General features: G+C 42.3%; 3 protein-coding genes, 1 long non-coding RNA gene and 2 pseudogenes across 4 annotated transcripts; 1 reads left to right on the top strand and 5 right to left on the bottom strand.

Moving 5' to 3' along the window:
• Nucleotides 1-7,633: 7,633 nt before the first annotated feature.
• On the top strand, nucleotides 7,634-14,899 carry LOC123482429 (annotated as a pseudogene).
• A 294-nt stretch (nucleotides 14,900-15,193) lies between these two features.
• On the bottom strand, nucleotides 15,194-16,621 carry LOC123482405 (annotated as a pseudogene).
• A 76-nt stretch (nucleotides 16,622-16,697) lies between these two features.
• LOC123482406 (eukaryotic translation initiation factor 3 subunit J-A-like) lies at nucleotides 16,698-19,555 on the bottom strand. Its single transcript, XM_045209953.1, has 4 exons — nucleotides 19,463-19,555; nucleotides 19,227-19,318; nucleotides 17,032-17,083; nucleotides 16,698-16,792 (listed from the first exon to the last, which is right to left on the bottom strand). The coding sequence occupies exons 1-4, from the start codon at nucleotides 19,482-19,484 to the stop codon at nucleotides 16,698-16,700; spliced, it is 261 nt and encodes an 86-aa protein (XP_045065888.1). The 5' UTR covers nucleotides 19,485-19,555.
• A 3,829-nt stretch (nucleotides 19,556-23,384) lies between these two features.
• On the bottom strand, nucleotides 23,385-28,224 carry LOC123482407 (stereocilin-like). Its single transcript, XM_045209954.1, has 5 exons — nucleotides 28,184-28,224; nucleotides 26,621-26,763; nucleotides 23,750-23,898; nucleotides 23,568-23,665; nucleotides 23,385-23,441 (listed from the first exon to the last, which is right to left on the bottom strand). Exons 2-5 carry the CDS (start codon nucleotides 26,683-26,685, stop codon nucleotides 23,385-23,387), a joined length of 369 nt encoding a protein of 122 aa, XP_045065889.1. The 5' UTR covers nucleotides 26,686-26,763; nucleotides 28,184-28,224.
• An 80-nt stretch (nucleotides 28,225-28,304) lies between these two features.
• LOC123482408 (stereocilin-like) lies at nucleotides 28,305-30,714 on the bottom strand. Its single transcript, XM_045209955.1, has 8 exons — nucleotides 30,656-30,714; nucleotides 30,413-30,548; nucleotides 30,185-30,273; nucleotides 29,900-30,035; nucleotides 29,669-29,773; nucleotides 28,874-29,054; nucleotides 28,544-28,719; nucleotides 28,305-28,343 (listed from the first exon to the last, which is right to left on the bottom strand). Exons 1-8 carry the CDS (start codon nucleotides 30,682-30,684, stop codon nucleotides 28,305-28,307), a joined length of 891 nt encoding a protein of 296 aa, XP_045065890.1. The 5' UTR covers nucleotides 30,685-30,714.
• Nucleotides 30,715-39,075: 8,361 nt separating this feature from the next.
• Nucleotides 39,076-39,955, bottom strand: LOC123482421. Its single transcript, XR_006657703.1, has 3 exons — nucleotides 39,851-39,955; nucleotides 39,510-39,664; nucleotides 39,076-39,161 (listed from the first exon to the last, which is right to left on the bottom strand). It is a non-coding gene; the product is annotated as an uncharacterized LOC123482421 (long non-coding RNA).
• Nucleotides 39,956-64,009: the final 24,054 nt, after the last annotated feature.

Genomic DNA, 64,009 nt, shown 5'->3' on the forward strand with positions numbered 1-64,009 from the left:
GAGTGGACGCATGATTGCACGATGCAAACATAATGAAATAGGGTTCTTATGTAATGAAAGTCTATCTAATTTATAAAGTTGTTTATGAATGTAAATGACTAATGTGAAGACTACTGTCACTCCATTTCCAAGACTGTGCAGCCTGTGTCTCAGAGGCGCTTAAAAACCCACTACAGATGTGATTGAGAAGATAGGGTTAAAGGGCTCATACAGGAGCCATGATGATGATGAAGCATCAGTGAACATTAGTCTCTATTAAGTTAATGTTTGGTTTTACTGTGATTTAGTGGATGATGACAAGTGAATAACGTGTATAAATACAGCCTTTTATTGGGCTTTGTGCTAATGTTCCCATAATTACATGATCTAAACTTACTGAGGTTGTGTCTATGAATAATTTTTATAGTGGATTTGAAGGTTCATTTATCTTGTTTAAAGACACCATGAGTCTCTTAAATTCTCATTAGGTAAAGGAACAAACTTGTTAAATTGGATTCAGCTGTTGTAAAAATGTCACACTAATGCTGCACTGTTCTCAGGTGCTAAGTGACTGGTCCCTGGTGTCGACAGTGTAGTCTGGTGGTGAGAGGAATGTTAGTAAAATGGGATTCACATGATTAAACTGATGAGGGGCTATTCTGTTCTGACCCACCTTCTCGAAATGGTGAATCAATGTATGAATATATCCACTCCATTTGTTGAATAATGTCAGAAAATGTCACGTTGAATGTTGGCCTACTTATATAGTATTAACAGACTACTAAATTGGTAAGTACTAACGTTTACACTCATAATTATAATCACAGTTCTTAGTTAACCTTAACCTCTGTTCAGAATCTAACAGTGAGTCATGGAAGATTTTCCATCCCTCAGTCTGTCACATCTTCTCTCCAAACTTGCTAGATATTTGACCGCTATGACCTCATGTTGTTGGGCTACACATCTAGCTGTAGTTTATAGCTTTCAGTGCTATCATAAGTCAGTATATTGCTGTGTGGCACGGCATTACGAAAATCACAAAGACACTGTTTATCAACAGATCTAAGTCTGGATAAATTAATACTAATCATAAAGGGCATGAGTCTGTGTGTTTACTGTCCTAATGTGGTGTCGTTTCATAATAACTGTTTTCATGGCTTCTAATCTAAACTGTTGATGGGAGCAGCTTCAGAGAAATGTTACTGTGTTGATGTTGCACAACAAAGGACAATCACACATGGGATGAAGCCATTGTAATGACCAATTCACATTAGAGGCTATTGCTGGCATTTCAACTGGGGACCATTAATATAATCGTTTAGGAATGGGTGTGTTGTGTTCTTGTCTGTGTTGGAAGGTCTTTGACTCTTTCCGCTATAGTTACCACAGTATCCTACTCTTTTTTGTAAAGTTGAATACTGACATATGCCTACTCCAATGTGAAGGGTAGGAAATACCAGACCATCCATCACATGTACAGTGAGGGAAAAAGTATTTGATCCCTGCTGATTTTGTACATTTGCCCACTGACAAAGACATGATCAGTCTATAATTTTAATGGTAGGTTTATTTGAACAGTGAGAGACAGAATAACAACAACAAAATCCAGAAAACGCATGTCAAAAATGTTATAAATTGATTTGCATTTTTAATGAGGGAAATAAGTATTTGACCCCTCTGCAAAACATGACTTAGTACTTGGTGTCAAAACCCTTGTTGGCAATCACAGAGGTCAGACGTTTCTTGTAGTTGGCCACCAGGTTTGCACACATCTCAGGAGGGATTTTGTCCATCCTCTTTGCAGATCTTCTCAAAGTCATTAAGGTTTGAGCCCGACGTTTGGCAACTCGAACCTCAGCCCCTCCACAGATTTTCTATGGGATTAAGGTCTGGAGACTGGCTAGGCCACTCCAGGACCTTAATGTTGCTTCTTCTTGAGCCTCCTTTGTTGCCTTGGCCATGTGTTTTGGGTCATTGTCATGCTGGAATACCCATCCACGACCCATTTTCAATGCCCTGGCTGAGGGAAGGAGGTTCTCACCCAAGATTTGACCGTACATGGCCCCGTCCATCGTCCCTTTGATGCGGTGAAGTTGTCCCCAAAGCATAATGTTTCCCACCTCCATGTTTGACGGTGGGGATGGTGTTCTTGGGGTCATAGGCAGTATTCCTCCTCCTCCAAACACGGCAGAGTTGAGTTGATGCCAAAGAGCTTCATTTTGGTCTCATCTGACAACAACACTTTCACCCAGTTCTCCTCTGAATCATTCAGATGTTCATTGGCAAACTTCAGACGGGCCTGTATATGTGCTTTCTTGAGCAGGGGAACCTTGCGGGCACTGCAGATTTCAGTCCTTCACGGCATAGTGTGTTACCAATTGTTTTCTTGGTGACTATTGTCCCAGCTGCCTTGAGATCATTGACAAGATCCTCCCGTGTGTTCTGGGCTGATTCCTCACCGTTCTCATGATCATTGCAACTCCACGAGGTGAGATCTTGCATGGAGCCCCAGGCCGAGGGAGATTGACAGTTATTTTGTGTTTCTTCCATTTGCGAATAATCCGCAACAACTGTTGTCACCTTCTCACCAAGCTGCTTCGCGATGGTCTTGTAGCCCATTCAGCCTTGTGTAGGTCTACAATCTTGTCCCTGACATCCTTGGAGAGCCCTTTGGTCTTGGCCATGGTGGAGAGTTTTGAATCTGATTGATTGATTGCTTCTGGACAGGTGAAGCTATAACAGGTAACAAGCTGAGATTAGAGCACTCTCTCCTAATCTCAGCTGCGTTACTCTGTATGACACCTGGAAGCCAGAAATCTTTCTGATTGAGAGGGGTCAAATACTTATTTTTCCCTCATTAAAATGCAAATCAATTGCATTTTTCTGGATTTTGTTGTTGTTATTCTGTCTCTCACTGTTCAAATAAACCTACCATTAAAATTATAGACTGATCATTTCTTTTGTCAGTGGGCAAACGTACAAAATCAGCAGGGGATCAAATAGTTTTTCCTCACTGTACATCAGGTGGTTAAAGATGGAATCCGCAGTATAGGGGGAAACAGCTCCACTGGCCACCAGTAGGGGGAAACAGCTCCACCACAGTTGTTATTGTTTTTGTTGACGAGCTGAGGAGCGTTGCGCAGCATGATAAAAAAAAGAAGAAGTGCTGTACATATTGTGCTCTTCATCGCGCATGCAATGATGGCCGAGGGAAAAAACAGTGTTAGTTGTTTGCAGTAACCTTCTTTGTTGTTGGAATATCCCAAACGGACGTGGCAGTTTCACCATGAACCATTATCACTTGTGGGAATTGGCCTATATGGGCTAAATTGAAATGTTCCCTACAGAAGAAATATGAAATATCATAACCATGGTGCAATTGAAAAGGAACAGCATGTTTGCATGTTTGTATTTGGTTAAAACATTTTTTTTTTTTTGGGGGAATAAAATACAAAAAAGAACGGGAACAGTTAGGAGATTATGGGAAAACTATTAGACCAAAGGTGAGGACACGACAGTTCACATGACACAATACTTAATCCAAACATTACACTGTTGATTTTGTGCATTTGTTGATAACGACATCTGAAAATACTCAGAATACATTCAGTAGCATGATGAAAATATTCCTGGAAAATGTGGGGTAGGTGCAACATACAGTGGGGGAAAAAAGTATTTAGGCAGCCACCAATTGTGCAAGTTCTCCCACTTAAAAAGATGAGAGGCCTGTAATTTTCATCATAGGTACACATCAACTATGACAGACAAATTGAGGGAAAAAAATCCAGAAAATCACATTGTAGGATTTTAAATGAATTTATTTGCAAATTATGGTGAAATAAGTATTTGGTCACCTACAAACAAGCAAGATTTGGCTCTCACAGACCTGTAACTTCTTCTTTAAGAGGCTCCTCTGTCCTCCACTTTCGTTACCTGTATTAATGGCACCTGTTTGAACTTGTTATCGTATAAAATACAACCTGTCCACAACCTCAAACAGTCACACTCCAAACTCCACTATATGGCCAAGACCAAAGAGCTGTCAAAGGACACCAGAAACAACATTGTAGACCTGCACCAGGCTGGGAAGACTGAATCTGCAATACGGTAAGCAGCTTGGTTTGAAGAAATCAACTGTGGGAGCAATTATTAGGAAATGGAAGACATATAAGACCACTGATAATCTCCCTCGATCTGGGGCTCCACGCAAGATCTCACCCGTGAGGTCAAATGATCACAAGAACGGTGAGCAAAAATCCCAGAACCACACGGGGGACCTAGTGAATGACCTGCAGAGAGCTGGGACCAAAGTAACAAAGCCTACCATCAGTAACACCTCTACGCCGCCACGGGACTCAATCCTGCAGTGCTAGACGTGTCCCCCTGCTTAAGCCAGTACATGTCCAGGCCCGTCTGAAGTTTGCTAGAGTGCATTTGGATGATCCAGAAGAGGATTGGGAGAATGTCAGATGAAACCAAAATAGAACTTTTTTGTAAAACTCAACTTGTCGTGTTTGGAGGACAAAGAATGCTGAGTTTGCATCCAAAGAACACCATACCTACTGTGAAGCATGGGGTGGAAACATCATGCTTTGGGGCTGTTTTTTCTACAAAGGGACCAGGACGACTGATCCGTGTAAAGGAAAGAATGAATGGGGCCATGTATCGTGAGATTTTGAGTGAAAACCTCCTTCCATCAGCAAGGGCATTGAAGATGAAAACGTGGCTGGGTCTTTCAGCATGACAATGATCCCAAACACACCGCCCGGGCAACAAGGAGTGGCTTCGTAAGAAGCATTTCAAAGGTCCTGGAGTGGCCTAGCCAGTCTCCAGATCTCAACCCCATTGAACATCTTTGGAGGGAGTTGAAAGTCTGTGTTGCCCAGCGACAGACCCAAACATCACTGCTCTAGAGGAGATCTGCATGGAGGAATGGGCCAAAATACCAGCAACAGTGTGTTCTGAAAACCTTGTGAAGACTTACAGAAAACTTTTGACCTGTGTCTGCCAACAAAGGGTATTTAACAAAGTATTGAGAAACTTTTGTTATTGACCAAATACTTATTTTCCACCATAATTTGCGAATAAATTCATTAAAAATCCTACAATGTCATTTTCTGGGAAAAAAAATCTCAATTTGTCTGTCATAGTTGACGTGTACCTATGATGAAAATTACAGGCCTCTCTCATCTTTTTAAGTGGGAGAACTTGCACAATTGGTGGCTGACTAAATACTTTTTTCCCCACTGTAAGACAACAAAATCACAAGGGTTTGACTGAGACGACTAACTGGTGTCTCCAAGTGGCCACACGTCTCCAAAGTGTGCACAGTTCCTAAGTAATTTCAATGCACTTTTATGACAAAAAATAAATAAAACATCTTCATCTATAAGGTGCTTTTGAGCTCTGCTAGCTGTGCGGTTGAGGAACTAGAGCAAGCGCATTACTGTTGTTGTTTACACAATCCAAAATGGTCCATTATAAATCGCTATCTGGGTCAGGTGGGCATAATTTCAAAGCTTGTTCTATTGTCAACATGACTAGCTAAATTATAAAATACGATATTACAGTGTTAGGCCTTAACAAGCCAATTCTGGGAAACAGATCATAATTTTGGTGCGCATAGAAAGCAGTCATGAGTGCATGCGTGTGCCGCGAACAATTTTCTTCACAATAGACAAACATGTTCAGAACAACCCAGAGTATGACGCCATGTCATCTTGTAACTGTACACCAAGCATAGTGACTATAAACGTTGACACTGTATATGACATGAGTTTTATGATATGGAAATGTGAAGTGCACATTTGGACTCACGGGTATTTGGCATACTTGTATGACATCAAATACATATTTATTATAATCCTCAACGTCTCATCTTTCAAAATAAAGTCCTCTTAATTTACAGCATTCCCTCACTCAGACAACAAAACACTTGCAAAAGTTGCCCAATTAGCGAGAGGGATGGGGGCAACTTCTTGTTCAGAATGGCTGTCAGTCAAAATTCAAACAGCTCTGTGAAGAGCAGAGCCAGAGCTCTGACGTCATGTATAGCATGTTACTGTAAAGATACTACGTTCCAATTTAGGCGTTTATCAGTGCCCAAATCTGCCATGTTCAACCCCTATACTGGTACAAGTGTAAAGGGCAATGGATTCCAGCTTTAACTAGGTTCCATGTCCACTTAAAATTATGACCCACCTGACTGAGGTCAACTCTCCCTTATGTCTATGTCTAGACCTGGGTATCCTCATCTATAGACACAGAGGTACAGCAGAAAGTTACAGTAAGTCCCCTACCTTCCCAGAAGCAGCAGCAGAGAGTAGGCTCAGTCATACTCGTGGTCTCCAGTCTTTACGCTCTCATCTGGCTTCTTGTGAATGGCACAGAGCCGACCCCTGGGCTCTGCACTAAGCTATATAAGAGAGAGAGCAGCAGGACACTCAGCACAGACACAGCACCCTGCATACAGGGAGGAGAGTGACTACTAACACAACTATACAGAGGTACTCACAGGGTAAGACTGAGATCAGTCACCTTCTCTTTCCCTGTTGACACATCTTTGAACTTTACTATTAACATTGTTCTTTCAACAGACAGATTTTCTTTTTAAGTTAACATTTTTTATAGACGATTTGGAGGTGCTGAATGCAAGTTCAGCTTCTGTTCTTTGAGTGTTGGTTTAAATTCAATTGATGCACATTTGTGAGTTCAGACATTTCATAAAATACTGTAAGACATTCTCATTAGTCTGTGTGAACTTGAAAGACAGTTTGACGTATTGACAGACAATAGGTTTCAGCTTGCATGTGTGTAGCTATGAGTATTTGTGTGTGATTGTGCAAGGAGGTAGCCTATTCATGGAAGTAAGTCAGTGTCTGCGTGGCTTTTCATGGGATATAATTTGTGTATGTAAGTCTGTGTGTGTGTGTCTGTGTGTGTGAATGTGTTTTCTATTTGGCTTGTGTAGCCCTGTGTTTGGTCAATGGATGCAGAAACGTTTTAGTGTTCCCTTGACACCAAGTGATGGCTAGCACAGATGTGTCATCTGAGAGGGGTTCTGCACATCCATAATGTTCTTTCATTCTGTATGTTTCTGCATCCTCCTCTAGTGTCACTCCTAGAGACCTCAAAGTGTGAGAAGGATAAAAAGAATGATTATAGTTTTATTTGATCAATCTGTCATATTCTGCTTGGGGTATTTGACCACCAATATACTGTATGTTTTTGAAATTACTGTTGATCTCCTCAGTGAAAAGATGCATTTAATTACTGTCACCAGGGTGTAGATCGTGGAGGCTGGTGGGAGGAGCTATAGGGAGGACAGTCTCATTGTAATGGCTGGAATGGTATTAATGGAACGGAGTCAAACGTGGTTTCCATATGTTTGATACCTTTCCATTTATTCCATTCCAGCCATTACAATGAGACTGTCCTCCTATAGCTCCTCCCTCCAGTCCTCTGGTGGAGATCCTCTACTTGACATGTTTGAGACATTTAAAGAGACCTAATATTCCATCCAGGGAATCATATGCAATAGAAAACAAAAAGCATTTAATTTAATACTGTGGACCACAAAGTTACACTCTACTGTTTTTGTTTGTGATAATCTGCCAGGAATGATTCTGGCTAAGTATTTCCATTTCCCCTCTACAGGAGGTGTTGGTAGACCATTCTTAGTGTTGTCGTGCCTGGCGTGAGGGTCATTACCACAAGGTCACAGGTCAGAGGCAACAGCAGAGTGCCAGGATGTGCTGCCTGTCAACATGGGCTCTCCTCCTAGCTCTGGGAGTCACCACTACGGCACAAGGTTGGTCTTCATTAGCAGTTACTATTTACATTCCCCTTACTGTCCCCAACACACACACACATCCCTAATACACATCCCTAACACGTGCACACACACAGATCCCTAACAAACACACACACACAAGAACGCTCGTGCACACAGCTCGGTTTGGGAGTTGTAACTCCATAATTCATTCACAAGGCTCAGCTTGGAAATTGCAACTATTATTTCAACTGGAAAACGTTAACAATTTTTTCAACGTGTCAAAACGTAAACCAGGATGATATCCTGTGTGTGGAAATTCGATTATCATTGATCATTTCATTATACAGTTGAGAGTATTATCTCATGTGAATTTGAGAAAAGTCAGAACAGAGGTCTCCTTGGGACATAGACAGCAGCCTGGTGATCTTCTGACTCTACAGAAGCCTATACTCCTTCTTCTCCCAAACCATTGGTAGACAGAGGCATATTGTTGCACGTCCCCATTACTGATTCTGATCCACATCCTTAAGTAGGCGGGATATGTTTAAGGCCAAGGCTAAGGAGACACTCTCTGCAATTGGCCACACAAGTATGTGCCAGTAGTATGCTTATACTGAGCCCCAATGTGAACTCAGAACGATTATAGCGTTTGGTGGGTACTGTAACTGCAATGGTCTGTGAAAAGTCAAAATATGCATTATGTAACACCGTACACTACAAATGTCAGTCTGTAAATCAGAATGAAATATCTATCTCTTGGTTTCAGTGACATTAGTACAAAGCAGTTGATTGTTTGCAGCTGAGAGTAACGATGGGACATAAATGTAAAATATATATAATGACTCTTTTTAAACTCTTGTAGCCTTTTCACTGTTGGTCCACAACATATTTCCTTGACCGCTTTGAAACGCTATTGGCACTTTCATGTGTTGGAGCAATTCATTTGATTTCCAAAGTACACAGGGCAAATCACCAGAAAGAGATTAGAGTGTGGCATTACATGAAGAGAAAGTACAAGTCGTTATATATTGTTCCATGACTCAGAGTATAGTTGAAAAGTTGAACGATTTGAAAGATACAGATTCTTTCCCATTGCTTTACGGGTGACCATAATACTCTAGGAAGAAATAGCCAGAGGTTTGGTCCGTCTGGTCTGAGGTTTGGCCAGTCTGGTCAGCATTGAGGCATTGGTCAGTGATGTCACAACAGGTCAATCATGAGTCATCATGAGGTGATGTTTTATAGGAACATGGAGAAGAGACAGTTCGAGAGTTGCGAGACAAAACAACCCTGCAGTGTACAACTCTGAAGGTAACATTTAACATCCCAAAATACATCTCTTTACACAATTGTCACGACTGTGGCTTTAAGTCCAGATTGTCGCTTTAAGTCTGGTTAATGTAATAATATAGTATGAAGAACTATAACTTTCAGAATTACAGCCCAATGGCACCAGTCATGTTTACAGCAGCAGAGAAATTAGCTAAAAATGGGTTTGAAAGGGAAACACTGTAACTATATTATTTTATTTTCATCATTCTGAAGTAGTATTCATTGTGCGACATTCTGTGTCCAGATGACTATGAGTGGACCACTTGGTTCAACGTGGATCACCCTGGAGGTCGAGGAGACTATGAGCAGTTGGACGCTATCCGTTTCTACTACCGCGCGGTGTGTGACGCCCCGGGCCCTGGAGGCTCGCACCACTGACTGGATCCCCGCTCGCAACACGGGGAGAAGATCCACGCAGACCCCTACCCTGGGCTTCTGGTGCGCCAACGCTGAGCAGGCCCCTGGTCGCAACTGCTCCAACTACGCTGTGCGCTTCCTGTGCCCCAAAGGTCAGTCTGGTATGTGTGGCTGGGAGCCTTACATTAAATACAGTTGAGAAGTAGCTACTGTATTATGTAAAATAAAACTGTTCTATAATAGTGAAAGCCATAATTTATCCTCCAAGCAACATTTCTAGCTACTGCAATTATATCGGTATTTTGTAATGGAGTGAAAACCTATTTTCAATCAGGCAACACTGGGTCAGAAGGCTCTCAGGATGCCTGGGGTCCTTGGTCAGACTGGAGCCATTGCTCTGCCAAGTGTGGCCAGGTGGCAATGCAGGTGCGCTCCAGGAAATGCCAGTCCCAACCTAAGCAGTGGGATAAGCAGTGCAGCGGACCTACGGTGGAGGGTAGAGCCTGCAAAGGACCTGAATGCCCTGGGACTGGTGAGTTGCTCTCAACATCTCAATTACAGCTATTACATATCATTGAAACCTCTGTAATGTCACAGTACCATTTGCATTTTATTCTAGAAATGGTCATAGCTGAACCAATGTACAAAGGCACTGTCTGACATGCTGAACTGTATTGCTGCTGTTGTTCCAGGTTGCACACTGCACTGTGAGATGGGTAGGATGAATGCGGAGTGTGACGCCTGTATGTGTCAGGACCACATTGTACTGGGCTCTGTCCCGCAGTGCTGGAGGTCTCCCTGCCCCCAGGGGCCACCATCCTCCGCTTCGGCCCCAGCTCCAAACTCCCTCACCCTCACCGATCACAATGGACACTTCCGCATCCCAGGGATCTGTCCCGGACGGCAATGCCACACTGACCGTCCAGCTGCGGAACCACGCCCCTCACACTGTCATCGTGCCCCACAGCACCGAACGCACCTCTGTCCTCAGTATCATGCTGAACAGAGCAGGTAAAATGGCCACAAAAAAAGTAATGAAAGCTGACATTGTTACAATTCTGTTTTACATGTTACAATTCTCTGTTTTACACTGGTCTCACACACTGTAATGTGGATCCCTCAGAGAAGCTCCATGTGGTGAAGAACCCTGAGAACAAGGTCAGAAGAGAGGGCCAGACAGCTGCTCTCTGCTGCAAAGTGGGTGGATCACCAGAGCCAGAAGAGTACCAGTGGTAAGCCAATGGATCTGTAATGACAGCTTGGAAAATGTTATATATTTACCATATCAAAATCAAAGTTTTTGCTGGGTATAGTGTTCAACAGTCATCTGTAATTCGGTAGGTTTCACAACGGCAGCCTGCTGGACAGGAAGCAGCTGAACTATGACAGCACGCTGGTCTTAAGAAACCTGAGCATGGAGCAGACTGGGGAGTACTACTGCAGAGCCAGCAACCAGGCTGGGGCCATCAAGTCCAAACCAGCCATAGTCACAGTCTTAGGTTTGATCTCAAAGCACCACGGGTGATATTCACACATTCATATTTACTATTTGAACAGCCATTTGCATGACATCAGTCAATGATCAGAGGGAGAATGAAAGGGTATTGATTTTCTCATAAAATAATTCCATTGTATAATCTGTAAATATTTTAACATGTGTTGGTCTGTTTTCTACCCCTTTCTCCTCACAGGTAAAGATCAACCTTCATGTAACCCGAAACCCGAATCCTACCTTATTCGCCTACCTCATGACTGCTACCAAAACAGCACCGGCTCTCTCTATTACGACGTAGGAAAGTGCCTCTCAGGAACCTGTGCAGGACAGCTGGACAATGGAATCAGGTGCAAGGACTCAGTGGCATACTGCTGTGGGGTGGCAAAGATGGAGGAGAAACAACTAAAATGCCAGGGCTATGAGCTCACCACCATGGTGGTGACCGAGTGTGGCTGCCAGAAATTGTGGAGACCAAAGCCATTGTCGTGGCGGGCTGTGGCCGCCAGACACTGGAGAGCCCATGAGATTTGGTCACGTCTACATAAATGGAGCCAGAGTCAGCCGCACAGGCTACCAAGGCACCTTCTCCATCCAGGTCCCCCATGACACTGAGAGGCTGGTGATGACCTTTGTGGACAACATGGATAAGTTCGTCAACACCACCAAGGTTCTTCCATTCAACACCAAAGGGGCGCCGTCTACCATGAGATCAAGCTTTTGAGGAAGAAGGAACCAGTGACCATCAGCTCAACAGAGCTCAACACTCTTCAGCTGGGAGAGGTGGAGGGCCAGGATCCTATTGCTGAGATCCAGATCCCACCCAACTCCTTCTACAAGCAGAGTGGAGAAGTATTTGTGGGTAATGTGAAGGCTAGCATCACTTTTCTGGATGCTAGAGACGTGTCCACAGCAGCAGCCGCACAGAGTGACCTCAACTCGTAGGAGATGAGGGAGACACCTTGCCCCTGAGAACCTACGGTATGTTCTCCAGTTGACTTCAGGGATGAGGAGGCCGGAGAACCACTGAACGCCGGAGAGGTGAAGGTGAAAATGGATTCAACACAGGTGAAAATGCCTGAGCACCTGGACACCATGAAGCTGTGGTCCTTGAACCCCGACACGGGCATGTGAGGAGGAGGAGGAGCTTCCAAATGGAGAAGAAGCAACGTGGTAAAAGGGAGGAGAGGACCTTCCTCATTGGGAACATGGAGATCAGAGAGAGGAGGCTGTTTAACCTGGACGTCCCAGAGAACAGGAGGTGTTACATCAAGGTGCGAGGCTTCCGGGAGCGATCGCTTCATGCCCAGCGAGCAGGTAGAGGGAGTGGTGGTGACCTTGATCAACATGGAACCCACTGCAGGTTACTCCTCCAACCCTCGTGCTTGGGGACGCTTTGACAGCGTCATCACTGGCCCCAATGGTGCCTGTCTGCCTGCCTTCTGCGACGACCAGAAAGCTGACGCATATTCTGCCCACGTCATGGCCAACATGGGAGGAGAAGAACTCGAGGCTGTCCCGTCTGCTCCCAAATTCAACCCCAACATCATTGGAGTCCCTCAGCCATACCTGGGCAAGCTGAACTACAGACGGTCAGACCACAATGACCCCAGGTTAAAGAAGACAGCCTTCAGCATCAATGTGGCCAAGCCCAGCCCAAACACAGCTGAAGAGCTCAATGGACCTGTGTACTCATTTGACCAACTGAAAGAGTGTGAGGAAGCCCCATTTACTGCAGGCCACTTCCGCTTCACCAGAGTGGAGGGAGATCGCTACGACTACAACACAGTGCCTTTCAACGAAGACGATCCTATGAGCTGGACAGAAGACTACCTGAGCTGGTGGCCCAAGCCCATGGAGTACCGAGCCTGCTATGTCAAGGTCAAGATCAATGGTCCCCATGAGATCAACGTGCGCTCCCGCAACCAGGGCGGCACTCACCCCAAGACCGTTGGCCAACTGTATGGCCTCCGCGACACCCGCAGCATCCGCGACTGGACCAGTCCACCGTCTCTGCTGTGTGCCTGGAGTTCAAGTGCAGTGGCATGCTCTACGACCAGGACCGAGTGGACCGCACTCTGATGAAGGTGATTCCTCAGGGCAGCTGTAAAGAGGGACAATGTTAACTCCATGCTTCAAGAGTACCTGGTTAATCACCTGCCTCTAGTCGTCAACAACGACACCAATGAGTTCACAATGCTGGCACCACTGGACCCTCTGGGCCACAACTATAGCATCTACACAGTGACAGACCAGGACCCCCGCACAGCTAAAGAGATAGCACTGGGACGCTGCTTTGATGGCACCTCTGATGGCACTTCCCGTGTCATGAAGAGCAACGAGGAGTGGCGCTTACCTTTACCTGTGGCAACCGTGAGGTGACCCGTCAAAGCGTGTTCCAGGCTCCGCAGAACTCCCCGGGCAGTCTGTGGCGCGCAGTGAGGGGTGGCCGAGGCAGGAGGCAGAGAGCAGGAGCCAACGCACTCCGCAACAGCCGTAGACGCAGTACTCGGAATCCCGCTGCCACACGCACCCAGAGCACCTCAGGTTAAAGCACAGCACTACAGGTCGGGGTCTCCACATCACAATCACATCAGACATGTTGGCAAATCACTAAAGAAAGTGGGTATTGGTGATGGGATTCAAATTGATATTTTAGCCCTTCAGTGAAGATACACAAGTTTTTTTTCTTCATAATGTACTGTTTGTAATAATTTTTTATATGTTACTGAAAGATGTTTTACGATTGTGAGTAAGGCCCATAACCATAAATTAAAAACTTAACAAATATTTTGTTAGCTATAACACAGGTATCTCCCAGGGAACATTCAGTGGAGATTTTAATGTTACAGAAAATATATTGTATTTTCTTCACCTGTACTGTGATGAATATTTACTACTTGAAATTGTAAATAATGGGATATTTATTATACATGCCATTCAAGGTTGTAACCAGTGATTAAGACACTACGCCCCAAATAAAACAAGAACAATCCTAGAACGTGTTGGATTGCTGATTCACTTACACTTAGACAAATCTTTGTTGGCGCATTCACAACATAGCTGACAACATTGTAGAGTGCACACTACGGACAAGTTACTTCTAATCCACGTAAGCCATAATACAACTGTCAGTGAATTCAAGTTTTAAAAAGTAGAGACATTTTTTAATTTATCCTTTCGACCAGTGATTTTATTAAATTAAATGCATATAAAACACTGAAGAGCCAGTCATCTTTTACGGTATATTGTACACCATGTCCAATTTCCTTAACAATTTGAAAACCTCTCAAATGTTAGAAAATAGGAAAAACATGTCCCCTTCTACCATTATGAAGACACTAAGGTCAGCCCATAAGTTCCCTCCTCGTCTCACTTGATACAAGGCTGCAGAAGCAATGTTAAGGAGACCAGTTGTGTGAGAACTTGCCTGATCACAATTATATCTGCATTAGCAGTAATCAAATTGATGAGCAAATTACCTGTTTGTCATGCACAAAAAAATACCTAAAAGCACTCTTGCTTCAACTGTTCAAGGATATTCCAGAGATGTATCCAGAGGATGGCCATGAGGTTTGAGTCACATCTATCGTAAAATTAATTAGGCTTGGGTGGTATACCATATACATTTGAAATACAGACAGTATGATTTTCAATACCACTGCTTAGAACTACAACTATCTTAGACAAGCCAAATAAATTATCTCCAGCTCAGGGCTCCAGCTATGCATTTGGTTTGCTAATTTACTAGCTGAGTGGCTAGCTTGCAAGATCAAGCTTCTTGGTTACAGCAGAGACAATCAAGCCCCTCCCGGATAAATCCCTGCTGCTTAAATTTGTTTTGTGCGTACAGGACCGGTACGATGGTATGAAAATCTGGATACCGCCCAAACCTAAAATGCATTACACTTGTCAATCCATTTTTACAGTGAACGCAATAAGCCCCCTGCAAACACTCCAACTACTAAACATGTAGTGTCATTTTTCAAAGCATGAACAATGCAACTTTCAATGGATAAAGATAATGTGTATTTGGCAACCTACGTTATAGATACTATATACTTTCCTGTAAGAAACCCATCGACAGGTAAAGTGAAATACCTATTATATTTATAGACATTCTGGGTGAAATTATTTGCATAGAACCTAATTTGTTGAGATGTCATTGCAGTAGCAACTGGAATTAATTGACATGAGCATCATTTCTCTAAATCAAAAACATGCTCTACAAATCACATACAGCAAGTAAAGTATTTTTTCACTGTGTTTTGTATCTTTATGAAGTTTGGAGGCTGAATGAGAGAAAAGGCCATTTCATTATGTATTAACAGAAGTGTTGGTACTGGATGCTCCCTGTATTGTCCCTCGGATCATTGAAGCAAAATGAAAAGGCGACACATTGTTCAGGTTTTTCCAGGATGACACTGGACAGCATGAGAAGTACAGCTGCATTTCTGAGGGTTAAAGGGTAAAAAGGCAGTGGGGATATAGCTGTGGTCACATGAAGTCATCATAGTCTTGGGTGTAGCCACCATCGAATCCTCCATAGTCTGCAAGGTCATCTTTCCCTTGGCTTTCATACCACCACCAAGTACAGCTCCTTTCTTCTTCTTTTTGCCTTTGATTGCCTGTGGAACCAAAACAAAACTTAAACCATTGCTACAAATTAACACTTAATAAACACTTGGTGTTCTTCAAAGCAAGTTGAGTGAATATTAAAGTGAATGGGGCAACCAGGGTGTAAGTTAGTTCCTTGAGCAGAGACCAATGAAAAGCAATATGGAGGTACCGGTGAGGGCTCCCTCCACTGACCGTAAGGAGAACTACAATTCATGAAGAAAACACCAGAAGGATGACATCATTTTTGTTCAGAATGAATAAGACAGCCAACAACTTACTTTTTCTTGCTTCTGTTTTTCATTAAGTAGCACTGTCAGGGAAGAGCTGATTTTCTTTAAGTCGTCTATTTCCACTGTGTAGAAACAGGACATTTAGTTAAAACAAGTTATCACAATGGTTGAGCTTGAATGTTAGTGAACTCCAAATATGTCAAGTCAAACCATTATTGAATGGCTTATGTATATAAACATTTCTTGATATGAGGTATTTATGACATGTGGTTTGGTATTTGTTTTAAAGTAATAAGTTATGTGCACAAACCTAAAACACACTGAATAATAAAGCATGTTTCGTGTACAATAATTCCTGTAGGATGTTGAACTCACATGCAAATACAGAGCTCCCGAAACAACGACTCAAGAAGCTTGAATAATGCACTGATTTTTCATACTGTAATATCTTCACTTTCAGCAGCTTTTCAAACTCTGTGAAGTCTTCTTTAGAAGACGGGCACATGGCTTCAATTCCAGAAACATTGTTTGTGGTACTACCCCCTGAAATGCCTGAAATGACAAGGACAAAAACTAATGAGAACACACAATAACAGTATGGCTGGCTAGTGGGTACACATTAAAATGAATGTTTCATGTATCAGGGATGTGATCAGGACAACATAGAAAAGCAGGAAAAATCACATCTCTGATATCTGGGTTAAACTTGACAGGATATTCCAGGATCTTACCAAAAGCCTCTTTTGCCAGCTCCAAGTCTGCTTCCTCCTGCATCTTCTGGACTTTCAACTTTTCTGCTAGCTGTTGTTCGGGTGTAAGCTCTTCCTCTTCCTCCAACTATCAACAAGAAAAAAGTAAAGGATTCATAGAGAGAAATATTCAGATCTGTAAGGTTAATCCAACATTTCAAAACTCACTTTCTTTTCAGCTCTTGTTGCTTTTTCCTTAGCGGTTTTCTTTCTCCTTGATTTTTTTCGGCCAGTTTTTTCTTCTCAGACACTTTGGCCTCTGAAACAAAAAAGCAATGTTATAGCAAACCTCTGGAACAAAAACAACCATCAAATCAAGTTGAAATTACACATATTTTCAGCCAGTACTTGGTAATAAAAAGGCATGGCGGCAGCCAGTATGATGCAGGAACATTTTCGTGAACTATTCACAAAAATATATACAGGTATGTGCAGATCAGCATTTTACATTACAACAGGCCACAGCCACTACTTTCTCAAACCACTGTATTTCTGCACCTGCTTTCTTTGCCTCTGCTTTCTTCTCTTCCTCTTCATCATCCCAGTTATCCTGCAGAGGGAGAACATACAGGAATGAGTCGAATGATGTGCCTACATCGCCTGCCTGCCTGAGGTTCTTTCTGCTTGGTTTTCGTTCTGCTTTTTCTTTCCTTTCTTTTGACCCCGTTTGTTTGGTATTTTACTAGAAGCTAAAATGATTATTGAAAGCAAAACACATCAGCATTTTTCTTTTGATTTTGTGATGAAAAAAGCTAACCCATGATGACATCAACCAAACCAATAATGATTTTACTTGCAAATGACTTCATCGATCAAAAAAAATTTTTGACACCTGCTCTTGCTTAAACAATTTGTAGCATTTGTGTTGAGATGAAACAATCATTGTGAGCAGTTGATATTGACATTGCTTCCAGTCCCTAAATAACCCTTCTGGATGGATTTAGGTTTGTTTTGTTTTGGTCCATTTAAAGCCGACAAATGGTAATGTCTTTGTCTTATTTGAACAGTGTAAGGCATGCGTTTGCTCATCATTATATTTTCTCCTAAGCGGTAGGATAACAGTCATTTACGGTCATGGACCACCATTACTTTTATTGCAATACTGATTGAATGTAGCCAGGAAGGGCATAAATTATAATAATAAAACAAAGTTTCGAAGTAATGGAAATGCCACTTTACCAAACTTATTCTGGAGAAAAACAAATGTATCCCATTGTAGCTGTTCAAGCTGATTATCTGTTCTTAGTTCACCAACTGAAATCATTTTCAGATGTGCAAATTCCAAGTTCTGTGGTTGATAGGAGTCCCCTGTAGCTCAGTTGGTAGAGCATGGCGCTTGCAACGCCAGGGTTGTGGGTTCGTTTCCCAAAATGTATGCACTCTAACTGTAAGTTGCTCTGGATAAGAGCGTCTGCTAAATGACTAAAATGTAATGTAAATGTACATAATACTGGGTAGTTTAGCGGTTGGTTCTGGGACTTTTCTAGAGTAGGTCTTGACTTAATTTTCTAGGAAATCAACAAGATCTGAATTTATGGGAACAACTGCATTATCAAACATCGGAAGACATGTCAGAACCAGTCACATCATTATCACAAAAAGTGGTTATGTAAAGCATTTCAACCAATATTTGGCAGATGTGTCATATCCATTGAGGCCCCTAATAAGGGAATAATAGAAGTACCTAGCCCAAGCCTTATCCAAAAAGACACCAAACATTTCTCTCAAAACAACTGTAGGCCTACTGTACTGATCAAGTTTTGTTTTAGGGACACGAATACACCATATGACTTGAACACTACCTATATTCCACAGAAACCATGGTCAACAACAAACTGCTTTGCTAGCCTTTTCCACAGCTGTATGATCCCATAGTATACATTCGGTTGACTTTCTAGACATACATGGTGAAAATGAATCAACGAGAAAAGTCTGTTGAAGAGGGTTCTCGAAAACACACTTTACTTTTCGCATATGTCAGTTGGAAGCACCTTAGTAGTAAGGCTCAATTCAGTGATCTGGTATCATCAGGGCAGAATAATGACGTTGGCAACTAACGTTAGCCAGCTAGTTTTCATTTAAGTGTCTATTTATTAAATGTATAACACAAACAAAGCCTTGAACTGACTTCATCAATGACTAATCGCAGTCAGATTATGATGAATGTACCTCTTAAAGCTAGATAGTCAACACATTAGTTCAGACCTAACTAGCTAGCTGCTAACCTAAAAAGCTAAATTAGTTCTGTAGCTAGCTAGTCAGTAACTACATGTCAGTAACGTTACACCATGGAATCTCCCCAACTCAGAATGCAACAAATCTACAGTAGCTTCTAACCAGCCCAAAAAAACATGGCCAACGTAGTTAATTCAAAAACAAAAGTGCCCAGAGAATGAGTCTGTGCTCAGCTCGAACCAGGAGACACGTCGACAGTTTTTCACATGTGCGGCCTCACAGCTTGTACAGTATCGACCTAGCTAAGATATACAACGTTAGCTAACTAGCTAGAAACGTGGATAACGCTAGGCTAGTTGGCGGCTGGCTAGCTAACTAGCTAGCCAGCTAATGTCCACGAGACGAACTAGCAAGGCGTGTTGTGTTAGCCACAACTAATGGGTTAATCATGACTTGGAAAATCATCTGTAAAATGGCCTGTATCATGTAACTAGCTATCTAGTTAGTTGTCTGGTTACCTTCACATCTTCATCTTCGTCTTCGCCTTCCCATTTGTCCAGCACTACCGCCGTTTTGATCGGCGCGACGTCCAACTCGAAGTTGTCAGCGTCTATAAATACACATTATAACGGTAACTAAGTTATCTTGAACGTTCAAAACGATATACTAGCTAATATCAATAACAATGTTACCCATCTTTCCCAAATCCCTAAATATAGCTGTCGTACGATATCATTTCTAACTTTGTTCTCACCCCAATCGTCGGCATCCGCCATCTTGGCTGCGTGTGTGGGTTTGACAGACCTCTCAACTGAACTGAAAGCAGCAAAGCAGATGGAGCAAGTAGACAACGAGGCTTTACAGCTCTGTAATGCTGGGAGTTGGTGCTCTTTTTTTTTTCAAGAAAGGAAAGCCCCTTCATGGAAGAGTATGCCTTTTATTGAGTAAAAAAAAGTCGCACTGTACCTCAATCTTACATTTTAATCTTTAATATTAAATATTTAAAGGCACAATCTGTCATTTCAACACCATTACCCTGCCAATTTGTTTAGGAAATGTAGGTGAAGCTATTAGATGACGGACAGCTCTATATTAAACATATTTTTCAGTTAAACATTTTGTTTACAACAAATCAAATTAAAAAGGAATACAATGTAGAAGTAATTTATTAGCAACATTTATGCCTGAGTATTCACACAATACAAAACTCACAGCAATTACAATACATGGAATAAATACCGAAAAATTATTTGCAATGAGTGTTATATAGGCTAGATTATTTTTGTGTTACAGAAATATTGGTATGGTAACAACTTTAGAATGGAGTCTAATGGACTACTTATAAACCATTAACAGACCCTTTATAAAGTACACCATGTAAATTGTTGCCGAAATACTTTACAGGTAGACAAGGATTTCAAAACATAATAATGCTCAAATAATAGAAAACATCACTGCACTTGAGATAGAACCACATGATTACTCTTCTCTTTCCATTTAAAACAATTACATTTAAGCAATAAAACAAGATTTTATTCAACCTTAAACCTAACAAAATAATTATGTCTAAACTAGGGCTGTCAAATGATTAAAATTTTTAATCAAATTAATCAGAATTTTCAGTGGATTAATCATGATTAATCACTATTTGCAATTACACCTGAATCCTAAACCATTTTTTTTCTCGAAATGCATACCAAAAGATAAATAACAGGACACAGATACATAATTTTCAGTGAGTCCGCTGTCAGCAAGACTCACTGTGACACTTCTCTGCACCATGTGAGCGGCTACAGTTCATGTGTTCATAGCGTGTAAGTCAATTGCGGCAACCATGTGTGCATTGTCCGAGTCCCAATGGTTGTAGTCTTGCCCTCGATGTCCCACTCTACGCAACAGACAGGAACTGTTCTTTACAAGCCTCCGCAAAATGACGCTCCTCGTTTTTTAGATATAGTCAGCGCAAAGACTTAGTTCCCACGTGTCACTGATTAAATGTGCAGTTACTCCGAGGTAATTGTTGTTACTCACTGATGTCCAATGGTCTCCTGTCAGGGCGATATGATTTACTTGAGCCAAGACCTCTTTCCTTTTTTTCTTTTTTTTCGTTTTCATAGAGCTCGGGGATTTTCTTCATAACTGTGGCTCTTGACGGTGGCTTATAGAATGAGTCTTGAGTACGCCACTTGCAAAACATCAAGGAAACCTGAGTCTTCTACAATGCTAATGGGTCTACAATCCTTTGCAATCCATTTTGCTATTGTGTTGGTCAAATTATCTGAGGTTGATTTTGTTAATTGCCTGCAAACATTCAGCGTGGTCTGGCGCAAACCACTTGCTGAATCTGACGGCCCAGCAAACGCATGTTTGGCGTTGACATGGTACTTCACGCTTGAATAGTGCTCGGTGAAATTGGAAACTCCTTCTTACAAATCTTGCAAATAACCTTGTACTTGTTAACTGTACCATCATCATTCTTTTATATTTGAATCCCGTCAATAGGCCCACTTTGCTCACCTTGCTCCATCGCCTCTAGCTCCCAACCACTTTCCTGACCTGAATAATTTGTCACACTGCGCATGCGTGAAATGCGTTAAAAAAATTGACGTAATTAACAGCAAACAACAAATTAACGTCGTTAACGCGCTATTTTGACAGCCCTAGTCTAAACTAATGACTACAACTCTGCAATGTGCAATACATTGTGAGTAAGCATTTCACTGTAATGTCTGCACCTGTTGTATTCGGCGCAGTTGTAGATAAAATTTGATTTGATTTGATTTGATTTAAATGCTCAAATATTTTTTCTTCACTCAGAGAATAGGCCAATAGCAAATGCATGTCTCTTCAGTGCTGATAGAAATAAATAACCACACATTATCAAATCAACATTACAATAGCCTGAAGGGCTACTCAAATATATTGCACTTATTGTTTAACATGGTAGTTGTGTAGGAGAGATTCCTCCTGGCCCATTAGGGGTGAGGAATGTATCCATCAGAAGGGGGGCCATTACAGGGCAGAAACTAACAGCACCATCAGCAGTCCCAGAAGGTGACAGTGAGGACTAGGGCACAGTGCCAGCCCAGATGAACTGCCTGCATGGGGACACACAAAAGCAACACCATAAATGTATGGAGACAAAGTCAACAACATCAACTCAACAATACAAGCATCATACGATTGCATCCTACATCCAACAGTACTCAAACCTTTGCTTGAGCTGTCCTTCTTCCACTAGCTCTGGATTATTCAGACTCAAAGTTACAAAATATACATGCTGAAAGTATGTACTGACATAATACGCATCTAATTTAATTACACTCTGCTGTGAACAAGACAATGTCTGCTTCAGCGAAAACATGTGAGGCGGCCTACGAAAACCCGTCGGATATCGCGCCCTCATTGTTGTGAAAAAGACCAAATGTGGAAGTTGAGATTTTGGTTGTTTTGAATACTTTAAACCCTTTACTTTATTGTAATGTAAAACATATTGCATTATTACTTAAGGAAATAGTTAATTTCCCAGGTTTTTTGTCGTTGGCTAGCAATGTGCCCAATGTGAAAAACGCTAGTTTAAATTTCCCTGAGTGTCGCAGTTGACTTGGGCCATTCAAGATAACATGCTACAGATCAATGAAATGAGGCTGGTTTAGACAGAATAATTTGCTAGATAGTTAGTAATATAAAGTTGTAATTTACAATCAACAATGTAGTTATGAATACAAGTGGGTCGGATTTTCATTGTCTACAAGTAGCCGTAGGCTACGCCGCAGCAAACGTTCATAAAATAGGTTCAAACTTTCTTCGGATGTTGCTTGATCAGCGGGTAGGCCTATTAATGGCCAATATGACATGAAGTGATAAAAATATAGAAACACTATTGCAGTAATTTCAGCAGTTCAGAATTATTTTGATTTTAGGTAACAAAGCAATTTATATCCTATTCTAAAACTTGGTGGAAGTGAGAGGCATATGGCTGTCATTATCTGTCATTTTGAGCCGCATCCAATTTTTTGCTAGTCCTGGCCACTCTCCTTCACTCCCCTCAAATATGTAAAATAGGATAGGTGTAGATTAATTATCTACCAACACAGTTACACTAATCCCCACTGTTTTTATCTTTGAGGGGGTGTGAACGAGTGCACAGGCGAGAAAGGGTGCGATTGGGATTGGGCTCCTGTCATCGTAACATTGCCTACGCACGCAGTCTTTCCTTTTTGTAGTTAGTCAATCATTTGATTTGATCAATCATCGTTAAAGCTGACAGCAGATTTCACAGATAAATATCGATGTTGTTTGTTTTAGATATTCTGTCACATCATGGATGGAGAGATGAGAGAGCATCTTCAATGAGGAGAAAGCAAGGTATGTTACGCTAGTTAAGTACACAATGTATTTGCTAGACTTTATCAAACCTACCAGGCCTTCACTACCTGCATCTACTTTGTATTTGTTCAAGGTAGGCTTTAAAAAAGTCAACATTTCACCATATGAAGGGTTTCCCTAGGCCGCCACACATGGAAATCATCTAGGAAAATGGTGTACACTTGAAATATTTCAGCAGGTGAAAGTTAATTACCACGGAAGTCAACAGGTTTGTCATCCCAGACGGTCAGCACCATAGACATAGCTGTCAGCTGCACAGGAGACAAAAAGCGAGCGCTGGGCTTCAGTCACCGCTTTGGCCTGTTCAAGGAGAACATGCTGATCTGGGCTGGGTCAAACACGACCTGAGGAGCACACGGACAATTCACATGAACACAACAAAGAAAAACAACAATTTGATGGGGGCAATACAAAACATGGAAGATAAACTGACGGTTAGAATCATAGGCATTTTGAATCCTTACACTTACAGCAAACTTGTCTGCCCGGATGAGGGACACAGCCAGAGGTGTAAGTCCTTCAACCTGCTCCTTCACCAAAGACGACATGGCCATATCTGGGAGGCCAGCTGCAGATAGTAAGAGGGATTTGAAACTAATTTCAGGCACTAGACATATTTGCGGTAGAAAAACAACAAAGGCATGTAATGTACCTGCCAGTGCTCCAACCTCAATGAAGACCTCAGGGCCCCAGGAGCTCATGGGTCCGAAAGCCAGGTTATGGCTCAGCAGTCCCGTTAAAGCCTGCTGCTGCTCTTCTGAACAGGCCAGCCTCAGACGGCCCAGCCACAGAACTGCCTTACTGCAGCCAGGAGGGGGAGAGGTGAGTTACAGCCAATTATTTATATATATACTAAATGACTGACAGAGGGCGGTGTTTTGTAGCCACCGTGCCCCGATCTTGGCACTCCCACCATTGTAAAACATTTTTGGGAATCTATAGAAATGCATTTATTAAGGTCTACATTTATTTTTGCCACTTTTATTATATTACAGACACCTTAATGCATACTTTTAAATTATATTATGTGAGCTAAACATAAAAAATATATAGATACGTTTTCTTTCCTTAAAGTATACATTTTAGAAAGTACTAATGTTACTGTCCCCACAACAACAACAAAAATACTGAAATACATGTAATTTTGTTCTTGAAACATTTCATTGAAATACTTTAGAATTCCACTCATCCCTATGGAAGACTGCTTCTTCTGGGAGTGCCAATATGGCCGACCTGTGGCTTCAAAGCCGCTCATTGGCCAATACATAGCATCAGCAATCCAGGGTTCATATGAGCTTTCTATGAAACTAGGGTACCAGTGAGGATTTCCTACACTGGACAACATGTTACAGCTGTTCGTAAGTAATTGATAATAATCCATTTTTTTTAAAAAACATGTCATTACATTAAGATAAGGGGGATCATAGCTATATTCAATAAAATTCACGAGTTTATTTAAAACCTACTGTATGTTTAACCCTTTATCATGGTTGGTGTCTTGACTGATTTGTCCAAAATCGTGACATATAAAACATTACTTTTCTGTCCTTGCATTTACGGCAGTATAAGTTGTCGTTATATCATATATTAAGCATTATTCAGTTAAATTAGACATTGAACTTTAACCCTGTAAGAATCCTGGATCTAGCTGTCAGACAGTTTTTTGTATAGAGATCTCAGAAATGCAGTGTAACTACATAACATTTAGTATCTCCTTATGTTACGGGTGAAAACAGTTTTCATGGGCACACAAATCCAAAATAATGTATGCATTGCAAAATCGAATGCTTCTAACCGAAAGAGTCACCTTACCTAGATACTTAAAACCTAATTTGATACGGTCATTCATGTGGGTTCTTCAGTAATTATGCACAATACTTGTTGGATGCGCATTTGGTGTCCAGCTGACTAGTTACGCCATGATATTTTCACACATCATCGTCTGATCCAGGAAGGAATTTTCAGAATGACAGTCAAGTGATGAACAGCTGTTGCGATAGCGCATGCGATGCAACAGCCCAAGTGCTGGGAAAAAGGTGTTTGTGAGAAATGTCCAGAATATGTTGGTGTCTCATTCGTTACACCAGTGAAGACAGTTGGGCCTGGATCCACGTTTGGATCTAATATCCCTAGCAAATTGATGTTGATCATCTTTGTTGTCTGTTAGAATTTATTTGATAATCTCTTGTTGTCTGTTAGATTTAACAGAGAAAGCATCAAGGTAATGAGTTCATATTTTCATATGTTTTTGTGCCTCGGATTGGAAACCAAGTCTACTGTGCGCAATTGTGTAGGATAGACTATTGCACAACACCCAACGCTATTCCTATTAATTATTCTGGATATAATGACAACAAATTACATAGTCTAGTGGGCTTATTCACAATATGACCTTGTAATGAAATAACATTACATATACATTTTGTTTTCCATGTTAGATCTGCAATTGTAAACAATAGCCTAAGCTTGAATAGCCTACTTGAACTTGAATTTGGAGCTCAGAAATTCAAGTGCTGGAATAGGCCTCATAGCCTCGAGAAGGAGGGGGTGCTGAGGTGCTGCAGCACCCCCAAAAAATCGGAATTGAAAATAAATATTCATCAAATATTCTCACAAAGTAGTGCACTGGGCCGATTACTAGCCCTGTATTAGCAGACCGATATAGCAGTCTGTAGCGAGGCCCCAAAAAAATTGTTCTGCCCCGCCCCAACTTGACTTTCCATACAAATCCTTCCATTGAAAAAGGAACCTGGTTTTTGGTCACTTTCTCATTATAAAAACAGCGATGGTGAGATTCAAATGTTGAGATTAATGATACCGCTATTCATTGCTTTATTGTGTGCCTGCATAGGCTGCATTATTCTTAAAGTGGTAATGGCATACTTTTTTTACACTTTTTGCATGGGGGAAGGGGGGTTCTATATTAGGCCCTACATGTACAATTATATACATTCTACACTTGTATAACATTGAGGTCCTTGAAAATTACAATTAAGTGCTTGGAAAAGTCCCTGAAAGTCCTTGGATTTTACTTGCCAATGTCTGTATGAACCCTGCTTAGGTGGAGTTATGGGACAATTTGCATATATTTACTTTTATTCCTTTAAGTACACATGTGGAACTGCATGAAAATCCTTTTTATTTTAGTTTCAAACCATTTTGAAATGTTGATCCTAATGTCACACATTGGCCCCATTATTTATAGAATGACCCATATAAGTACTAAAACATTGTTCTCTTCTAATCAGGGGCTAATTCAGACGGGCCACCAGGAGTGATAAAGGTAGAAAAAAAAATTTTAGGACTGGTGAAGAACCCTGCAGTACATCATTGGTTACAGCATGTAGAATGAGAGGAGGGAGAAACAGGTTGGATAAAGGTTAAGAAGACACACATAGGGGGAGGTTTAACATGAAAAATGTGGAAATGCAAACTATTTTTTAATGGTAAAAACACAGCACCTATAACACTCTCTCTCTCAATTGGGTCTCTCTCTCTGATTTGAGTACGTCTCTAATCTCACCTGAACTCCACTGCATTCAGGGAGCGCATGTCTGAGTCCTTGATCCCACACAGTATGTGCCCCATAGCCACCAGGGTGCTGGAGTCCAGCTGACTAGGACCCACCTGGGTGGAGTTGAGCACAGAGGAGGACAGCACAGCCAGCTGGGACAGGAGAGACAAGGATTGCAAAGGCACCACACACACACACACACACACACACACACACACACACACACACACACAGGCACACCAAAGCAGGTAAGACATTCAGATAGCACTTCACTTGATACCCAGCGTCATAACACGTTATGACACGGTCATAATGCAATAATATTGTATGTCATAACAGCTGACATAACTTGTCATAACACTGTCATGACACATATTTAGACCTGCTGTGACATATATTGCGTTATTTTATGGCTGGTTATGACACCTACATAAGAGTTTCAAATTGCGCAAAACCTACCACACAAGGCAAAACATTCCATTACACCATGACCTACATGTCAACAGTATGTTTATGTTATATATTTAAAAAAATAAATTTACCATATTAAATTATCCTTCTAATTGCGCACACATTGATGTCAAACATGCACCTACCCCAATTCTCTGTTGATGATGAATGCAGGAGCAGATTTCAGGAGCAGGACAAGACACTCTCTTTTTGACTGGATGACTGATATAAGGGCATGTACGTGATAGGCCAATCTGGCTTCTATGATTATGATGGTTATAATGCTTCTTGACGGTGTCAGAAAGAGTATTTTCTTATTCCAAGACATGTGACACAGGATGGTCATAATGCTTCATGACAGTGTCATAAAGTGTATTTTCTACAAGGTATTTAAAATAATGATGAAAAAAAACATGACTAAATAATTATTAAAACAACAAAGGATTTAAGAAAAACTTTCAACCGAAAGGAAACTTCTCTGGCAGGGAAAACTAATTTGAATAAATATGTAGGTGTCATAACCAGCCATAAAATAACGCAATACATTTTACATTTTAGTCATTTAGCAGACGCTCTTATCCAGAGCGACTTACAGTTAGTGAATACATATATATATTTTTTTATACTGGCCCCCGTGGAATCGAATCCACAACCCTGGCGTAGCAAAACGCCATGCTCTATCAACTGAGCTATATCCCTGCCGGCCATTCCCTCCCCTACCCTGGACGACGCTGGGCCAATTGTGCGCCGCCCCATGAGTCTCCCCGGTCGCGGCCGCTGCGACAGAGCCTGGATTCGAACCAGGATCTCTAGTGGCACAGTTGGCACTGCGATGCAGTGCCTAGACCACTGCACCACTCAGGGAGACAATATATGTCACAACAGGTGTAAATATATGGCGTCATGACAGTGTTAGTGACCATATTATGACAGGCGGTTATGACAAGTTATGTCCAGCTGTTATGACACGTTATGACATGGTTATATCCGTGTCATAACGTGTTATGACACTGGGTGTCAACGTAAAGTGTTATCGACATTCAAAAACATCAAGACTACACCAAACTAAACACATAGAAACAAAAAACATTGAACAGATTGTCAGACTGATTGTTAGGCTACCTGTCTGCTGTTCCAGGTGCTGACTGCCCCCAGTGCAGAAGATGGTGCTCAGCTCAGACAGCCTGATCACACTCAGCTCTTGCCACTGAAAGCTGGGAGGCTATACTGCACAGCTGAGTAATCACAGAGGGGAGGAGAAGGAGCGGGCCGCTCCATAGATCTACAGACAACACAGAGAAATAGAACAGAGACACTGCCTCTGTTAGTTAATGCAACCAGAGCACCAACAGAAGACGGATAAATCAGACACTGGACCCATTTTGCAAATGGTTTGAAGAGTGATGTACAAGGTGATTTGGTTGTTTGAAATTTCTACATAGGAACTACAGTGATGTTTCTTGTTATGGGTCAAATATGTACCTCTTTAGTTTTCTGGAGGAGTAATTTCTGTTGGTATGGTAAAAAGAAGGGGTCCTGGCCAAAGAGCTCCAGACTACAGCTGAAGGCGGCAGACGACATGCCTGTCAAGCTGTCTGTGCTCCAGGCTGAAGGCCGTGTCGTATGCAGCTTTTCACATGTGGGGATCAATGCAGGAGCTGGGAAGAAACAAATGGACAAAAACAGATGGATATACTATATACAGAGGGAAATGTATGTAAACATTTAACAAAATAGTCTTATGTTCATCTGTTTGGCAGTAAGGTTGGGGAGTAAGACAGAGGTCTCAATGTGAGACAGAGTGGCACTCACGTGTGACCCGGCCCACTTTGAGAAAACCCAGGAAGTACTGAAGAACAAACTGCTGCCTCTCAAACAGCTGTGTCTGTTCAACCTGGTCCCGGCCCTGAATGCAGAGGGCCCCAACAGCACCTGACTCCCACTGGCGCTGACTCAGAAACAGCCTCTCTATACGCCCCTGGGTCATCAGGGCCTGAGGACACACACACACACAGACAGACACACAGACAGACTGACAAGGGGCCAACAGGCCAGGGCAGCATAGCACCTGATCCTCCTGACACCTCTAGAAGTCCTGTCAGTGGACACCAGCAGGTTTCATTTACAGATCCATCCTTTCCTGATTCCTGGTGTCGTGTAGCAATTGTAACACCTCTCAATAACTTTAAGGACACCCAAATAAATGAATCATGACAATGGTCAAATCAATTGCAAAGGAACTAACCCTGAATAAATAATGAAAATGGATGTGTTAAAGACTGAGGGAAAAGCAGGAACGCCACCTGGGGAATCTGCTGCAGCTTCTCGTTGGGAAGGAAGAATATGAATCTGTCTACTTGATTGAGTGTCTCAGGGGTCCAGTTCTGAACGGGGCTAAAAGGGCACAAAAATACTCATTTTTCATTTGATGTGAGGAGACGGAGGAGTTATAACGAGAGGTTAAATGGGGTGTGTTTTGTGATGTGGGGTGGTTGTTTAAGAAGGTGCTACAGTACCCGAAAGTGCCTGGCTCCTGTAGGATCTGTGCAACAATGTCTCTCTTGCTGCTGTTATAGCAGAACTCTCGGAGGAACTCCAGGCTCTCACAAAGAAGCTCCGCACCAGCTGCACAAACACCTCATCCACTACATAGGTCGCCATGATGCCCAGTGAACGGAACTCATCCTCAGTGAACTCTCCTGTGTACATGCCCTGGGGGAGAATACATTTTCAACTTATACCTGTAGATCATTTTCAACATAAAGATTTCAAATCGAAGACACCCAAACCCCAGGCTGAATGTGTTAGCAGTAATGGGGTACAGGAGAGGGTACTGACAAGTCTCTGCACCATCTTGTCCACCAGAATATCCTGTTTTGTACTGGGTAGGAGCAGGAAGTGATGGGGGTCTTGCACAATCATCTTCCTGAGAGTGTCCATCATGTCGGCTGGGAACTTCTTAATAGTGCTCACCCTACAAATGCACACACACAAGAGCATGCACACACACACACACACACACAGGTACAAACAAACAGGAACACACACACAAAGTTGACCGTGATGCATTGTTGATGCTCAAACCATCTGTAGTGATGATTAATGGCAGTAAGACAGACTCACGGCAGGGCCAGAGCGATCTGAGAGCCAAGCTCTCCCAGCAGCTCAGAGAAGAAGTCAAAGTAGTACAGCTCCTCGATGATGCACTTTTTCTGTAAGTCAAGACAAAAGCATGAGGGTCGTCAATTATGCTTATATAACAGCTATCTTTATACCTGACATCTGGCATGGTTCCACTGTTAACTCAATTAACTGGCTCAGAGGAATGTGGTTAAGTATTTGCTCATGTACCAGTGAGGTATGGAGAGGAACAGACTGCTTTTTCATGAATGCAAGGACACTCCGCATTGAGGAAAATGATGGCTTGTACCGGAAGAGCTGTCGCAGGGCTGTGCAGCTTACACCTCGAGCAATGCTTCCGAGGGCACTGTATAACCGTAGAGACAAAATAGATTAAAAATATGAATGGGAGCACATTCACAAGAGGTTAGTAATAAATCAACTGCAGCTATGTTGACATAGATATGCACTCACAGAAACTTCTCAGTGGAAAAATTGGGCATGGTCTTCACTGCTTCTTTAAAAAGAGTTTTAGCCTGGGAAAATAAACCAGAAGCGATCATTAGTATTGATCACAAACAATCTCCCAACACACATACAGACAGCCAGAGAGAGAATACCCTGCAGTGCTATAGAGGTGATTTGCGCTTTTGGAATACGGTTTGACTGTTTTGAGGTGTGTAGTAATTCAGTAGCACAGTGTTGTTGTGCTTCACCACTTCAGAGTGTGCATAAACATGCAGGATGTGGGAGCTGTGATGTAATGGTGCTGGCAGGCCCTCCTCAGGCCCATTAGTACCAACACACAGGGGATTATAGGGCAGCTTTCAAGGCCAGTGTGGTTAACCAGACCAGACCAGCGCTAGGCTAGCAGGAGCGAGAGGGCCATCGCACGTCTGACACACCACCTCCTTGTGACAGCTGGGACCTGGTGTGTGTGTGTGTGTTGACAGTGACAGATACTGCGTGTGTTCAGGACATAGAATAGCCTATTTAAACAGTCAGGGCAGGGGTTATACAACAGGCCGACCTCTCCACTGACGGTTAATTATTTAACATCTAATCAAGACTGTCATACACACCTTCGCATATGTTCCGAATGATAGAGGAGAGACCCACATTGCATAACATGCTGACATCTTTATACACACACTCAGAAATCCTTTTAAAATCTCTAATTTCATTGGGTGAATAAAATCACTAAGTATTTAGGGATAGATAGTTCCTGTACTGATATGCATGAATTGTATCCCCTTGAAAATGACTTGCAGGTCACAGGTATTGCTGGATCAGAGAGAGGATAGGAGTCAGCTCATAGATGTTACCTGCTGAGTGTTCCAGGCTTCTTTCTGCCGAGGTCCTGTTGGTCAACAGCAGACTAGCCCTGGTCAGCACACTGAGTAGAGGGGTGCTGGGGAGCAGGGGCTCCACCTTATCCAACCAGCCAGTCACCTCTGGTGAGCCCTGGACAAAGGTCAACACAACACAGAGTATAGTGACTAAACGACACCATTAAAGTGGATTTCAATGATGACTAAATGGGCTTCTGACAAACACTATCAGTACACACAATTTGTTGATGGAATGTAAATACATGTTCACAAACCATAAAAAATTACTCAGGCAAACAAAAGAGGGGTAATTACAAATGTGTCAGGGTGACCTCATTCATGCATAGTTGGCACCTCCTCTCTAAGAAACAGCCCAATGCTGAGCCTGCCCAGTGTGTCAGTCTATCCCTGGCTCTGGTCCTTATGGAGCATACAGCTCCAGCTGGCACAGGGCCACAGCATCCTATCTGACTGCCAGGCAGGGCAAAGGAGCCTGGGCACCTGGGCTGCCAGCTGCTGTCCCCTCCACACTCCACCTGCACCTTGCTCTCCTCCTCTCCGTTCCTCTCAATTGGTTATGGTCATGCATGCATACTAACAGAGCCTTGTAAACATACCTCCCACTGAGCCAAGAGTAGCAGCGTACGGCCGAAGCCATGTTACTGTGTACCTTGTCGATTGTCTTCATTTAGTATGAGTGAGCATGTCGCTGTTTGTGAGGATGGGTGTCAGTGTTGGTGAGTCCGTCTAAGGCCATACCCAGAGTTTGGTGGTGATGGTGTTGGCCTGTGGGTGGTTGAGGCCGGGTGTGTGCAGGGCAATGTCAGGCAGGGAGGACAGCAGTGTGTCAGAGGGCAAGCTCCGCAGATCTCACCTTCACCCCACTCACCAGAGAGCCCAGCTTCTGCAGCTGCCCGGCAGAGCCAGCTAGAAGGGACACAAGGAGGGAGAGAGAGCCGAAGGGAAAGTTGAGATATGAAATACAGTGGGGAAAAAAGTATTTAGTCAGCCACCAAATTGAAGTTCTCCCCACTTAAAGATAGAGAGAGGCCTGTAATTTTCATCATAGGTACATGTCAACTATAACAGACAAAATTAGAAGAAGAAAATTCCAGAAAATCCCATTGTAGGATTTTAATGAATTTATTTGCAAATTATGTTGGAAAATAAGTATTTTGGTCAATAACAAAAGTTTCTCAATACTTTGTTATATACCCTTTGTTGGCAATGACACAGGTCAAACGTTTTTTGTAAGTCTTCACAAGGTTTTCACACACTGTTGCTGGTATTTTTGCCCCATTCCTCCATGCAGATCTCCTCTAGAGCAGTGATGTTTTGGGGCTGTCGCTGGGCAACACAGACTTTCAACTCCCTCCAAAGATTTTCTATGGGGGTTGAGATCTGGAGACTGGCTAGAAGCCACTCCAGGACCTTGAAATGCTTCTTCACGAAGCCACTCCTTCGTTGCCCGAGCGGTGTGTTTGGGATCATTGTCATGCTGAAAGACCCAGCCACGTTTCATCTTCAATGCCCTTGCTGATGGAAGGAGGTTTTCACTCAAAATCTCTACGATACATGGCCCATTCATTCTTTCCTTTACACGGATCAGTCGTCCTGGTCCCTTTGCAGAAAAAGAGCCCCAAAGCATGATGTTTCCACCCCCATGCTTCACAGTAGGTATGGTGTTCTTTGGATGCAACTCAGCATTCTTTGTCCTCCAAACACGGCGAGTTTAGTTTTTTACCAAAAAGTTATATTTTGGTTTCATCTGACCATATGACATTCTACCAATCCTCTTCTGGATCATCCAAATGCACTCTAGCAAACTTCAGACGGGCCTGGACATGTACTGGCTTAAGCAGGGGGACACGTCTGGCACTGCAGGATTTTGAGTACCTGGCAGGCGTAGTCTGTTACTGATGGTAGGCTTTGTTACTTGGTTGGTCCCAGCTCTCTGCAGGTCATTCACTAGGTCCCCCCGTGTGGTTCTGGGATTTTTGCTCACCGTTCTTGATCAGGTGAGATCTTGCGTGTGAGCCCCAGATCGGGGAGATTATCAGTGGACTTGTATGTCTTCCATTTCCTAATAATTGCTCCCACAGTTGATTTCTTCCAAGCTCAAGCTGCTTTCCTATTGCAGATTCAGTCTTTCCAGCCTGGTGCCAGGTCTACAATTTTTTGTTTCTTGTGTCCTTTGACAGCTCTTTGGTCTTGGCCATAGTGGAGTTTGGAGTGTGACTGTTTGAGGTTGTGGACAGGTGTCTTTTATACCGAGTAGCAGGTTCAACAGGTGCCATTATCTACTAGGTAACAAGTGGAGGACATATAGCCTCTTAAAGAAGAAGTTACAGGTCTGCTGTGAGAGCCAGAAATCTTGCTTGTTTGTAGGGGACCAAATACTTATTTTCCACCATAATTTGCCAAATAAATTCATAAAAATCCTACAATGTGATTTTCTAGAGTTTTTTTCTCAATTATTGTCTCTATCATAGTTGGCGATGTACCTATGATAGAAAATTACAGGCCCTCTCTCATCTTTTTAAGTGGGAGAACTTGCACAATTGTTGGCTGACTAAATACTTTTTCCCCCCACTGTAGTGTGTGGGGGGTGGAGGACAATATGGAGAAATAGAGAGAGGGATAGTCTATTTCTAACTCATCATTCAAACACTTTTAATAATCTAAAATCATCTATTAAATGAAAGTAGATACAAAAAGATACCTCCGACAAATTGGTCTTGCTCTTTGTAACACATATACACCATTAGATGCGAAGCCACTACAGGTAGAGTGTCATCTGGTGTATAATGAGGTAGGAAACATACATCTTGACAGGGTTGTGTGGTTTGCCATGGTGATAGTGTGTGTCCTTGAGTCACCCCTGGCCAGGCTGCATAGGCTTTGGGCCACTGGCTCAGAATGGACCGTTATATGACAGAACCATTACACTGAAACAGAGACACTCTCCAACATTTAGCATACCGTATCTGAGACAATACGCAGCCTTCTGTTTACAATCCCTATTTAAAACTGAAAGCCATGTCCTTCAAAAGCGGAAATAATACTTACACTGTTGTTTAGAGACAGTTTGTCCACAATTACACCGGCCTAGAATGACATCACAAAAAATGAAAAAAAAATCATTATAACTGGTGTTAACGCTGTTTTATTAACATTCTATTTTTGAAATGGAAACTACTTGGCGAAATGAAGAAAAAGCCCACTGGGCTCAAGAAAAAAACAAATACTTTATTTTCTGCTTTTGTTTCCCCAACCCTACCGTTCCATTGACTAAGACCCCTTATGGCACATGGCAGGCAGCAGCCGTGAGGCACATGTTGAAAATGTGGGGGCAGTTGTGCCTCTGTAATCAAAGGGTCAAGGCACCTCCAAACCCCCCTCACCTCACCTGGGGTCAGTCTGCTGCAGACTGACTGCTTGTCAGCTGTCTGAAGCCCCTACTAATCAGCCCTCATTCTAACCCCCCCCCCACCCTATGTTGCTGGAGCAGAGGCAGCACTGAGGTCAAGCCCAGTCAGGTATGAAAACCAAACAGAAGGTGCTCCATTAGAGCCTCTCTGTTTGAGGATGCTGTGATGGCTGATGATGATCCTCTACCTGTGCAGGAGTGAAGGGCACAGAGCCAGGGCTGTCGCGCAGGGCTGAGCTGGGATTGGCTGAGCTTCTGCAGGGTCCACACCCAGCCAGGGCAAGAGGGAGCCAGCTGAGACACTCGGAGGCGGGGAAGAGCCAGGAGACTGAAGCTCACTCCCATTCAGGAACAAGCTGGAGATCTGTAGTGGGATGGTCACAAGCATACACACACATACATATTTACACAGGATTCAACACACACACACACACACAAAATGCAAACACAAAATTCAACCCATAGATTAGTGTACTGCACTCCTACCCATATAAGTTTCACTGTCACTCTGCAGTGAAAAATAAAGTACAGTTGAAGTCGGAAGTTTACATACACCTTAGCCAAATACATTTTAAACTCAGTTTTTCACAATTCTGACATTTAATCCTAGTAAAAATTCCCTGTCTTAGGTCAGTTAGGATCACCACTTTATTTTAAGAATGTGAAATGACAGAATAGTAGTAGAGAGAATTATTTATTTAAGCTTTTATTTCTTTCATCACATTTTCAGTGGGTCAGAAGTTAGTATTTGGTAGCATTGCCTTTAAATTGTTTAACTTGGGTCAAAGCGTTCGGGTAGCCTTCCACAAGCTTCCCACAATAAGTTGGGAGAATTTTTGGCCCATTCCTCCTGACAGAGCTGGTGTAACTGAGTCAGGTTTGTAGGCCTCCTTGCTCGCACACGCTTTTTCAGTTCTGCCCACAAATGTTCTATAGGATTGAGGTCAGGGTTTTGTGATGGCCACTCCAATACCTTGACTTTGTTGTCCTTAAGCCATTTTGCCACAACTTTGGAAGTATGCTTGGGGTCATTGTCCATTTGGAAGGACCATTTGAGACCATGCTTTAACTTCCTGACTTATGTCTTGAGATGTTGCTTCAATATATCCACATAATTGTCCTTCCTCATGATGCCATCTATTTTGTGAAGTGCACCAGTCCCTCCTGCAGCAAGCCCCCACAGCATGATGCTGCCACCCCGCGTTGTGGTCTTGCTTACAAGCCCCCCTTTTTCCTCCAAACATAACGATGGTCATTATGGCCAATATTTTTTTTTCATCAGACCAGAGGACATTTCCAAAAATCGATCTTTGTCCCCATGTGCAGTTGCAAACCGTAGTCTGGCTTTCTTATGGCGGTTTTGGAGCAGTGGCTTCTTCCTTGCTGGCGGCCTTTCCCGGTTGTGTCGATATAGGACTCGTTTTACTGTGGATATAGATACTTTTGTGCCGGTTTCCTCCAGCATCTTCACAAGGTCCTTTGCTGTTGTTCTGGGATTGATTTGCACTTTTCGCCCAAAATACGTTATCTCTAGGACACAAACGCGTCTCCTTCTGAGCGGTATGCGGCTGCGTGGTCCCATGGTGTTTATACTTGCTGTACTATTGTTTGTACAGATGAACGTGGTACCTTCAGGCGTTTGGAAATTGCTCCCAAATGAACCAGACTTGTGGAGGTCTTGGCTGATTTCTTTTGATTTTCCAATGATGTCAAACAAAGAGGCACTGAGTTTGAAGGTAGGCCTTGAAATACATCCACAGGTACACCTCCAGTTGGCTCAAATGATGTCAATTAGCCTATCAGAAGCTTCTAAAGCCATGACATCATTTTCTGGAATTTTCCAAGCTGTTTAAAGGCACAGTCAACTTAGTGTATGTAAACTTCTGACCCACTGAAATTGTGTTACAGTGAATTATAAGTGAAATAATCTGTCTGTAAACAATTGTTGGAAAAATTACTTGTGTCATGCACAAATTAGATGTCCTAACCAACTGGCCAAAACTATAGTTTGTTAACAAGAAATTTGTGGAGTGGTTGAAAAACGAGTTTTAATGACTCCAACCTAAGTGTATGTAAACTTCCAACTTCAACTGTAGATCTATGGTAAGGAATAACAGTGTCAGTCTGTGTGTCTGTGACAGCTCCACTTACCAAGTCACTGGGATTCCGGAGGCCCTGGACAACACATGTCCTAATGTTGTCCTGAATCACAGAGAAGGCCTCTGTGTTTCTGTACACCTGCAGGTCCTTTGGGTCTGACAGACACATCAGGTTGCCAAGGCCTAGGGAGACAAAGAGGATCATTATTCAAGCATATCCAAAGATACATTTGGATCCCAAACAGTTAGTTACTTCAGTGTCTACCAGAATATTGAGTTTCATAGGACTAGGGAAAGTATTTTCTTGAAAACGCATACACTCAAATCAGATGAATGTTTGAAACTGAATGTTTCTGCAAGACACAATACATGACCAACCATCGATCAAATACCATCGATTGTGACACTGACCTCCTGAATTGTTCTGCTGTTAGATTTCTAAAGGTCCCTATGAGGCTCTCAGCCACAAACTGCTGCTGTAGGGGGCTTAGGGTGTTCATCAGCAACACATCCATTCCATTCAACAGCTAGGGGAGACAAAACACCACCCAACTCTGGTTTAAAATTACAGTGCACAACGATGAAAACGTCCTGTATACCGTTTTAAATTAAGACAATGAAAATGTATAGGCCTAAACGCATACTATTTTGTCCTGTATACACAACCTCATCCCCTTACACATAGTCAGGTCAAAAATTATTGGCATCCTTGATGAGCAAAAAATACTTTATAAAACAAATAATACAAAAACAGATTATTTTATACTAATACAATTGCTCAGAGAAATAGATTTTGTTTAACAAGTAATATTATAATTTTCTCAAAAAGAGAAAGTATCAGGAGCTAACACTGATCACATTTTTTCACACTTTTACGGTGTAAGTTTAATCAGCTGTTGTACAATATGATACGAAACACAATAATTTTGACTGCACTGGGCCTTTAAGGTCAACAACTTAATAAACTTAACCCAGTACCAGGACCAGTGGCGTACCGCAGTTTCGCGGGGCTCCCCGCAAGGTCTGAGCATTTGTTGGGGGGAAAACAGCTAACTTCCTACAATTCAACACATTTTTGGGCAGTTTAATAGCTAATCTCATGCTATTTAGCATTTTTAAAGCTAATTTCCTCAAATTCTTGCGGGAGCTGCAGGGGCCTGTGGTATGCCAGTGACCAGGACATCAAAGCCAAAAACCTGGTTGCCTCTGCCAGGAGGTTGAAACTTGGCCGCAAGTGGATCTTTGAGCAAGACAATAACCCCAAGCACACATCAAAATCCACAAAGAAATGGTTAATTGACCACAAAACATTTTGCAATGGCCATCTCAGTCTCCGGATGAACCCCATTGAAAAACTGTGGTTTGAATTGAAGAGGGCAATCCATAAGCGCAGACGAAGGATACAAGGATTGCTAAGATTCTGTATGGAGGAATGGTCTAAGATCCCTCCCAATGAGTTCTCCAATCTCATAGAACATTTTAGAAAAAAGGCTCAATGCCATTATCCTAACGAGGCATTGAAAGGTACTGAAAACAGGGGTGCCAATAATTTTGACCCATCTTTTTGAGAAATAAATATATGACTTGTTAAACAAAATCTCTTTCTTTAAGCAATTGTATTAGTATAAAATAAAATAAATTCCCATACAATATAGCTCAGTATTTGTATTATTTAATTTATACAGTATTTTTTGCTCATCTTTATCAAGGGCACCAATAACTTTGGACCTGACATGCAACGATCATATTCACATTTTAAGCATTGAAAGATCACTTATTGTTCTTCACATAGCCATTCTTAATTCATGCATAGACGATTTTTACTTTTTGAACATTGGCTACGGCCACAACCATTGACACAATGGAGACCACTGACAACTCTCTGGCTGTGGCTGGGGAGGCTCTGGTTTCACAAAGAGGTGTCGTGTCTGTTACCTGAGCAGGTGATAGGTGCTGGAAGCTGTGAAAGGGCAGGTAGACGATCAGGTTACCAGTGTCCCTGATGAAGGAGGGGCCGCGGCTGTCATGTTGAGGGAGCTGAGGCTCGGCTGTACCACCTCCCAAAGGCCCTGCGCTGCTCTGCCGACAGGCTCCTGATGATGCTGTTGATGGTATCTCTCCTGAAAATAGAGAGAGCATAAAGGAATGTAGGACATACTTGTTGTTTACCTGAACAAAAAGCAGAGAGCAAAACATTACTGGGAAAGCACATCTCTTTCGGAGACTCAAATGACCCAATTTAAATTAACGACAAAGCAGTAATTTAAATAGAAAATGACTCCAATATTGTGAGTCTGTTTGTGTCTGAATAGAGGGGGTAATTAACGGCATAAGTCCATGACCTTTGATTCTAGAAGAATAAGAATTCTTTAGCCATTCAGTACTATACATACAACTATAATGCGGAGACCAACACACAAGAACATCATGACTCATGATGACTTGTATCAGAAGCCTGCTTAACTTACACACTGAGGTTGGTCTGTAAGGGGGGCAGTGACTGGATGTCTGCAGGGTTGACCAGGGCAAGTAGGGGTACCAGTTCGGGAAAGAGGCTGCCGTCCCTGACCAAGTGGGTCTGGAAAAGCACAGATACCATGGTGCCTAGGTAGTCATCTGTAAGCTGGGACAGAGAGAGATTAAGTGATTATCCTGTGTTTACATAGAGCTGAAGAGGTTGCACTACCTTTTATTTAATTATTTAGTCAAATGTATTCAATCAGGTTGTCCCATTGAGGTCAAGAGACCTCAGTCTTTTCCATGGGAGATCTGTCTAAGAGGACAACTGATATGAAGTGTGTTGTATTACCTGCAGTGTTCCCTGGTTCCTGCTGAAGTACTGCAGTATCTGTCTGACTGTGGTGATGTCCACTGCACTCAGCACTGCCCTCAGACTGGCCAGAGGGATACGGAAATACTCCTGTAACAGAATAACACCACATACTAAAACCAAGCACCCATAAGCTAGACAAGTATATCATAACAAAAACTACTACCAGGGACTTTTGAGTCAAGTGGAAATACTCTTGAATGCATTATACATTGCTTTTGCTGTTAGACATATGACAAAAAGAGAGACAAAACCTTTTTTATGCTAACAAATATACTTTATATATTCACCAAGTAACAATAAATGAACTTAAAATCTCTACAATACAAACACTCATACCTAGCCATCACCATGCCTTGAGACGTCTCAAGACATGTCCTAAGAATTACACTCCCCTACGTATTTATTTGGACAGTGATGGTAACATTTTTTTACTTTGGCTCTATACTCGAGCATTTTGGATTTTACATCAAGTATTTTATGAGGCGACAGTACAGAATGTCACCTTTTATTTGAGGGCATTTTCATAAATATCTGTTTTACTGTTTAGAAATGAAAGGACTATGTATCTAGTCCGCCCATTTGAAGGAGTCATAAGTATTTGGACAAATTCACTTATAGCCCTAGGCCTGGGGCTGGAGTTTCTACAAAGCTTTAGTATTTGGTCCCATATTTTTAGCACGCAATGACTACATCAAGCTTTTGACTCTACACACTTGCTGGTGCATTTGTATTTTGTTTTGGTTGTGTTTCGGATTTTGTTGTGCCCAATATAAATGAATGGTAAATAATCTACTGTGTCATTTTGGAGTCCGTTTTATTGTCAATAAGAATATAATATGTTTCTGAACACTTCTGCATTAATGTGGATGCTAACATGATGCTAGTCATTGCGTGCTAGCAATATGGGACCAAACACTAAACTTTTGTCTTCAAATGGGGGGGTCTAGATACAGTTGAAGTCTGAAGTTTCCCACAATAAGTTGGGTGAATTTTGGCCCATTCCTCCTGACAGAGCTGGAGTAACTGAGTCAGGTTTGTAGGCTTCCTTGCTCGCACACGCTTTTTCAGTTCTGCCCACACATTTTCTATATAATTGAGGTCAGGGTTTTGTGATGGCCACTCCAATACCTTGACTTTGTTGTCCTTAAGCCATTTTGCCACAACTTTGGAAGTATGCTTGGGGTCATTGTCCATTTGGAAGGACCATTTGTGACCAAGCTTTAACTTCCTGACTGATGTCTTGAGATATTGCTTCAATATATCCACATAATTTTCCTTCCTCATGATGCCATCTATTTTGTGAAGTGCACCAGTCCCTCCTGCAGCAAAGCACCACCACAGCATGATGCTGCCACCCCCGTGCTTCACGGTTGGGATGGTCTTCTTCGGCTTGCAAGCAGCCCCCTTTTTCCTCCAAACATATTGATGGTCATTATGGCCAAACAGTTCTATTTTTGTTTCATCAGACCAGAGCACATTTCTCAGAAAAGTACGATCTTTGTCCCCATGTGCAGTTGCAAACCGTAGTCTGGCTTTTTTATGGCGGTTTTGGAGCAGTGCCTTCTTCCTTGCTGAGCGGCCTTTCAGGTTATGTCGATATAGGACTTGTTTTACTGTGGATTTAGATACTTTTGTACCGGTTTCCTCCAGCATCTACACAAGGTCCTTTGCTGTTGTTCTGGGATTGATTCGCACTTTTCGCACCAAAGTACGTTCATTTCTAGGAGACAGAACGCGTTTCCTTCCTGAGCGGTATGACGGCTACGTGGTCCCACTGCGTGGAAATTGCTCCCAAGGATGAACCCAGACTTGTGGAGGTCTACAAAAACAATTCTGAGGTCTTGGCTGATTTCTTTAGATTTTCCCATGATGTCAAGCAAAGAGGCACTGAGTTTGAAGGTAGGCCTTGAAATACATCCACATGTACATCTCCAATTGACTCAAATGATGTCAATTAGTAAAATAAATGCATGCTCTTCAACTCGACGCTGCTTGCACCCGCCCACCCGACTAGAATCACTACTCTCGACGGGTCTGACCTGAAGTATGTGGACAACTACAAATATCTAGGTGTCTGGTTAGACTGTAAGCTCTCCTTCCAGACTCACATTAAGAATCTCCAATCCAAATTAAATCTAGAATCGGTTTCCTATTTCGCAACAAAGCCTCCTTCACTCATGCTGCCAAACATGCCCTCGTAAAACTGACTATCCTACGATCCTTAACTTCGGCGATGTCATTTACAAAATAGCCTCAACACTCTACTCAGCAAATTGGATGTAGTCTATCACAGTGCCATCCGTTTTGTCTCCAAAGCCCCATATACTACCCACCACGCCGACCTGTGCGCTTTGTTGGCTGGTCCTCACTACATATTTGTCGCCAAACCCACTGGCTCCAGGCCATCTATAAATCACTGCTAGGCAAATCCCGCCTTATCTTGCTCATTGGTCACCATAGCAACACCCACCCGTAGTCTGCGCTCCAGCAGGTATATCTCACTGGTCATCCCCCAAAGCCAACACCTCCTTTGGCCGCCATTCCTTCCAGTTCTCTGCTGCCAATGACTGGAACAAATTGCAAAAATCTCTGAAGCTGGAGACACTTATCTCCCTCACTAACTTTAAGCATCAGTTGTCAGAGCACCTTACCGATCACTGCACCTGTAACAGCCCATCTGAAATTAGCCCGCCCAACTACCTCATCCCTATGTTGTTATTTATTTTGCTCATTTGTACCCCAGTATCTCTATTTGCACATCATCTCTTGCACATCTATCATTCCAGTGTTAATACTAATTGTAATTATTTTGCACTATAGCCTATTTATTGCCTTACCTCCATAACTTTATTTTTATTTATTTATAACTTGCTACATTTGCACACACTGTATATATATTTATTTCTGTTGTATTTTTTGACTTTGTTTTGTTTTACCCCATATGTAACTCTGTGTTGTTGTTTTTTATCGCACTGCTTTGCTTTATCTTGGCCAGGTCGCAGTTGTAAATGAGAACTTGTTCTCAACTTAGCTACCTGGTTAAATAAAGGTGAAATAAAATAAAATAAAATTAAAATTAAAAATTAGCTTATCAGACGCTTCTAAAGCCATGACATAATTTTAAAGGCACAGTCAACTTAGTGTATGTAAACTTCTGACCCACTGGAATTGTGATACAGTGAATTATAAGTGAAATAATCTGTCTGTAAACAATTGTTGGAAAAATGACTTGTGTCATGCACAAAGTAGATGTCCTAATCGACTTGCCAAAACTATAGTTTGTTAACAATAAATGTGTGGAGTGGTTAAAAAACAAGTTTTAATGACTCCAACCTAAGTGTATGTAAACTTCCAACTTCAAATGTACATAGTGCTTGTATTTCTAAACGGTAAAACAGATATGTAAGAACATACCCTCAAATAAAAGGGGACATTCTGTACTGTCGCCTCATAAAACATTTGATCTCAAATAGCCAAATTAAACGTTTTAGCTTCACTGTCCAAATACATACGTAGGGGAGTGCATTTGTTAGTAACTATATCACCAGTCACAAATGTAAAAGGACCTAATAAGAATCAGTCCTACTTGTGTCACCTTGATGAGGAAAAATCCATCACTAGTCTGATCTCTTCCTGTCTGCATCAAACTGGTCAGCACTTTCTGTTACGGACAAACAAACAAATCTTCAAGCTTATCATTTGAATGGTTAAAGAAAAACTAAATCAAGATAGACAACAGCAACAACACAGTATCAACAACAAACAAGTGATTAGAGATTAGTGTTGGTTTGTCATTCAATCACATCAACGTCAGTCAGTTAATCTCATCCAGGGGAAGAGATTTAATGTCCACTATCAATGACAGGTGTGAAACTGTGTACACCATCTGTTGACACAACAATAGCCCTCATGGTAATTGATATAGATGATTAATTACCTCAACAAAAAAACCCAGATTCTAAGAAGTTAGTCATATGACATTTCCACTAGACAAGAATGGGTCAGATCTAAATTTCCCTAGATATGAATCAGTTGAAAAGCCAAAACAGCAGAACACAGGCCTTGTGACCTGAGGGAAATGTATAAATGACCACCAATCATTCAGGACTGTTCAATGTAGCAGTTTACAATACACACAATGTTGGAATTCTTTATCTGCAGATAAAGTCTGCAAAGCCCCCCTACCCCAAAGCACTGCAGCAGGACCCTCTTGTTGTCAAAGTTGGTCTCCCTCTCTAGATAGAGCACCACAGACTCCAGTACACTGAAGCGGATGTTATCAGTCACACGTAGAGAAGTAATCTGGCTCTCCTCCAGGGCCACCAGCAGCACCACGGTCACACTGGTGGCCTGGTCCACCACAGAGGCCATATGTGTGGTCAGGAGCCCCTCCAAGCGAGGCTGCAGGACCTCCACCCCGCAGCGCAGCAGCAGCTGCAGAGCCTGCGACTGACTGGAGCCTGGCTGACAGGCTGGGCTGAAGTCTGCAGTACAAGTCCAGTTCAGCCTCCTCACAATGTCTCTGACCAGGCAGGGCTGGGAGTCTGTGGAAGTGCTGTTGGTTTTGCCCTGGCTGTTTACTTTGGTGTAGTTGGTGAAGGTGGCGCAGAGAGTTCCCACCCACAGGCTGGAGGGCTCCTTGGTGAACAGTGAGAGGAGGCCAGTGTTGGTGCAGATGGATGAGACGAAGTTGGCCTGGTCGTAGTCCCAGCACAGGGCCAGGAGAGCAGCATCAGGAAGTGTCACTGCCCAGCTGGGGTACTGGCATTGTTCTACTGGCTTAAACCCCATCAGGCCTCCTCCCTGTCCCCCTCCACCACCAGGGCCAGTGTGGTTAGCACAATACGCCAACAGCCATGTATTGTCCAGGTTGGCTAGCAGGTTCTGGAGTACCGTGGCGTTGGCGCACACCTTCTGAGTGAAGTTCAGAGAGTCCAGCTCAGCACAGAGAGCCAGGTCAGTCATGTCTACAACGATGGGCTTGTTCCAGTTGGAGTATTGGCACACCTGGGGCAGGATGTCCTTGGTCTCCTTGTCGACACATACAGACACGAGCCACTCGTTTCGGGGCTCTAAGGTGAGCTTCTCAAACAGGGGCATGTTGCAGCACACGTTCTTATTAAAACCCATCTGGTCGTGTTGCCGCAGAGCTCCACCATTGACGGGTCCACCAGCACCTTGCTCCACTTATCATAGTTGCACCAGTCTGGGATGCTGAACACCACAGGCGGGTTGGTGGGTGGGGAGATAAGGGAGATAGTGCAGTATTCTCCAACCCATACAGTAGCACTATTACGGAGCAGTTTATTCAGAAAGGTGGCATTGGCGCATACCTCCTGTACAAAACCCTGGTCATCATTCTGGATGCACATGGATATCATCTCTATGGTGATTTCCATCACGTTGTGCCATTCTGAGTACCGGCAGGAAGCCGCCACCAGAGAGTTTATATCTGGCTGTGTCGGGGCCTCTGTACAGTTTGGCTGCAGCCAGTTGTTGTCAACATGGGAAAACACAACCTTGAAGAAGTCCAGGTTCTGACAAAGGAGGGTCTTCAGCCTCTCCTTGTCCTGGTCCCAGCAGACTGCCACCATGGTTGGGTCCACTGTCTCTGCCGTCCAGGTCTCATACCTACAGAACTGACTCACCATGTATCCATCAGAGGAGTTAACACAGAAATTCCACAGCCAGCTATTGTTAGGATTGTTGTTCATCAATGCCTGCATTAGCTGGATATTGCTGCACACCGCTAGGATGAATTCTTGCCTGTCATTTTCACTACACAGAGTCACCAAGCCTGCGTCCACATAACTAGCATCGGTCCAGTCGCCGTAGTTGCATAGCAGCTGGTTGAGGCTGAGGGATCTAGAGACCCGTGGGCCTGGGAGTGGCGGGTCCGGGATTTCCCCACTGCAGTCAGACCTGTCTTCCAGGAGGGGCAACAGTAGAGCCTGGATAACATGACAGGTGTTACTCCACACCTGTTCCACCTCAGTGGGGTTGAGGATGCTCAGAGCACTGCAGAAAGTGTATAGAGTTGAAGAGCTCTGTAGGCCCACTGTGATGATGTCAGCGCACAGGGTGTCGTTGAGACGGGCTAGGTTGTCGTGGTCACACCTAAGCAGGGCAGTGGGGTTGTCCTCTACCGCGTCGAGGGTACGGCTGAAGGAGACTGTGGGGGGCTCTGGCAGTCTGGGCCTGGGTAGCTGCACAGCGTTGATTCTGGAGCCAGGAACATGTCCAGGATGGAGTCACCAAAGGACCAGCTCACATTGTGACTTATACCCCTGAATAAAACATAGTCAGATAGAAAGGATATTGGGAGATCTTATTCCTCTGTCAGCGGATAAAATATTAAAATGAATCCACCATAACATTCCCATGACGATTATCTCAAGGTATCACATGAAAGGTTTCAGAGAGGAAAGGTTCCACACATCACTGTCAGCTTACCACATAAGGAGCTGTTTTAGATCCCCTATATAAAAAAGGCAGAGCATTAAATACGTATGACATAAAATAACACAAATGTACAATAAAACGGTGCCTAAAAACTGTATACATCACAATCATAACTTAACAAAATGACAGTGCAAATTGAAGACAAATTAGGCAATAGAAAACTGACAAACCTTGCTGACATTGTTCATTTTGGTCCAGAGTGGGAATTGCAATTCCAAATTGCAATGCTATTTTTACATAATCCATTGGGGTTTGGAGAAATGTCATTATGAATTCTGAACCATATGTCACTATTGTAGGAAATGTAATGTCTATTAGACCAGTCCAAGCAGACATAAAGTTATCAGATAAGGGAAGATGTGACAAAGCAGTCATTATCTCCTGAAAAGCACTGAATTGTTCTGCTGTGTAATCTTCTACTCTGAGGTAGGATCTTTGAAAAAGTGATGGTCCTGAACTTGTACTGCTTCTTGTGCATGTCTGAGATTTGACAGATGATAGAAGTGACAGCAGTGGTTTGCCAAGCTCAAGTGATACAGTCTTTGTCAATTCTGCCTCCAAGCCACAGTCAGTTCTCCCGGACAAAATACACACAAACGTTTTGGGGAGGTTGTCAATGAATCCATCGTCTATTAGTGGTCTATACATGGCAAATACGCTGCCCAGGACACCATAATAAGCGCTCAAGTCAATGCCCTCTAACGTTGTGCCAGAAAAAACACCTGTCCTGACATTTGGGTCCTCTAAAAGTTCGTCTGGGCTGATACCACTCCTGGCATTGGCACCAACGTTGTGATTTTCGTCGGATAAATCGTGTATTCCCTCTATCAATTCTTCCATGTTTCTGTCAAACTCGCTGGCGTCCGCGGGACCTTTCCTCGATACAGTGCGTGGCAATGAGCGCACTCGTCTTGCGGCATCGCAAACCATCCCTAGAATAAAATGCAATACACCAACTAGTAGCCTACATTTAAACTGAAGAATAAAAACATTAACAATAATAAACAAATACATAGCATGCTTCAAACATATGTAAATTCGCTTTATAATTTTTATCCTATCAAAGTTGGCTGAATGCAAGTAGCCTACTTACCAAGGATGCTTAGAGCGAAAAATATATGCATTCTTAGCAGCATTCTCAAAGTATAGGGGAAGATTAACTTGAAAATAGTCTACAAAAATGCTAACTATCCAGTGGATTCAGAAAAATCTAAACTTTTAGGCCTATTATCCAGGCTCACTGAAAGGCAATAGTTATATTGTCAATCATCCTTAGTTGTTTTCTGTTACATTCCTGTAACCAAAACACCCGTCTTTGTCAAAGCAATTTAGTCGTCTCTCCTGTATCCGTTCTTGCTTCCCTACTTCCTTATACGCTTTGTAAAGTAGTGGTCCATTTACGTAACGCACCAAGCGAAGAGGACATCTCTACCTGCCCCTTCGCTTCCATCACGGCTCCCGTGTCTACCTGCAACTCTATCCATGCGCTAAAAGTAGCTTAATTAGAAACAGTGGCAAAAAAATCGCTGCGAGGCTGTGAAATGCACAGAACGGATTTAGCAAACAAACTGCTGCCGGTTCTGAAATATTAATACGTCTTGTTCATTAATTTAGAGATTAAATTGGTATTCCAATTCCACATTTTATGGATTAAACCCTCTCAGTGCATTGTCTGTAACGCGAGCCTCTTCTCTAGAGGTAAAACGCGCCGGAGACACAGGACAGGATGGTGGTTGCCCAAACCAATTAGTGTGGTTGAACAAAAATTATATTGAATTGGGGCTATACAACTGCACATTTAAAAATGACTTTTTCCATGGATGATCATGCCAAGAAACTGTCCCCGCTTAGGATAGACAAAGATTTAATAAACGTCTACACATATCAGAACGTATGAAATAGGCCTATATAAACCATATCAAATAATACAATGTTTAAGTAGGCTATTCTGTCTGGTGTTTGTTACAGGCTAAAACAGGATAAGGGACTATATGTTCAAGAGTGGCTCAGTTTCTCAGTGTTATAACTGGAAACCAGTGGCAGGCCTGCACCCCCAAAGAAATATCTTCCTTTCTCCTTCATCAGTAAAATGAATTTGGAGAATCTAGACCCCTCAAACGCAACTGTGCACATCAAAGCCAGTTCCACTGCATTTTTTCCATTGTTACACCCTAATTAGGGACTGATTTAGACCAGGGACACCAGGTAGGTGAAATTAATTATCAGGTAGAACAGAAAACCAGCAGACTCCAGACCTCATAGGGTAAGAGTTGAATACCCACGATCTAGAGCAGGGTTTTCCCGAACTTGGTCCTGGGGCCCCCCTGGGTGCACGTGTTGTTTTTTGCCCTAGCACTACACAGCTGATTCAAAGAACCAACTCATCAAAATAAACTACCAAGAGTTAAAATACAATGTTCAATAGGAAAGAAAAACAGCATGCTGGATGGTTTAACTTTAAAACTTTGTTCAATACTTCAATGCAATTGGTATGTACATTTTACAACATGGCTAACAAAGATTTTAAATACATCTCAATGGAAATTGAAAAAGTTAATTAACACAGTTGCTCTTTTCTGCAGAAAAAGTGCCAAGATTAAAATTTAATTCAGGACTTTCCCACAAAACAAGATTCTCTACATACATGCTAGGTTTCTAACAGTTCAGTGACACTGTCCTAACTAAACATACACAGATATTTGTAAGAAAAACACTCCATCTGATGTAAAGTTAAATCTTCATGAATACATTTAAAAAGTAGATGACATGCCTTTTGAAATAAAAAATACAAAAAGATTTTCCTTTAAGGATTTTCTTTTCACGCAAAGCTGCATGTATTGTACAATATCCATCGTACAATAAAACTGGTATAATACACATAAAAATGAACTGGATGTACATGTCAAATAGCCCATCCTTCAAAACAAAATCACTACTGCTCTTAAACAATTAAAGTAAGCTCTCCCTTGATAGAAAAGTGCCAGGCCCCATTTAAGGAGCGGGTTCATCCTCCTAGGGGCCAACTCTCAACCAACCGCTGAAGTGGGTATGGATAGGGTTGCATATTTGAAAATGTTATAGAATAGGGTGTTCATTACTTATATATATATATTTTTTTTTTATAATGGTGAAAGAATTAACTCATTGTGCACCCTTCAAAGCAGAGAAAATCTAAGCAATTGATAGATCCTTTGGATCATGGACTTTTAATTTGTTAATTTATTTTCCCCATTTTGGGATAAAGTGTGGGAAAATAATTACATTCAGTCTGGAAATATTTAGCATTGCCACAACAAAAAAAAAAACTGTGCCCTGTAATAGTGTAACTCGTCTATGCCAGTTCAGTTTTATAGGGCGATGATTTCCAGAAAGGCAATGAGAGAGCAGGCTAAAAGGACTGGTACTCTACAGAGTTTTACCCTTAGTCCCTCAGATGTTTGGCAAGATGACATGCACGATTAGCTGGAATAGGGAACAGTTGGATTCACCTAACAACTTTGTTCGCAGGGCACAATTCAATTTAGAACAAAAAACACAGCGCAACTAACAAACTGACCAGAATTTCCTTTCCGATTTGAGTGTTTTGAGCTTAGAGGCTTGATTGTCTCAGACTTATAAACACTTCCAACGAGGAAAAAGAGATTACATGGGTGGCGATGTTAGATCAGGTTAGGAAGGAGGTTTGTATGGCACCATATACATGACCAGGTAAATGTACAAGTCCATAATATCAACAAAAGGGCCGACTGGACATGGAAGGGTAACCATTTTGGGGTGTAATTCTTTCTTATGGTTTTTGTCATCAATAAAGTGTCTATGAGCTGGGATCTGGTTAGGCCACATGAAATAACACAAGTATTAGGTACAATATCTGACAATGCATCATGGGATATTTTCTACAACTCTTCCAAGTCTGGGCAGAGACAGACATTCATAACGAAGGTTCTCCAATAACGATGCCTCTTTCAACTGCATTTAAAAGAAAGGCTTTAAATCCATATAATAAAACCAATTCCTAAAACAAAAAACTACTAGAGGCAGGTTGGGTTTAAACCACAGTGATGAGGCTTGCAGTTTATATGCTGGTGGTGCTACACATTGGGCTGTTTCAGGACCCAGCCATCCATCCATATGCCTCCAGTAACAGACAGGGGTGAGACGCTGACAGAGACAATCTACATTAGTTATAATTCAATACTAGACATATCCATTAAAAAAAAAAAGTTAAAAAACTTGGTTGCGTTAAAATAAAACATTTAAATATATGAATGACAAATACATTTTACAATAAAATAAATGTCTGTAACACTTAACTTGTGAAGTGGGGGACATTTAGTCACAAATGATGAACTGTCCCCTTGATGCAAATTTCTTTGAAAGTTATACTAATTGATTGATTGGCAGTGTCCTATTCATTCAAACACAAAGCCAACACTATTGTTTAAACAGAAGTACTTCCACCACAAACAAATTTTATACAGGAAGTTCTGGATTCGTTCAATTTGATTTGACATAGCATGGGGATATCCTACCATAACATCAATATTAATTTCCAATCAACAAGCTTGGATAACACCTACATATCCCCATTATAAAACATTATAGGCAGAAAAAAGCAAACAATGAAACATTGTGAAATGGGGTAAAAGAAGAAATTGCAGTTTCAATGAGTGTCTACAAAAAAAAGCAATTCAGCTAGAGGAATGCATAATGAGATCCTATAGGCTACAGGTAAAACACTTGTAAAAACCCCAAGATGGAAAGAAAAACAATAGCTATGTACCCACACACAAAACATACACACTTTACTGGCCATTCCTGTTAAAAATAGGTCTGTAGCCAATGAGTGTCACTGTCAACAGTCCTATGAAAGCACCAAAGGGAGCAAGTATAATCCTCTTCTCTGTCATCTAACACATTTAGTCCAACCAGACAGACAGCACCTTGGCCCCTCCGATAAGAAGCAGGGAGAAAGAAACCACTCCTGAAAAAAGCCAGTCAAAAAGGAGGAGCCTTCTTGGTCTTGCCCACAGTAATGTGATCTATACACGTGGCTTTAGAAATTATTTTTAACCAAAAAATTAATTGAGACTTGTCATTATCGATGCAAAAAACAATGTGGGGTAAAAAAAAAAAGAGAAAAAAGTGTAACCTTCAACAGTAATGGCAATGTTGTAATCCAAAGAGGGCTTTTTACACATCTGTTTGTTGGTTTATTCAATAATTCGTTATTTCTTCTGTCCCATTGTGTCCGTCCATTCCAGGGATCAGTCTGGGGAAGAAGCTGGTGCAGGCGAAACCGTTCTCGAACGTGTGGTCTCACATCCTCATTCTGGAGCACAGGAGACAGACATATAACATATTAATACCACATGGATATGAACCTAAACCAATGATTTAAAGAGATGATTTCTCTCGGTTAGTGGTGCAACCATTTCATTTTGTAAAAGACAGGTAGATGGCTACAAAAAAATTAATGAATGTTGGGGGCATTGCAAAGCACGTCAATGACAGCTCAAGCATGTATGGCTTAGAAATAAAACAGAATATTACTATCCAATCATGAGTAAAACATGTACAGTGAGGGAAAAAAGTATTTGATCCCCTGCTGATTTTGTACGTTTGCCCACTGACAAAGACATGATCAGTCTAATTTTAATGGTAGGTTTATTTGAACAGTGAGAAACAGAATAACAACAACAAAATACAGAAAAATGCATGTCAAAAATGTTATAAATTGATTTGCATTTTAATGAGGGAAATAAGTATTTGACCCCACTGCAAAACATGACTTAGTACTTGGTGGCAAAACCCTTGTTGGCAATCACAGAGGTCAGACGTTTCTTGTAGTTGGCCACCAGGTTTGCACACATCTCAGGAGGGATTTTGTCCCACTCCTCTTTGCAGATCTTCTCCAAGTCATTAAGGTTTCGAGCCTGATGTTTGGCAACTCGAACCTTCAGCTCCCTCCACAGATTTTCTATGGGATTAAGGTCTGGAGACTGGCTAGGCCACTCCAGGACCTTAATGTGCTTCTTCTTGAGCCACTCCTTTGTTGCCTTGGCCGTGTGTTTTGGGTCATTGTCATGCTGGAATACCCATCCACGACCCATTTTCAATGCCCTGGCTGAGGGAAGGAGATTCTCACCCAAGATTTGACGGTATATGGCCCCGTCCATCGTCCCTTTGATGCGGTGAAGTTGTCCTGTCCCCTTAGCAGAAAAACACCCCCAAAGCATAATGTTTCCACCTCCATGTTTGACGGTGGGGATGGTGTTCTTGGGGTCATAGGCAGCATTCCTCCTCCTCCAAACATGGCGAGTTGGGTTGATGCCAAAGAGCTCCATTTTGGTCTCATCTGACCACAACACTTTCACCCAGTTCTCCTCTGAATCATTCAGATGTTCATTGGCAAACTTCAGACGGGCCTGTATATGTGCTTTCTTGAGCAGGGGGACCTTGCGGGCGCTGCAGGATTTCAGTCCTTCACGGCGTAGTGTGTTACCAATTGTTTTCTTGGTGACTATAGACCCAGCTGCTTTGAGATCAATGACAAGATCCTCCCGTGTAGTTTTGGGCTGATTTCTCACCGTTCTCATGATCATTGCAACTCCACGAGGTGAGATCTTGCATGGAGCCCCAGGCAGAGGGAGATTGACAGTTCTTTTGTGTTTCTTCCATTTGCGAATAAACTGTTGTCACCTTCTCACCAAGCTGCTTGGCGATGGTCTTGTAGCCCATTCCAGCCTTGTGTAGGTCTACAATCTTGTCCCTGACATCCTTGGAGAGCTCTTTGGTCTTGGCCACGGTGGAGAGTTTAGAATCTGATTGATTGATTGCTTCTGTGGACAGGTGTCTTTTACACAGGTAACAAGCTGAGATTAGGAGCACTCCCTTTAAGAGTGTGCTCCTAATCTCAGCTCGTTACCTGTATAAAAAGACACCTGGGAGCCATAAATCTTTCTGATTGAGAGGGGGTCAAATACTAATTTCCCTAATTGAAATGCAAATCAATTTATAACATTTTTGACATCTGTTTTTCTGGATGTTGTTGTTGTTATTCTGTCTCTCACTGTTCAAATAAACCTACCATTAAAATTATAGACTGATCATGTCTTTGTCAGTGGGCAAATGTACAAAATCAGCAGGGGATCAAATACTTTTTCCCCCTCACTGTAAAATGTAGCTTGAACGTACCAGCTCAACAAGCTTCTCCAAGAACGGGACCAGCCTCAGGAGTTCGTTGTCATTTTTGTCCATGAACCAGCTCTCAATGGGAATCCCATTGGAAAGCTGTAGGGATATAGGAAGGTATACTCTGTATTGGATTGTACAACAATAGCATATATAAATTCTGCGAATATCATTTAAATGTTAACAGTAGGCTTAATTACTCTGTGCTAGGTTGGGTTACAGACGTCACTTGGGCTGAAAGGCTCACCTGATATGCAAAGGCTTGTGGTGAATTGTCAATGATGACGGTCTTGGACAGGTCTCTTCCAAGGATGTTCAGGTCCTTGATGTAGTTTCCTTGTACGCAGACACAATGCTCACGAAATAACCTGTGTCTAGGGTTAGTGGAGAGGAGGAAAATAAATGGCCAAATCTACATGTCTGTTTATCAATAATTCAGTCAAACCACAATGTTGACACCTGAACATCACATAGACGCAGCACGTGCCCAGACTCAAAATCCACAATCAACATACACAGCAACTGCAATCTCATGCAAACAGAGAACACTATACATGCATGTCAAAGCTAAGGCTGGGTATTATATTACAAAAACAACATACAACATATTTGGACTTCCAATGCATCTAAATTAAGGAAGGGGTAGAAAGAAACATTTAACTTACCTAACCAACTGTTTCTTGGGATCCAAGATGTTGAGCAACTTGTCTGCATAAACCTTCTTTGAGGCAGTGAAGAGAATGATCTAACGAGGAAAAGACAACTGAATACGTTTCTCACTTCAGAGTAGCTCAATGCAAGTAACAGTAATCTTTCCATAAACTGTTAGAATTAAATAGGAGAAAAGGAAGGCCAGTTTACCTCATAGATTTGAGACATGCGCTCCAGGAACTCTCTGAAGAACGGCCTTAACCGCACATACACCTGCAGACAAGCAAAGTGTCAGTTATTTGTACAAAGTATACAGAGGCCTCCGTTTCTACTAGAAACTTTGATTCTGCATCTCCCACGTTCACCTGTGGCTGTCTATAAAAGGCACCGCTTTAGCACCCTCTGGTGGAAAAGTCACAAATGCTTAATAATGTCCCATTTAAAATAGAAATGCCTCTGTCAAATCTCAAAGACTTCTGTATACCTGGTAAATTACATCTTGAAACAGGACCGGGAAGGTAAGTGCTGCATCGTCCAGCTCATTCAAGCTACAGTGCACCAATGTCTCATCCTGGTAGGAATCACAAAAATAGTTGTAAATTGCAAACCACCATATCAATACCCTTTAAGTGGATGTACCATTTAAAGTAAAAGCCAATTTATGCTTGATCCAAAAATGTGGTCGGAGGCTCCATACACAGGGTGTGACGCAATTGCGGAGCCTCCGGAGACATACAGAGGCCAAATTGAGCTCTGTACCGCATCGCCGTGTGCCTCCCAAATGTTGTAACAATGAGGATGGCTCCTTCTGGCGTCGCATTGACATGATTGGTTGATGGTAGGTGGGGGCGGGTGGTCCTGTATAAACAAACTCACTTCCTTTACAACAGCTCTGAGCAGCTCCGGGAAGTGCAAGAAGTATGAATGCCCTGACTTCTGCAGTGGCCGTAACATTGTAAAAACTGCACGGCCAATGCATACGTCGGATTGACCATGCAGCGCCTTTTAGTCTCAAGATGAGCACCATGTAATCATCACTCACCAGGTCGAGGACCAAGGAGAACTCAGGTGTACTGCGGGTCTTTAGTGGGAGAGCAGGCTTCCTGGTCAGCTGTTCCTCTGTCAGTGGAGGTACATGCTTGATGAAGAAATACCTGGACAAAACCAAATCAAACAGATCAGAGTTAAATCCAGTGTTTTTCATTGAAAGTCCTGTAACATGTTTTTCTGAACAAAAATATAAAACGCAACATGTAAAGTTTTGGTCCAATCTTTCATGAGCTGAAATAAAAAGATCCCAGAAATGTTCCATATGCACAAAAAACTTAATTCTCTCATGTTGTGCACAAATTTGTTTTGGCATCCCTGTTAGTGAGCATTTCTCCTTTACCAAGATAATCCATCCACCTGACAGGCGTGGCATATCAAGAAGCTGATTAAACAGCATGAGGACAATAAAAGGCCACTCTAAAATGTGCAGTTTTGTCACAACACAATGCCACAGATGTCTCAAGTTGAGGGGGCATGCAATTGGCATGCTGACTGCAGGAATGTCCACCAGAGCTGTTGCCAGATAATCTCATGTTCATTTCTCTACCATAAACCGCCTCCTACAACGTTTTAGAGAATTTGGCAGTACATCCAACCGACCTCACAACCGCAGACCACGTGTATTGCGTCGTGTGGGTGAGCGCTTTGCTGATATCAACATAGTGAACAGAATGCCCCATGGTGGCGGTGGGGTTATGGTATGGGTAGGCACAAGCTACGGACAATGAACACAATTGCATTTTATCGATGGCAATTTGAATCCACATAGACACCGTGACGAGATCCTGATGCCCATTGTCGTGCCATTAATCCGCTGCAATCACCTCATGTTTCAGCATGATAATTCACAGCCCCATGTCGCAGGGATCTGTACACAATTCCTGGTAGCTAAAACATGTCTGTTCTTCCATGGCCTGCATACTCACCAGACATGTCACCCATTGAGCATGTTTGGGATGCTCTGGATCGACAGCATGTTCCAGTTTCCGCCAATATCCAGCAACTTCGCACAGCCATTGAAGAGGAGTAGGACAACATTCCACAGGCCACAATCAACAGCCTGATCAACTCTATTCGAAGGAGATAAATCGCGCTGCATGAGGCAAATATTGGTCACACCAGATACTGACTGGTTTTCTGATCCACGCCCCTAAATTTTTTTTTAAAGGTATCTGTGACCAACAGTCGCATGTCTGTATTCCCAGTCATGTGAAATCCATAGATTAGGGCCTAATGAATTTATTTCCTTATATGAACTGTAACTTTTTGAAATTGTTGCATTTTGCGTTTATATTTTGGTTCAGTATATTTTGTTAATTTTTTGAATTCACAAGATCAAAATTAATTCTAAAACATTCATATTTTGGCCTCAACTAAGGCTGGAATATTTTGCTTAGAGGGAGCAGATTTGTACTTACGGGTCAAAGACCTCCCAGTCCTCCTCGTATGTCCCCTCTGCAGGGGCTGTGGGCTGTGCCTCCACATAGCCTCCTTCTGGAGGGGCGCCTGGGGCTGAGAGGATAGGAAGGAGGAGACCACGAGAAATGGGCAGGAGAGAGTGAAGTGAGAATGATCCTTGTCCATAATGACATGGACTCTATACCAAGAAGACATTTCTTTATCTCCAGCTACCTGTGAGAGGAGGCGTGTCTGTGACGACCTCTTCCTCGACGGGCACTTCTGGAGGGTGTGGGGGCCGCAGGGGTGGCAGCATGTCGCTGGGGTAAAGGGGCATAGTCGTACACACTTCCTCTGTGGAGGTGGCAGTGCAGGTGGGGGTCTCCTCCACCGTCTCCATGTCCAGCTGCTTGACGATCTCCTCAGCCTCCAACGCCTGGTCTGGGGAGTCCGAACCTGATGTGGCTGAAAATTACATTAGCTTACTATATTATATTTATACTACTTATTACCGTAGTTCCACGTGGAAATTAGATTCGACCACAACATAAAAAATACAATAACATAACAAACAAGCATCATACAAGGTAGAATGAAGACCGAGGTAATATAGTAGGCCATTTACCAGTGCAGAGAGGAGCGACAAAGGGAAAGTTAGAGATAAACATGTAGGCCAATCTAACATATTTTAAGTCAAGTTCCTGCAGAGTACTTGGCACTCTTCTACCTAGCATCATTTTGGAGTATTACCATTTTTATTTGCTGGTGAGAAGAAGTTGAAGACTGGAGAGAAGATGGTTCCCAGGAGAGTGGTTCTAGGCGGACTGGTCAAAGTCTCTGCCGCCGCCTCCTCCAGTTTCCCATTGGGCTTCACAGGCTTACTACTGGTGTCATGGTTCGTGTCATGGTTTGTCGCTTCTGTGGTTTAGGGTGAGGAGCAGGTAAGGACAACATGATAAGTCGCTTTATCAAGGCATGTAAACTTCTGTTGGTGTGCAAGGTATGATTACTGAACAGGATAAGGTTTTGTTCCCGTCTTTCAATTAATCCTCCACGCTCTTTGCAAACTCACCTCCGTTGACTGAGTTTCTCCTGCTGACCCTGGAGATTGTCCTCCTGGGGGTATCGCCACCTTGTGGTGTGGAAGAGATCAGGTTGTCGTCTATGTCGCAGGTGAGTCGCGTCTTCTTCGCTGGATTCTTCTGTTCTACCTGAGGTAGAAACACAACTCACATTTCAGAACTGATGGGAGGAGCATTTAACTGTAGAATAAGCCAAAATCAAAACCGCATTCAAAATCTCTTACAGTATTCACAACATTTAATTTTGAATCCACCCACTAGCCTCATACTCATATCTGGTTGGATATACAAAGGACTTGTAGTACGCCAAGTGACGATGTTCCAAGAGAAAGAACCCATATGCCTTCCCAGGGGGATCATCTCTCTCCTGGAATATTGTTTCAGCCAACCCTAGCTACATTTTACATTTACATTTTAGTCATTTAGCAGACGCTCTTATCCAGAGCGACTTACAGGAGCAACCTAGTAGGGCTGCACGATTAATCAAATTCAGATCGAAAATTGCAATATCGCCAGGCTGTGATTTTCTCTCCTTTCTTTGACACTCTGTTTAACAACAAATACTAGACTACGGTACCATCTCCAATAAGAGGATGCTGACCAAACAAGCGGTCTCTCACACTCTGCATGGAATGCTAATGCTGGCTAATCATAAGCGTCCCACATAGAGCATGCAGTTAGATGCTGGTGAGGAGAGAAAGGGATTTACATCAGTGTGTGGGAAACTTGAGTGCTGCTAGTGCTAACGAGAACGGCGATTTGGTGGCAAAGGGCCCATCTTCAGTGGTATGGCAGTATTTCGGGTACAGGCAAATCGATGTTAACCAAATGCATGTGTTGTGCAAAAAGTGCCTCAGAGTTGTGGCGACAACAAGAGGCAACACAACAAATGCATTCAATCATTTGAAGAACCACCATCCCCTACTTCAATGGTGAAAAAAGTCCCTCAGCCACAGCTAGCCACCTACTTTAAAACAGGCATTGACAAGTGTAACGCCCTTCAAAAAAACATCGCGCAGACATATAAATCATAGAGGCTATCACCCATCTATCACATAGCCAAAGACATGGTTCACATTTACAGTCAGCAAAGCTTAAAGACGATAAACAAGCTGGACAGGATGCAAGAGTCCATCTCTCAAGTCACCATCCCAACGCTGTATAACAAAATTAATGGAGAAGTTGAAACAAAGCTCACGTTGATTATTACACGACTACAACATATACTAGACCAAAAGATGGCCTAACGTAGAATAGGAATTGCCAGGGACCTCACGATACGATATCACAAAACTTAGGTGCGTTACGATATGTATTGCGATTCTATATGTATTGTGATTTGACACTGATTTTATTGTGATTCAATGTTCCAAACATATTGCTCACCTACACTACCAGTCAAAAGTTGACACACCTACTCATTCAAGGGCTTTTCTTGATTGTAGAATAATAGTGAAGACATCAAAACTATGACATCAAAACTATGAAATAACACATATGGATTCATGTAGTAACCCAAAAAGTGTTAAACAAATCAAAATATATTTTATATTTGAGATCCTTCAAATAGCTACCCTTTGCCTTGATGATAGCTTTGCACACTTGGCTTTCTCTCAACCAGCTTCATGAGGTAGTCACCTGGAATGCATTTCAATTAACCGGTGTGCCTTCTTAAATGTTAATTTGTGGAATTTCTTTCCTTCTTAATGCGTTTGAGCCAATCAGTTGTGTTGTGACAAGGTAGGGGTGGTATACAGAAGATAGCCCTCTTTGGTAAAATACCAAGTCCATTTTATGGCAAGAACAGCTCAAATAAGCAAAGAGAAAGCGACAGTCCATTGCTTTAAAACAGGGTTGCCCAACCCCAGGTGTTACTAAGCTGCGATTAATCTTATCAACCTGCTAATTACCAGAATCAGGTGCACTAGATTAGGGTTGGAGCAAAAAACTACCGGACGGTAGCTCTCCAGGAACAGGGTTGGGGAGTCCTGCTTTAAGACATGAAGGACAGTCAATACGGAAAATTAAGAACTTTGAAAGTTTCTTCAAGTGCAGTCGCAAAAACCATCAAGCGCTATGATGAAACTGGCTCTCATGAGGACCGCCACAGGAATGGAAGACCCAGAGTTACCTCTGCTGCAGAGGATAAGTTCATTAGAGTTACCATCCTCAGAAATTGCAGCCCAAATAAATGCTTAGAGTTCAAGTCACAGACACATCTCAACATTAACTGTTCAGGGGGACTGTGTGAATTAGGCATTCAGGTCGAATTTCTGCAAAGAAACCACTACTAAAGAACACCAATAAGAAGAAGAGACCTTGCTTGTGCCAAGAAACACGAGCAATGGCCGTTAGACCGGTGGAAATTTGTCCTTTGGCCTGGAGTCCAAATTTGAGATTTTTGGTTCCAACCGCCGTGTCTTTGTGAGGCGCAGTGTGGGTGAGCGGATGATCTCGCGTGTGTAGTTCCCACCGTAAAGCACGGGAGGTGGTGTTATGCTGTGGGGGTGCTTTTCTGGTGACACTCAGTGATTTATTTAGAATTCAAGGCACAATTAATCAGCATGGCTACCACAGCATTCTGCAGCGATAAGCCACCCCATCTGGTTTGGAGCTTAGTGAGACAATCATTTGTTTTTCAACAGGACAATGACCCAACACACCTCCAGGCTGTGTAAGGGCTGGTTGACCAAGGAGAGTGATGGAGTGCTGCATCAGGTGAGCCTGGCCCTCCCACAATCACCCAACCTCAACCTAATTGAGATGTTTTTGGGATGAGTCGGACAGCAGAGTGAAGGAAAAGCAACCAACAAAGTGCTCAGCATATGTGGGAACTCCTTCAAGACTGTTGGAAAAGCATTCCAGGTGAAGCTGGTTGAGAGAATGCCAAGAGTGTACAAAGCTGTCATCAAGGCAAAGGTGGTTATTTGAAGAATCTCAAATATAAAATATATTTTGATTTGTTTAACACTTTTTTGGTTACTACATGATTCCATATGTGTTATTTCACAGTTGATGCTCTTCACTATTATTCTACAATGTAGAAAATCGTAAAAATCAAGAAAAAACCCTTAATGAGTAGCTTGTCCAAACTTTTGACTGGTACTGTATGTCTGCTGCAGGGGATAAAGAGCCATGAGAAAGCGGGTTGAGCAGTCATGGAAATAAAAGTGCAGAAAACAAAACTGGCTCCCTATTAAAACAGATGGCGAACAAGCTATGAAGGGAAAATACTGGAGTTTTTGGTGCAGGTACAGTCAACTAGAGCAAAAAGAATAATGTGATAGTCAAAACAATACGATATATCGTTACAAACAATACCCGATATGTAATTATCCCGATCCCCCATATCACTAATATAACACCGAGCCCTACATTAGTTTGACAGTAGGCTACATTTTATTGATGAAGAGTTTCAACTGAAAGGTCCATGCTTGCAAACACCATAGGCTACTTCCCCAGAGATCACAAGAGAAAACATGGCTCTGGGGCTAAGAGAAGCTTTGGCCGCCTGGGCCCAGAACGAGGAGTATTAAGTGTGTATAACGATAACGGTGCAAACATGGTGAAGGCCATCGCGTTGAATGACTGGACCAGACTCCAATGTTTTGGACACAGGCTGAACTTTGCAAATTGGTAGGTTACATGTTTTTAAAGGAACTTTGACTTATAATTTCAATTATAATAATGATTCAGCCTACTTATACATAATTACAATCATAAGCCTCCTATTCCATCTGCAGCCTATGGCTGGCTGAATAAATAATGAACATAACTTTAAATAATTAACTAAGAACTCAATGGTAAAACGGGAACTCATGTTATTAATTGATTAATGAATAACATGCTACGCTTTAGCACACTATATTTCAAGGATCATCAATTAGATTCAGCCGTGGGAAGATTCTTGAGTGGATGGTCAGGGGGCCAGAACATAAATTACAAATAATTTGTAGACTGCATATTGACCGCAAGAAGCTCAAAAAAGATAACAATTTCACTAAAACATAATAATTTCAAACATTGTTTACGATCACGTCTCTCTATTATACATGGGAATACTTGGGAAAAAGATTTCCTAAATTAAAATCACTTGGAGCTGATTTCCTGGTGTTTTTACAGTCTTATGTCCAACAACACAAATGTACACTTTATTTTTGCTCAGAAAACTTGGGGGGCCAAATGAAACCACCTGCAAGCCAAATCTGGCCCGCCAGTTGGGGAACCCTGCTATATTTTGATGTTAAATTATGTTTGTTCATATGTAAGTGTAGTAATCCTATCTATTATCATATGTATAACAATGTTGGAAAATATTTGTTTAATTTGGTTTTGTATTCAGTTAGCACAGTATGTATTAACTAATGATCTCATTTTAGAAATGGTGTTCTCTACCCGGACACGTGTTTTAAACAGGTCTGATGGAATCACCAAGTTTTCACCCATGTGTTGGAAAATCGCAATTGCAATATCTGGCCCAAATTTTTTTTTAATTACATTTTGCCCCCCCTAATCGTGCAGCCCCACTACCTACTATCCTTCTACAATCTCTAGAGCCACCGCTAAAATTAGAACACTGCTGGAGTTCTCAGACAAGCCTCTGCAGTCCACCATGCATTTCTAGGGAAACATAACACTGGGTACTGAAACAGACTTTACTTCTTAAATCTGGACAGGTGCTAAATAACGGTCTAGGGAGGGGTGCAAAAAGGAGCAGCTTACATAACATGTTGCTAAAATGTTTAACTAAGGACTGCATGTAACTTTAGTGATCAAACAGCTGTGGAATGTTGGAGGGGGGAATGTTACTCAGAGTGCCAGTTAGGCGCAGACACTCAAATCCATCCCAGAGATGGCACCCTATTCACTATATAGTGTCCTACTTTTGACCAGGACTCATAGGGCTCTGGTCAAAAGTAGTGCACTACATAGGGAACAGAGTGCCATTTCAGAGACAGATAACGGAGAGACGGCTCACCTTGACAGCATTTCCTCTGATTAATTTCTTAATGGTGGACAGCAGGCCTCTCCCTCCACCTGTCGGGGTGCACTCCTCCACTTCTGAATGCCTCCGCTTGGTCCGGGATGGGCGGGGCGCATGGGCAGGGCTCGACTGCTGAGATGCCTTCCGCATTCTCAGCCTCATTGTTTTAAGAGTCACATGTAAGACTGGAGGACAGACAGAGCAAAGCGGGTTGATGGCAAAAGCGGACGAAGAGTGTGGGAAAGGAGAAAAAAAACAGTGTTAGTGAAAGACCTGATTTTCCCCTCTTCATACATTCACATAATATACAGCCTAACAGCTAAAAGGTGTGGATAAGCTGGTGATTTGAAAACCTGCAGTGAACAAAAAACACCAGCAGAAAAAGTGCTGCTGCTAACATCTGGTTGCATTCAAGACACCATTTCCTTTGCATCACAGTACATCACACGGCGGCAGGTAGCTTAGTGGGTAAGAGCGTTGTGCCAGTAACCGAAAGGTCGCTGGTTCTAATCCCCGAGCCGACTAGGTGAAAAATCTGTCGATGTGCCCTTGAGCAAGGCACTTAACCCTAATTGCTCCTGTAAGTCGCTCTGGATAAGAGCGTCTGCTAAATGACTAAAAAAAATTAGATAAAAAAGGAAGAAAAAAAAAGAAAAAAAAACATTGCTGCCTCAAGTGAGCCAAAGACCCATCAAACGAGTACTCAAGACTACTTACTTCAGTGAATGTGTTTATCTAACAACTGACCAACTGATGGGACAAATTGATCACCAAAAGTATCTGAGGACATTAGGGATTATGAATACAATTACATTTTCTTGATGAGAGTTGATCAATGTTCTCCTGATGGGATGAGATGGACCTATTGTTTTCATTAACATTTACCTGACATGCATATGGTATTTTTTGGCTGGATCTTTGTAGAATTCTGACCCATTTTGAGTCACACACAATCGTGTGTTCTCTTCTCCGACTATTAATCCACAGATAAAAAGGGAAAGTGGACCTCGTTCATCTTTCAAATCATCCACGTGGGTTAGTATGCTCCTAATAACCAATGAGTAGATGGGAGAGGCGGTACTTGCAGCGCTTCACGCGTCTAAAATAGAACCAAGTTCTATTTCGCGCCTGGCTACGCAGACACTCGTTGACGCGCGCAAGCAGTTTGGATGAAATTATTAAATAACATGTACATTTATTTTGAGACACAAGTTTGGTCAGCATGTTACATTACATAACCATTGGATGGAAATTTGTTCAGACATGTCCAGGACCTATCAGGCACCCTGCCAGACAGTGCAGACACACACAGCC

This window comes from Coregonus clupeaformis, chromosome 32 (genome assembly GCF_020615455.1).
Source record: "Coregonus clupeaformis isolate EN_2021a chromosome 32, ASM2061545v1, whole genome shotgun sequence".
Classification (NCBI taxonomy): Eukaryota; Metazoa; Chordata; class Actinopteri; order Salmoniformes; family Salmonidae; genus Coregonus; species Coregonus clupeaformis.

Coding starts and splice junctions, on each gene's coding strand:
- LOC123482406 (XM_045209953.1), bottom strand. CDS start 19,484: ATGGCGGATGCCGACGATTGGG. Junction 19,319..19,462: donor GGCGGATGCCGACGATTGGG/GTGAGAACAAAG, acceptor GTGTATTTATAG/ACGCTGACAACTTCGAGTTG. Junction 16,793..17,031: donor AGCAGAGGCAAAGAAAGCAG/GTGCAGAAATAC, acceptor TTTTTGTTTCAG/AGGCCAAAGTGTCTGAGAAG.
- LOC123482407 (XM_045209954.1), bottom strand. CDS start 26,685: ATGGGGCACATACTGTGTGGGATCAAGGACTCAGACATGCGCTCCCTG. Junction 23,899..26,620: donor CTGAATGCAGTGGAGTTCAG/GTGAGATTAGAG, acceptor TCCTGGCTGCAG/TAAGGCAGTTCTGTGGCTGG. Junction 23,666..23,749: donor TGAGGTTGGAGCACTGGCAG/GTACATTACATG, acceptor TACTATCTGCAG/CTGGCCTCCCAGATATGGCC.
- LOC123482408 (XM_045209955.1), bottom strand. CDS start 30,684: ATGCCCAATTTTTCCACTGAGAAGTTTCT. Junction 30,274..30,412: donor TTCCTCTCCATACCTCACTG/GTACATGAGCAA, acceptor CTTGACTTACAG/AAAAAGTGCATCATCGAGGA. Junction 30,036..30,184: donor CAGATCGCTCTGGCCCTGCC/GTGAGTCTGTCT, acceptor GTGCATTTGTAG/GGTGAGCACTATTAAGAAGT.